At 39.6% G+C, this 70,090-nt stretch overlaps 3 protein-coding genes across 3 annotated transcripts; 1 reads left to right on the top strand and 2 right to left on the bottom strand.

Moving 5' to 3' along the window:
- The first annotated feature begins 11,460 nt into the window (after positions 1-11,460).
- On the top strand, positions 11,461-26,724 carry LOC109410055 (potassium/sodium hyperpolarization-activated cyclic nucleotide-gated channel 2). The gene is made up of 8 exons (XM_062849165.1): positions 11,461-11,776; positions 11,852-12,001; positions 24,656-24,789; positions 24,851-25,354; positions 25,415-25,608; positions 25,689-26,132; positions 26,292-26,340; positions 26,431-26,724. The coding sequence occupies exons 1-8, from the start codon at positions 11,568-11,570 to the stop codon at positions 26,595-26,597; spliced, it is 1,851 nt and encodes a 616-aa protein (XP_062705149.1). The 5' UTR covers positions 11,461-11,567; the 3' UTR covers positions 26,598-26,724.
- A 4,959-nt stretch (positions 26,725-31,683) lies between these two features.
- On the bottom strand, positions 31,684-33,149 carry LOC115265342 (thioredoxin-like protein 1). Its single transcript, XM_029869977.2, has 4 exons — positions 32,860-33,149; positions 32,630-32,786; positions 32,444-32,554; positions 31,684-32,317 (listed from the first exon to the last, which is right to left on the bottom strand). The coding sequence occupies exons 1-4, from the start codon at positions 32,952-32,954 to the stop codon at positions 31,820-31,822; spliced, it is 861 nt and encodes a 286-aa protein (XP_029725837.1). The 5' UTR covers positions 32,955-33,149; the 3' UTR covers positions 31,684-31,819.
- A 13,952-nt stretch (positions 33,150-47,101) lies between these two features.
- Positions 47,102-63,634, bottom strand: LOC109420201 (pupal cuticle protein Edg-78E-like). The gene is made up of 2 exons (XM_019694523.3): positions 63,479-63,634; positions 47,102-48,289 (listed from the first exon to the last, which is right to left on the bottom strand). Exons 1-2 carry the CDS (start codon positions 63,488-63,490, stop codon positions 47,891-47,893), a joined length of 411 nt encoding a protein of 136 aa, XP_019550068.1. The 5' UTR covers positions 63,491-63,634; the 3' UTR covers positions 47,102-47,890.
- Between the last annotated feature and the right edge of the window lie 6,456 nt (positions 63,635-70,090).

Genomic DNA, 70,090 nt, shown 5'->3' with positions numbered 1-70,090 from the left:
TGTGATTCGGAGTCACGAAGGCTAGTGCTGTAGCCGAGGTACTACCTATGGCGGATCGGATGTCCTTCCAGCCATTTTCAAGTGTAGCTGCGCGAAGCTGCTCTTCCGTTGGCAGGGCCACTGCTAGCTGCTGCTCGTAGTCTTGAGCCACTTCAACGTTAACGTTACGCAGCTGCTTGATGTTGAGCCGCGGCGTTCGACTTCGACGCGTGATGATAACTGTCGAAAGTTTTGAGCGCCTGCTTACAGCGACTAAGTAGTGATCCAGTTGCACCGCGCGAGTTACGGAAGGTTAAACTCCTGAGACCATTTCAGAAATCCTCGAAATCCATTGAAACAACTCAAATCCTGGGGATAAGTGCTTTTTCAGTTTTGCAAAACATGCGATTTTTCATTGAGCCTTAAACATACGATGGACGGTTGGCGACACTCATGCAAAAATTGCCAGGTTCATTCGAAGCTCTGTCAATGTTCTCTATGCTTTGATAAAGGACTGTTCATAAATTACATCACGCTTCGAAGGGGGGTTGGTTTCAGCAAAGTGTAACGTTGATAGAAGTTTATGATTTTTGTTTTATCTTACAAACTAGAATTTCAAAATAATTTTGTTGTCCAATTCCAGATATGTACTACATTGGATAAAAGCAAAACATGCTTCGTTACCTGGAAATTATAACAGCGTGTACTCAATCAAACTCTCCAAAAACAAAGTATACATTTCATGTAGCATTATTTTTTTTCATTGTACAGCAAACTGTGAAAATTGTATCCCTATCGAACATTGGCGTCGGTTGAGTTCACCTCTATTTGTCAATAAATCGAGCGTGTACAAACAAGCACCTGTCCCAACTTACGCGACCTAAAATACATCCACGGCTTCTCGCTTTGTGATGGGAAAATGGTTGAAAAAGGTCCTAGTCGAACCAGTACCCTAATAGAAACGCGAAACGCGCGGCACCATGCCAAGCGTGGAATTGACCGACGAGTACCTATGCGATACCTAGGATCAAACAACCTGTTTGCTGTTCCGCTCCTCTTTGTATCACAATATGGCGCGAATATGCAATCTGTTGGAAATAGCATCCCAAACTAAGGATGAATGCTGGGAAATAAAAATAAAATGGAAATTTATGGCGTCAATTTAGTCCATAAATCAAACCGACCGGCTCATGTGGAGCTTAAATGTTGCATAGAATGGAGATGTTTATTCTGTTTTGAAAAATTGATTTAGTAATTTAAGTATTGGAATCGAGCAATGGTTTGTTACAAGGTAACGTATTTGGTTGGCAATGGATTAGTGAAGTCAACTTTTCTAGCGTTAACCGCATGTAAACAGAGGCGCCACCGTATATGGAAATTAACATTGTGACAGCAGTGGAGTTATGTCAAACACACAAGGCTACGGTGGCGATATCTGTTCATTCCATAGCGGCCGTTTTAATTATTTAAGTGATCCATGCGTTGACAGTACAGCGCAGCGAAAAGGAAATATAGCGGCAGATAGTGTTTGAATATGGTTTTCCATCTGATTAAATTAGGCTGACACGGTGCATGGCTAAATATTAAGTTTATTAAAAGTAGGAGAGATGCCTAGATATGCCTAATTCCGGGAAACTCCCTCCTTGACTTATTTTAAGCGATTTTTTCAGTAATTATTGCAAAAGCGGCATTATTGCAGGAGTTCCTTTTATGAGTTGAGCTATAATTTTCGAAAGATTCCTCCGAGAATCCTTTAAAATCCCGAGCCTAAACAAATGGGTAAGGTAAAACAAACCTTTAAGAATGTATTCATTCTCATATACTTCTGTACATGTACACGATTACCTCCAGGGAAACCGTCCACTTCTTAGGAGATTCTTTCAATGTTTATCAATCTTTTCCGATTTTTTAATCGAAAGAAGATTTTTACAGGATTTTCCAGAATGAATTTCCCCAGGAACTTTTCTTGGGTCTACTTCAAAAGTTTTTCAAGAAATTCTACGAGTTTCTTCAGATTTTTTTTATCTGTATTAACGAGATTTTTAGCCCTAGGCTAGTTCATCTCGGGACCCACACTTTACTTTCCTTCCGAAGGAAGAGCTCACATTTTGTGAGTTTGTCGGGAGTGGGATTCGATCCCAGGTCTTTGGCGTGAAAGGCATGCGCTTTAACCATCACACCAGGTCCGCTCCCTTTCTTCAGAAATTATTCCTGGGATTCTTTCAGAGATTCTTTAGGAAATTTCTTCAGGGATTACTATAGAAGGTAGTGCATTTAATCCTTCATTTCTGAAAGAATTCCTCCAGGAGAATTATAAGAGTTATTTCCAGAAATTTTATTGGAATTTCTCCAGGAATACTGCTAGAAACTTTTTTTGTAGAATCATCTACGATTTTTTTTACAGGTCTGTTCTCTAGTAATCCCTCAAAAGGTTTCTTCATAAACAAAAAAACAATTCCGGAAGAAATATTTTCTTTCGGAAATGCTTCCAAGGTTTTCTCTAGAATTTTGTTTTTTTTTCAGGAGCTTTTTCAGAAACTATTGTTGGGATTTCTCCAGAGATTCCTTCAGTTATAACTCCATATATACATGGAGCAGAAAGCACGAGTGGCGGACTACGTGGAGCGTGATCTGGCAAGCATAGGGTGTAACGGAAGGTGGAGATATGCAGCCACAACATATTGTGGCGTATTATTGTTATGTAAATAAATTAATTCAGGCATTCTCTCATGTATTTTTTTCTTTTTTAGAAATTCCGCTACAGAATTGCCTGGAAGTTCCTCCAGGTGTATCAGAAATTTGTCTGATGATGCTCCAAACATGTCTACAAACATTCGCTCAGAAATTCCCGCAGTATTACGCCAAAATCTATTTCTTGGCATTTTTCGAAACAAAAATTCAAGAAATTCTTCTATGAGTACCTGTAGAGGGCTCTACAGTTCATTCAGATATTGCTTCAAAAAATCTTTCAAAAAAAATCATTTCTTTCTCAGAAACTTCTTCATTGGTTTTCTAAAGAATTCCTCCAAGATTTTTTTTTGTTTTTTTTTTTTTATTTCCTTTGGAAATTTTACCTAGTAAATGATTTTTATGTGCAATCCCCTTCAGAAAATGAACAACAAATTTTTCTTCGAATTTCTCCAGATACATACCCAAACTTATTAAGAGATTTCTTCAAGAATTCCACCGATACGTTTATATTTATTTCTCCTCCAATCTTCTGAGATTCCTCCAAAAATATCACAAGCAATTTTCCTTGAAATTACTTCCAAAGTTCCTCCACAAGCTTACCATGATTTTTTGTAGGTATTAGGGAGGCATCTTAAGAAATTCAGCTACTCTCCCAGGCATCCATCTAGGAATCCCTCAAGATGTACTTTCAGAAACTTCTTCAGAAATTTTTGTCTGGGAATCGCTCCAGTAAATTTTCGAAATTCTTTAAGGAATCTTAAGGCGAAACTGGATCCTTTTCTCATTTTATGGATTTTAATTTTTTTATGAAATAACGAAGCAATATTTTCAAAATTGATTTTCGTACACATGTACAGGGGATAGACAAAATGATCGGGACAGGCAAATTTTTCCCTTCTCAAAACAATTTCAAATAGCTGTAACTTTTCGACAAGTGCATCAAGTATTCTCAAATTTTCACTGTAAGTTGATCAACTATGTGTGTATCAGTGAACAACATTCGGAAAAGGTCAAACGATTCTGCACGAAGTTGTAAAGATTCTAAAAAAGGTAAAATTATCCGATAGCCAACTTTGAGCTGTTATATCTCCAAATTTAATGAACCGAATGCAATGAAATTTTGACCATTCATGACAGATATAATAAGCATAGGAAAACATTTGATATAACTAAAAAATCTTAACACGGAAGAAACTTATAATGATTAGATTATTTTTCTAATAAAACATCAAATTTTCTTAAATTTCAACATCGTTTAAAAATTCAAGATGCTAATTATAGTTCATTTAAATTCCCTCTGATTCTCTCGAATACAGATAAAACAACATAGGTGGCAATTTATTGAAAAAGTAATGTGATGCATATTAAAAATATACCAATTTACTGAAAAATCATAAAAATAATGAAATCGCTATAACTTTTTCTCTCGTTAATAACTTCAAGTCGTGTCAAACGTTTTTTAGAGCTAATTATATAAGTCATAAATGGCCAAAATTTCATTGCATTCGGTTCATTGATTCCGAAGATATAACAGCTCAAAGTTGGTTATCGGATAATTCTACCTTTTTCTAAAATGCTTATAACTTCGTGCCAAATAGCCCGATCTTTTCCAAATTTTGTCCACTAATACACAACTAGTTGATCAACTTACAGTGAAAATTTTAGAATTTTTGATGCACTTATCGAAAAGTTACAGCTAATTGGACGTTTTTTGTAAAGTGGAAATTTTGTCTGTCCCGATCATTTTGTCTATCCCCTGTAGAGTACGGGTCAAGGTATCTCCTGATTTTTTTTCGTGGTGGAAAATGATTTTGTTTTTGTAGAAACCATTTTTGAATAAAATTTACAAAAAAATGGTTTCTGCAAAAATGGAAAACTTTTTCCATTACAAAAAATAATCAGAAGATACCTTGATCGATACACAGCAAATAATTTTGTAATATGCAGGCGCGTAATTTTTGGCGATGTATCCCTTTTCGGACGAAATCTCACTAGGATGCATCATTTTCCAACAATTATACACCCCTGATTGGCACCAGAAAGTGTCGGTAAACCCATTCCAGCAGATACCTAGAAGCAGTATCATATTTATCACCTTCCTTCTAAACTCGGTGAAATAGCCGAGAGGTAAGGGATATGACTCACAATCAACGGAACAGTTTACGAATCCGTGCCAATATTTTACTTATATATGATCCATCTGTCGGTTCGGATCTAGCGATTGCTAGACCCGCTTTTTAACTGGGGCGGCTAGTTAGCTGCGTGGAAAGAATGTAATTGGTACATCACTTTTAAGACGCGATTGATGTGCAGCAAAAACGATGTGATATCACAAGAAATTTTTTGCTGTGTACTCTACATGTGCACGAAAACCGATTTTAAAAATATTGCTTCGTTATTTAATAAAAAATCAAAAACCAAAAAAAAGAGGAAATGCTTCCAGTTTCGCCTTAAAGGTATCATCAGGAATCATCAAGATTTCCAGAATCTCTTGAAAAACTCTTGATAATACCTTTGGAGATTCCTAGAAAAATTTCGAAAATTTTTTGGAGTGATTCCCGGACAAAATTTTCTCCAACGATTTATTAAAAAAAAAATCGCAGGGATCCTTTGTACAATTTCTGGGAAAACTATTGAAAATATCCTTGAAGGAATGTCTGAAACAAATCCTGTAGAAATCTCTGAAGAAATCCCAGGAGATATTTCTCACGGAACCACAGGAGCGATTTAGAAAAATATCCTTGTTATAATTCCTGCATCAACCCTGAAGTAATTTATCTAGGAATTCTTGGCAGAACTCTTGCAAAAATTTCGGAAAGAATATCTGTAGGATTTTTGATGTAATTTTGAAGAAATCCCTTACTGAAATCCCTGAAAAAGTCCCTAAACTTCTGAAGAAGTTTCTAGAGACAGTGTGAAAGAGATCCGAGCAGAAATTTCAAAAACAATTCCTGAAGGAATTTCTGTAGAAACCTGTAGTAGAATCCTGTTGGAGTCTCACGAAGTACTCTTATGATAAATCTTAGAATAAACCTCTAGAGCAATATCAGAAGAAACTACAGTCATACCTCGATATAACGTAACTGCAATTTTATTTTCGTTACGTTATATCGAAGTTACGTTATATCGAAGCAAAAATTTTTTTTCACGAATTTCGTTTTAAATACATATTTTGAAAAGAAAATTACCAAAAAGATTATGTTAATCACCCAACAGTGATTTCCAGCCTTTCTTATATGTATTTTTTTCATCATTGAATTTTATATGTATATTTTTAAAAGTTTGTAAGATCATACATAAATCGAATACTTAGCATGTCTCTTAATATTTAACTATTTAAGCCAATGTCACATAAATCAAGATTCTTCTCCTTTTTTGCATCTAGAACTGGTCAAACTATTGGTGTGATTATAACTAAGAAATCTATGTAACGCAGGCAAAATTATAATCCGATGATGCCTCCAGGAGTTCCTCTAGAAATAATTCGGGAATTCACCTAGCCTGGGTGACCCAGGAGTTCCTGGTTGAGTGCATCATGAAATACCTCATGTGACTCATCCTGAAGTTCTCTAAGGATATTTATCCAAGGATCCTTCAAACTTTTATGATGCCTCCATAAATTTTTACTGAGTTTTATATCTGCTATGATTTCTTTAGGAACGCCTGCCTTAATTGCTCCATATGTTCTTGATATGATCCCTCCACGAATTTTCCCGGTGGTTTCTCAAGGGATTTCTGAAGGATTCCCCAAAGATATTTGCTTTTCAAGATTTATTCTGTCCAAGATTTTTCCAAGGTTTAATTCTGTCGTTCCTCTTAAAATTTCTACTAGTATTTCTCCAGTCACTCCTGCAAGGATCCTCCATAAAGTTCCAATATTTCAACTATTCCTGTTCGAAGAGTAACAAGTAACACATTTGTCGCAGAGGACTCACGGCGGCGCAGGTTTTGTTGCGCAGGAGTCACTGTGACTTACTTCTAACAAATGAATTCTTACTTGCTAGAAGTAAATCGCAGTGACTTCTGTGTCATGAAAACCTGCGCCGCTGTGACTCTTCTATGACAAGTGTGTTACTTGGGGTATTTGCCAGGATTCACCCAGGTATTCTTGCTGCAACTCATCCAGCACAATTTGACGGAGTTTCCAAAGGATTTCTCTTCAGATTCCGCTAGAAAAACTTCTGTGATTTCTCCAGAAGTTTCTCCAGAGATTCCTTGGAAATTGCCTTCTGAGATACAGAAGTAATTCTTTGAAAAAATATTGTAAGGATTTCTACAAGAATAACAGATAGAATTCCACTAGAAATTTCTTCAAAGATTCTTCCAGATATTCCTTATTTGATTTTCACAGAAATTCTTCCTGGAATGCTTCCAGGATTTTTTTTAATTTCCTCAGGAATTCAAACTGAGTTTTATTCCATGGATTCTCACTATGGCCCTTCTTGAAAATCCAACTAGGAATCCACCAGTGCACGAATTTCTCCAGAAGTTCCTGTTGAGATTTATACAGAAGTTCCTTATGTAATTAAAGACTGCCCCTGAATGTAACCAGGAATAACTTTGTTTATTGCGGTAGAAATTTCTCCGAGGATGTAGCACGATTTTTTTCCAGGCATTCCTCTAGGATTTCCATAATTTATTCAGGAATGTCTTTAGGAATTCCTTCAAGATTTCTTCCGAGGATTTCTTCGCGAATTTCTCCAGTGATTTCTCAAGAAGTTCCTCCAGGGATTTATCAGAGAATTTCTCTAGTGATTTTCTGCAAAATTTACTCTAAGACAAAGTGGACCGTTACTGGCGTTACTACACCCAGTATCACACGAAATCGAGTTCACTTCCAATGCTGTCTACTTTCATCTCGTTTGGAGTTTAAAGGCTATGTTCCAGTGGGGATGTAATGTCAATAATGAGTAGAAGATGTAATGTTTGTTCTGTGAAGAGCTATATAATATTTCTTATCGACAGTGACACCGAAAACTCGTATAAAACTTTGAAATAGATCGTATAACCCATAACTGGAAAGCAGGCTTGGTTCCAGGACGGGTGTAATATCATATAGAAAATTTTGTAAATCACTCTTATTATTGAAATAGGAACCATCAAAAATGTTACGTTATATCGAGGTAAAAGTTACGTTATATCGAGGTATGACTGTACATGGATTTTTTTAATGAGGTCCAGGTGGAATTTCTGATGAATTTGCAAGAAAAAAAACCTGGAAAAACTCTTCGCAAATCCCCTGGTGGAATTCTCAGAAAAGTTTTTTAATCAAAAAAATCCTGGAGAATGAATTAAGCAACATTCTTGGAGGATCTTCTGAAAGTATTTTCGGAGCAACCTATTTATCTGGAGGAATTACTGTAAGTGTCCCTGGAGAAACTCCTAGACTGCTATGGTGAATATCCCTGTTTCTGAAAGAATTCCTGTGGAAATTCCTAAGAAATATTTCTCAATAAGCTCCTTAAAAAACCAATGGAAAAATCCTTAAAAGAAATACCGGGGAAATTTCTGGGGGAATACGTTAAGGAACATCTGGAGGAAATGCTGAAGAAATCTCTGGGAGAATTTCTGCTTGAATCATTGGAAAAAAAATATATACAAGAATCTGTAGGATTTTATGTAGCAGTTGCTGAACACATTCCTGTGAGAATTTTCAGTGCAATCCCCAGAGCAATAAATCTGAATAAATCTCTGATGGACTCCTTCAAGAAATACCCGTATGAATTTCTGAAGGAATCTCTGAAAGATGTTTTGAAGAAACCACTGGCAGAATTCATGAAGGCATCTTTCTAACAACTTCTGATAGAATCCTTGTATAACACTCTAAAACATTCCCTGGAGAAATTTCCGAACGATTTTCATAACGAATCCCTAAAAAGACTTTCTAAATTGTTATCCATCAGAGTTTAAAAAAAATATATTGGAGAAATTTCTGGAGAAATATTAAAGGAATATCTAAAGGAATATCTAAGGCGAAACTGGACGCATTTCCTCATTTTATGGTTGCGAAAAACATTTTCCACCACAAAAAAAGAGAAAATACCTCGATCTGAGGAGCCCAGAATATTTTTTTCTTCAGTTTTCAAGCTTTTAGGAACTTTTTTAAGATTGTTTCTATGATGATTGGAAAAATTACATTAAATCGGAGAAAATTGGGTTGATTTTTAAACTCCATACATTTTGTATGGGATGAAATATCGGTCAAAAACTTTAAGCTTCATTTATTCGAATGTGGATTTTTGTCACTTACACCCCTTTGCTTCTAGCCCTCTCATCTATACTCTATATGTGTAAGAAACCCGATTTTGAAAATATTGCTTCGTTGTTAAGTAAAAAATCAAAAACCAAAAAAAAAAAATACGAAAATGTTCCCAGTTTTGCCTTAAGACCAAATTCTTGGAGTAATTTCTGAATCCTATGGATCAATTTTAGGTGGAACCCATACACACTAAACGCTTTCAGCAATATTTTGCTGAATTTTGCCGAGCTGAAGCGTCCAGCAAAATTGTTTGCTGAACTTTCAGCAAAGTTTGCTGAATTTCAGCAAAACGTTACTGGTGATCAGCAGAGTTTACTGAACAAATCAGCAAAATTTTGCTGAATTTCAGCAAAATTTTTGCTGAAGCCTTCAGCTCGGCAAAATTCAGCAAAATTTTGCTGAAACCCTCATTCGATTTTTGGTGTGTAGACAAACTTATGGAGGAATCTCCAAGGAAATTTCCAAAGGAATCCCAGGAAGAATTTCTGAAGGAGTTCTAAAATTTTGATTATTTGGAGCATTTCTGAAGAAATCTGTTGAAAATTTCGTACAGATTTCTGAAAGAATCTATAAAGGAATTTCTGGAGAAACCCATGGAAGTTTTTCATTCTTGGGAAATTTTCTTAAGGGTCATCTAGAGGAGTTTCTGAAGGAGCTTCTCGAGAAATTTCTGAGGCAATCCATGAAAAATCAGGAGTCTTTCTATGAGAGATTTTTTGCCCGAGGCTGGTTCATTTGCAATGAAAGATGTACTAAAAAAAATTCAAAAATAATCTATGGAAGACTTACTGAAAAGAAATTGCTAGAGAATTTTCTGAAGCAGTTCATGGATCAATTTCGGAAGGAATCCAAGAAAAGTTTTATAAAGGAGTTCTTAAATTAATGTCTGAGGTAATCAGTATGAAACTTTGAACAAAATTCTAAAAGAAATTATGTATTTTCTGAAGATATGCCTGGAAGAATTTATGAAGTAATCGCTGGTGAAATTTCTAAAAAAAATGTCAGGAGTATTTTTTACAGTAAGCCCTGGAAGAATTTCTGAAGATATACATGAACGGTTTTGCAAATGAATACTTTGATGAATTTGTGGAGGAACCGCTCAATCAATCAAGTCACAGTCACGGAAGAGAGACTGAGTTTGGCCAATCATCAACTAAATGGCGGTAGTGAGCAAACGTCAAACTCGAACAACGATGCATTCTATGGATCAGAGCCCTGCTACAACAGTCATTTACAGTCAAAAGGTGAATACTTCTCAATGATTTGCTCAATGCTGTGAAATATTTCACATATGCATAGACCAATCCAAATTCCTGTGTGGTAGTGGTTTGTGTTCAGATTTCCCGTGTTAATCTATCTGTAAGAACTTTGTAAACATCTTTTGTTCTCCCGTATATGGATAGGCTTGCATTGGGTTTCGTGAGACATTTTTTGGACAACTCAATTGATGTAATAGCTTTCGTGGAAACTTTTTACAGACTGTAGGAAATTGATAATGTTATTCTAAAATAATGAGTAGATGATTTGCTTCGGTGTCCCGAGACTTGTGCTCGTTGTTAAGCCTGGAACACATAGCGTCCGTTCCGTCGAGGTTTGCGTTTTTTTGACAGTTTTCCCATGGGAAATGTGTCAAACTACTGTCACGCACACGCAAACGTATGCATTGTGTGGGACACTTTAGGGGCAACGAAAAGAAACGGTCATAGTAGTCGGGGACCTACATGGAAGGGAGAACTAACTGAGACGTGGTGACATAAACACGCTGTTTCAGAGGGCAAGTAATTGAAGAATTAGATTTTGAGTTCATCATCTGATCGTGGTTTATTGAATCCAGGATTGAATCTTACTTTGGATTCGAGGTAGACCCTACACAGACCAGATGATCCTGTGAATAAAAATCATAGATATGAGATCCCTGAGTTGTTTGTTCTTCCGCCACGCTTTGAAATGTTTCACACGGTATGGCAGTTGTACAAGTATTATCCTTGCATTTTTCCATCGTGCATTGGTGTATCGCTGCATTGTTGCATCAATACTGTAGAAAGATCTGAAAGTTTCTTTCATTTACATTTATCTTAAGAACTAGTTCACTTTTATTTAAATTACATTGGAATTATGCATCCTTCAATACGAAACTCTTTGTTAACGTAATGATCTAAAGTATTCCTTAAGTCTTGTCTTGGAAAATGTGAAATCAAGTAGGATGCATCCGCCAGCGATGAGGCCGTGTGTATTTAAAAGTTAAAAAAGAGCAGTTATTCATTGCTTTGATAAAAACTGCGACAGATTTCGTGATTTTCATACGTTTTCAACTGTTTTGAACTACACGTTCTGTCTGGCATTTATTCTACACCCAACCACTATGCAGTATGAAGCATGGCTCGGCACCTTCCACGTGTACCAAGTGCCAGGCATCCATCCCCAGCGATTTTATACGTGCCACTTGTCAGCTCGTTCCGAAGCGTATTTGTTTCGCATAAACAAATTTGAAAATTCCCTGAATCTCAGCAAGCACTTGTACACACTGCTGCAGTCGACAGTTTCATGTTTACCGTTGGATTGCATCCTGTTGCATCCCGTGAGTGCTGGTGCTGCTTGCTGCGTTCGTTGTTGGTTGCTCTGCGTGGCGGCGTCAACCATGAATCCTTCAGCTTCTCAACAACCCGTGCACAGTGGAAACGACAACGCCGACGATGATGACACAGCGTCGAGAGCGAAAATTGAGCTGCTGGACGAAATTGCATCGAAAAAAGTGCCATCGATCGGCTTTCCCAATCACGATTGCAAAACGGGGCACAACATAGACCTTCTGCGGGCGTTCGTTCCGGGGGAGTCGTTTGCGAAAAGGCATGTCGATTTGTTGTTCACAGCTTTGAATCGTTGAAGTGGAAGTAAATTAACAAACTACTCTGTCACTTACAGAATATCCCGATGGTTTCGTCGCATGTGCTACCTGGACCAATCCAGCGCTCTCAGCCGCGAAGTGTTCCGGAGCGATACTGCTAGGAAGCGGGAAATATCCCGTCACATTAGTTTCTACTCGGGCACGATTCATCCGTTCAGCTATCTGAGGTAATCAAGTGCAAATGAGCACCACGTGTTTCCATATTAGTGGAGGCGCATGGTTGTTAGCACTTTCATGGAGAGAACACATTCAAACCAAATGTAAATATTACCTACAGATTTATAATTAATCGCTTCTCTAAGAGGTTTGGTTGCTTTTCTGTAGGATTCAAGTAACTATGCATCCTCCTAAGGGCATAGCGTCCCAACTGGGACAAAGGCTGCATCTCAGCTCAGCTAAAGAGCGGCGCTAAAATGAGCATAACAGTCGAATAAGTACTACTGTCAGATGACTTTATAGCTTACACCAGACATGTATAGAATAGAAAACTATTTCGTCATACGCGCTAGATCCCATCATATCAGACGGAAAAGAGCCAATAATTACAAATATTCCGACGTACCTTTGTCAATAGCTCACCAGATTGAAGCAAAAAGATGTAGACTATTATTAACCAGCCCTTGTGCTTCACTGGAAATCGAATGATTACGCAAAATTTCACGTTTTAATTTCACGCTACTTTACGATTTGATGGTTTTTCTGGTTTTGCGTACGACGAAGGCAACCTCACTAAAATAGCAGCTAGTCGAATTGTTCTTCATCACCGTTAAATTTTCATTTCGCCAGATTCAATAAGTCTTATTCAATCAACCTTTAATTCACACCCCATAAAACGCTGGGGCACTTTAAAGTTGGATTTCATTGCTGCAGAATGCATGAAAAGCTGTTCAATTAAATAAATAAATTTCTTTATTGCACTATGATGGCGATTTATGATCTGGTGGACAACAATATTGACGGAAATATTTTGGTCGTTAATCTAAATCTACATCCACCTCAATTTCAAAACTTTCTGCTCAAAAGTACTATGAACACCTACGTTCAAATCATAAATTTCGTCCTGTGTACCATAGTATCACGTAAAAGGTGTGCCGGGAACAGGTTGTGTCCGAAATAGACGTGCACTAGACGGAAACATAGTTCGAGGCAAAATTATTCAATCTTATTATTTTGAGGAAATTGTAGTTCTTCCTCAATTGTTTTTACATGATATGGAAGCTAATTGGATAATTCTCGCTGAGGAGACCGGCCCACTACTTACACCTTGCCTTCAAAAAATGTTCAGGGCGGCGATTTTCTGAAAGTCCTCGTTAAAAAAGTAAGGAAAATGCATTTGGTTACTCAAATTGATGGACCCCCCGTTAGTTAGTGCCACAACAACCCCTCGATTCTGGTCAAATGTTGACTCATTTAAACCGTTATAACTCAAAAGTTTCTCCAAAAACCGCCTCAAAACGAATTGTTGTTGAAAAGAGGAAAGATAGAGCTACTATTTACAATTATAAAAAGCTGGGTCGGCCATATTGATTTTGGCCGCCATCTTGGATTTTTTTACCAAAACATTATTTTTCGACATGATTGCAACCACCGATTTTCAAAATTTTTGCATCAATTGAAAGCTGAGACATCTATATATATAAAAATGAGTTTGAAATCCCTTTGAGGCAACAAAACTCACGAGCGGCTGATCCGATCAGCATGACTCTTTCATGGTTAGATTCGTATTCATGGTGACTGTGTTTATATGTACAAAAAGTTATGAAAATCATTTAGAAAAGTAAGAAAATTGATATATTACTGATTTTTCATGAGCTGGGAAGGAAATCAACACGATCGAAATGAAACCAATCTAGAGTGCGGTGATATTTTGAGCTCAACAGTTGTCAAACCACCACAACCGGGCAAGACAAAGTTTGCCGGGCCAGCTAGTTTATACATAACATTTTCAAAAAATTAGAGATGTCTTTTTCTTCTTTCAAAAGTTATGTTTCGTTTTATAAATCATACCACTTTTGCGCACTGGGCCCGGTGCCAGGCGTTTTCATAAATGCAGCGTTATTTCGCAGTGTTTACGTACAGGAATTTGAAATCTGAACCCACTCATGGAAAGCTGGAGGTTTAAGCTTTTCAAAACACTGAAAAAGTAATAAAAGCAATGCCCGCTCCTATTTACCCGAATTTCACGGCAGGTGCCTTTGCATGCAGGCGTAAACCTGGATGCTGTTGAATGTCGTTGCCGGTGCGCATGGAAATGTATGGGGAAAACGTGGCTTAATTTACACAACTGCAGATAACTTTTGATAGGAAAAAAAGACATCTCTATTTTTGTTATATGTTATGTATAAATGTCTCAGCTTTCTATTGATGCAACAATTTTGAAAATCGGTAGTTGCCATCATGGTGAAAACAATGTTTTGGTATAAAAATCCAAGATGGCGGCCAAAATCAATATGGCCGACTCAACTTTTTATAATTGTAAATATTAGCTTTACCTTTACTCTTTTCAACAACAATTCGGTTTGAGGTGGTGTTGAGAAGCTTTCGAGTTAAAACGGTTTAAATAAACCACTATTTGACCAAAATCAACCCTCAAAAGCCCTAGACGAACCACTTTTTTTCAATCGGCTACTACTCAAAGACCATACAATCAATAAATTTGAAACCAATTTTAAATTGAATGCGGTTAGGGGCTGTCCATAAACCACGTGGTCATTTTTTTGGGACTTCTCATGATTAATGATGATTAATCCACCTAAAAGTGCGATAGGAATACACTTTTCCCAAAAATAAAGATAGAGTATTGGAGTCTTCTACAAAGTTGCAGAAAAGGGTATTATTGGAAAGTTTGCCGAACAAACTATTACCTTATTTGCTCAACTTTAAGAGTTATGTGTCATTGTTTGTGGACGACCCCCTGTAAAATGTTTTCGGATATAACTTTTTCTATGGATTTTTAGGATTTTTCGAGTGTTCTACAAAGTTGTTCTTTGTGATGGAATACACCTCATTCTGCTTTTTTCTTCGTACTGGATTAACGCTCCAAGTGGAACAGCGACTGCATCTCAACTGAAATCCTAAAAAGCCATTCTGAAGTATGCTTGGAGAAATTCCTATGATTTTTGCAGAAATTACTGCTGGAATACCTCACTCAATTACAGTCACTACTTACTTACTACTTTCGGTCCTGGGCACCCACTAGATCCGGCTTATTTTTCTTTTTTCTCATTTATTCTCTTCTTTAATCCTGAGAAACAGAGGAATAGAAGTGAGAGCATGTTCCATCTCTTCCATGATTCTCGTTCTCTTGTTTGTTCCAGAAGAACGAGTAAAAAAGGATCATCTGGCCACGCTAGTGGTTACAACTGTGATTCTTAAAAAAAAAACTCGTTTTGATTCCCTCGGGGATTTACATGACGATTATTTCGAAAATATTCTTACAAATTTTCCAGCTGGGAAGCAACTAGAAATTCCTTTAGGAATTATTGCTGAGATTTCTCCAGAAGTGATGCTGGAAATATTCCTGGAGAAATTCTAGTTAGAGTTTCTGCTGGTAGGCACTCTTAGAAAAAAAAATCTTAAGAAATCCATGAAGAAATCTATAAATGAATCGCAAGCATAATTTCTATAGAATACCTTGGAGAAATAGAAAAAGAAATCACTCACACGTGCTTTTCCCTCTTTCTAAATTTTGGTTAAAAATAAAAACTAACTAACTAACCTTGGAGAAATCTCTGGGGGAGTCCTTGAAGGTATGTATAAAAATATGTTTAAAACTCCTTAGGAAAATTGCAAGAGGAATGTCTTCAGAAAAACCTGATGCATTTCTCTAAGCGATTCCTGCGGCGATTGCTGGAGAAATAGCTTCAAGGGTTCCTTCAGGAATTTCTCCGGGATACATTCAGATTTTGCTCTCAAAAATTCTACAAGAATGTCCGCTGGGATTCCTGCAGAAATTCTCATTGCGACATTTGAAGAGATTTCTCCATGGACTCTCCCAGAAATTCCTCCTGTGCTTCTTTCAGAGGTGTTGACCAAGAATTCCTCCAGCAATTGCTCTTGAAAATCTTCCATAAATTTCTGCAAGAATTGAGCGGGGGAAAAAATATACTTTCGAGTAAATGAGATTTGAGTAAATAAAGTTTTCCATTATTTTTTCCTCCCATGCAAAATTAATAAGGTTTCAAAATGGACCCAATTTTCTCCGATTCATTGTAATTCATCGTAAAAATAATCTGGAAAAAGTTCCTAAAAGCTTAAAATTATAAGAATTTTTTGATATGCTCAGCTCGATCGACAAAATGGTCACTTACACCCCTTTGCACCTGGACTCTTCAATTCTTCTTGCATTACCAATAGGAATTTCTTGCTGGGACTCCTCCAGTCATTACTGCTGTAATTTATTCATAGATTTTTCCAGAAATAAGTAATTCCTTTTGGGAATCCTCTTGAGAATATATTATAAGCTACTGCTGGAATTGCTCCAGGACTTCTACTGGGGTTTTTCTAAACATTTCAGGTATGTACCCTCCTGATTTTTTTTCTGGGATTCCAATGCAATAACTGCAGAGAATCCTCCAGTAATTTCTGCAGGACTTTAAAGAGCAATATTTATATTTATTGGAGATATTCCATGGAAATCTCAGCAAGAATTCACTAAGAAATTCCAGAAAGTATTTTTGGAATCCCTGATGTTTACTGAATGTATTGCAAGAGGAATTCCTAGAGGTATCCTTGGAGAAGAATTTCGAGGAGAAATACCAGCAGTCATCCCTACACAAATTGCTGGAGAAATCTTTTGAGATATCTTCTTAGAATTGCTGAATAATTTCTGTCATTAATGGCTTGAGGAATCCCAGCAAGATTTCCAAGAGGTTTCCCACCTCGAATTCCTCGAGAAATCTGAATCAATTTCGACTTAATTTCTCAAAGGAATCTGAAGGAGACTTCCAACAAGAAAACGAAGAGAAATTCCTGAAACAATCCCTAGATACATTCTTAGAAGAAGCGCAAGAGAAACTCTGAAGGATGTTACAGAAGGGAAGTTACAGTAGTAGTTGGTGGATGAATCCAATCAATAATAATTCAATAAATCCCAACAAGAATGTCTAGAGGTAAAGCCTGTATCCGCAATAATCGGGACACAGAAATATGGATGTAATTCTGCAATAGATACATTAAAATTGCTCAAATTTTGCCTGATAATATCTTAAGATGTGTTCATTTCACCTGCAAAATTTCATGTGAATCGGTGAAGTACCTTTTGTTGCAGCAATGAAACAGTAGAATGCGAGCAATTGAATTTTGTACAGCCCCTTGTTTAGCTAGTCAGCGCTGTAACTTTTGAATTTGATAAAGAAAATGACTGAAATTTTGAACGCAAACCTCTCAATCTACTTTACTTACATAGGCAAAATATCCAAAAAATCGATGCACTATCAACAATTTTATAGTCGAAACATATATTGGGGCTGACCGTGATTTTAGCCCTTCAGACAACAATTAGTGAGCACCTTTTATTGTTTCGATTGTATTGTTGAAAGTACTGCACCAATAATCATAAAAATTTGCAGGCATATTATACACATAATCAACTACCTTCTGTGAAAATTTCATGAAAATTGACAGAGATATTCAAAAGTTATGAATGGGCAAACATCGCACATAAAAAACATGAATCATTTTCACTAACACTATCCCCTATCAACACCAGTAACTTTCAATCCAATTGATAAAAGTTGATGAAATTTTGCAAGAAAGTGTCTCTATAACTTTCATAACTGCTTACGAAGTTTCATAATTATCCTCACAGTTCTTTGAATTGTAGCGGAAAAGAACCATCTAGTATGCGAATGAAAACTGGTGATGATTGTACAAAATCTTAAAAACATCGTCTGTTTGTTTCTCATCCACAGTTAAAAGTAATGCATCGATTTTTATGAAATTTTGCACAAATAATAAACATACATCAAAGAGTTTTCAGTTAATTTTTGGCCAATTTTTATTGACTCAGTACAGAGTTACTGCCGTACTTTTGTGTCCCGATTATTGCGGATACAGGCTTTAATCCCAGAAGAAGTCTTTGATGAATTCCAAGAGGTATTACTAGAAGAACAACTTGAGGAATTCGTGGTTTTAACCAAGCAGGCATTTTGGGGAAAGTTGAAGTGAAATTTGTAGAGGAATGTTTTGAAAAAAAAACCCCTGTAAAACTCACAAAAGGAACTTTTGTAGAAATTCCTGTGGACTGGGCATTTTAGAGTTTTTTTTTCGTAAATGAGGTCCTGAAGGAATTCTTAGAGAAATGCTCAGAAAAACGCAAAGAGAAATTTTTGGAGGAATCCAAGAAAAAGTGTTTTGAGAAATTCTCTTGAAACTCCTCCATAAATTGATAATGGAATTTCTCTCGAAATTCTTGCTGAGATTGCCCCAGAGGTTTCTCCAAAGATACCTTTACATTTGCTGCATGTAATTCTTCCAAGGGTTCCTATAGGAATTCCATTTGTGGTTTCTCCAGAGATTCTTCAAGGATACCTTTAGGAATTTCCCTAGCAACATCACCTGAAATTCTGGCTAGGATTCCTTCAGACATTTCCACTATTTTTTTCAGGAATTCTTGCTGGAATTTCTCAAACAATATCAGCTGAGATTTCTTCAGTAATTGCTCTTAGGAGTGCACCAAGAATTCTTGGTACATTACCAGCAGGAATTGGTTGAGGAATTCCAACAAGACTTCCTGGTGCATTCTTTAGGAAATTATTGAATTAATGCCAAAAAAAGTTTCTGAAGAAATTTCAAGTGGATTTTCGGCATGAACTACTGGATAAATACTAAGAAAATTTACTTTAGGGATCCTCGTATGAACTACTGAAAGAATCACAGCAGGAAAATAAACAAAAATGTCAAGAAAAATCAAAGCATTTTTTTTGTACGTGGGAATCTAAGCTGTAATTGCATGAGAGTTTACAGTAATAATTTTTAGAGGAGTATTATAATCATTAAAAATAAAAAAATAAAGAGAATTTCACCAAAAACTCCATAGAGTCTTTTTAAATTTTTTGGGTTGAGATGCAGGCGCTGTACCACTTGGAGCGTTAATCCAGTACGAAGAAAAAAGCAGAATGAGGTGTATTCCACTGAGGTGTGCGGACTCAACTATTTTGGTCATTCAATTTGAGCACGTACGTTTTCTTCCAGTGCTTCCCGTTGTTGAGTTGCTTATCTCTATGGAGATTTATTTCAAAGTGCACGCATAAACTACTCCACACAAAGATTAAACAGATGAATAACAGCGAAAGTTACAATCAATCGTATATATTCAGCTGTTTTGGTCCGTTACAGGCTTGGAAGAATAATTTGCAAATATTGGGCAAGTTTTACACATAATTTTCAAATAACTAAACGTTAGAAAACATTTTCGTATCTGATGGCAAAGTTTGTGTGTCATTCAACGTTTCATTTGTTTTAGAGTGACTAAGTAAACCGAACTTGTATCCAGGCACACTGTGATCATTTTGGAGGTTTGGCAGCAGCCTGGCTGCTGTCAAATTTTAGTCCGCAATCCTCAGTTTCAGTTGAGATGCAGTCGCTGTACCACTTGGAGCGTTAATCCAGTACGAAGAAAAAAGCAGAATGAGGTGTATTCCATCACAAAGAACAACTTTGTAGAACACTCGAAAAATCCTAAAAATCCATAGAAAAAGTTATATCCGAAAACATATTACAAGGGGTCGTCCACAAACAATGATACATAACTCTTAAAGTTGAGCAAATAAGGTAATAGTTTGTTCGGCAAACTTTCCAATAATACCCTTTTCTGCAACTTTGTAGAAGACTCCAATACTCTATCTTTATTTTTGGGAAAAGTGTATTCCTATCGCACTTTTAGGTGGATTAATCATCTAGGTGAAAATTTTAAAATAAAGAATTAAGTATATAGGGGAAATTACCTATTCTCGGCCGTTTTGTTCACTTCGTCTTGGGGGGTTTTTTGAACCCTATTGAACTCAGAGCTGGCCTCAAATCCTTCCCAATTAAGCTGAATGATATGGCCAAGTTTCAGGCAATTTGGTTGACAAAAACCCCCCATGACGAAGAGAACAAACCTGCCGATAATACCTAATGTCACCCTAGAACAAACTCTTCTAAGACATCATACCTCTAAATTCAATATTTGAAGCCGCAAAAAAGGATTATGAATGCGAACCTTAGTAAACAGTATGTAGCCGGTTCCTCCGGAGATTATGTCCGGAAACCTGAACGTCCGGAACTGGTTCCGTAGCGGTGGCATGCCCATAGCACAGAGCGATCATTTTATGGCCAAATAAATTTTACAATACAAATTTCAGAATGATAATATGTGTGATATTCAATAAAATTGCCGAAAAACACCCCCGTGGCAAGGCATTTCTCAATACCCAGAAAGGGGGGAGGGGTCAGGGGGGATGCCACACCCAGATATTGGAAGACCAACTAACCGGATTCAATTTAAAATTGGTTTCAAATTTTTTGATTGTATGGTCTTTGAGTAAAAAAAAAAAAAAAAAAAGGGCTTTTGAGGGTCAAGGGGTCTGTTGTGGCTCTAACTAACGGGGGGCCCATTAATTTGAGCATACAAATGCATTTTCCTTACTTTTTTAACGAGGACTTTCAGAAAATCGTATGTGGTACAAGATTTAAGTTCGCTTCCTGGAGGAATGCTAAAAAGAATCTTGGGAGGAATCCAAAGATCATTCCCGAAGAGAACCCTTAGAAGAATTCTGAAAGAAATTTAAATAATAAATCCAGAAGAAATCCCGGAAGAAAATTAAAAAAAAATACAAAAGAAATCCTTGAAACAATCTTGGTAGAAATATCGTAAGGATTCCTTACTGAATCCCTGAAAAAAAAAATCGGAAGAAATCCATCAAATATTCCCGAAAGAACCTTATAGAATACAAGACGAATCTCATGATATGAATCATGAATGAATCCATGATGGAAGCCCATGAGAAATTCCAAAAAAGAATCCCAGGATAAACTACTCCTCGAGTTGTCCGGACTACTACTGCACATCGTTCTAGATTTTTCAGAAAAGATTTCCAGAATCCGTCCTCTTTCCCAACTGCTCCGTGATTGCGCTCATCATTATCACGACTAAGCCAGTCCAGCATTTTAACGCTATCGAGCCACTTCGTCCTCCTTGGTCAGAAACTCGGCAAATACTCCAGCACCCATCTGCACCAGAACTCGTCCATGGTGTTCCTAGCAACTGACCAGCTGTCTCTGAGACTGATCACTGATCAACTGTTGGCTGCTTGATACCAGTGGAAGACTGTTAACGATACCTTCTGCTTCCACCATTATGGCTTCAAATAGCTCGTTTCTCAGATAATCCGGACTGTCGGATTTGCTGTTATTGCCACTGCGATGGTTGATAAACGTAGTCGCACAATTCTCGTTGATAATTCTCTGCATCTGCTCTGATAACTACCGACACTGGCTCCAACAAAATTGGTGAATACTTCCTGCGAAACTCCTCGCTGATTAACGAAACGCCTGAGCCCGATGTAGATTTACCCATAGGTGCGGCGATAGGAAACTAGTAGGCTCTTCCATTCCTACTGAGTTCTTATAGGAGTGACGTCATGTTTACAAATATGGAATATGACGTCACTTCCATAAGAACGCCGTAGGAATGAAAAAAAGCCGACTAGTTTCCTTTCGTCGTACCTTAGGTGATCCACATCGGCTTGAGCCATGACCTGAACGCCATTATGCAAGATTTCATTAACAGATTGTGCGCTAATTCCAGATGAAAAGTCTGAACTGTGAGGCACGTGAACAAACATATCCATTGCTTCACAATAGTGCAATCGACTTTCACTTGACAGAAACCCATGTAGACCACCTCAACGTACGTAAACGAACTAATGAAGGGAGTAAGACGTACCGTTTTCAGCTGTCTTATCATCGGTGGAACTGGAGCTACTTTCCTAATCGTTCAGTACTAACGGCTACGACACACGTTTAGTACTACATACTGTTGGCCTTCTCGGAATGTAAAACCGTTGTCTCTACTTGTTGCACCCTATCTTACTGTTGGAGTGAAGGATTCGCTGGTGGAAGCTGAATGCTTCGTTTCGTATGAAATCCATAGAGCTTGTTCGATTCTGCCGCCAACTCGTAGAGCTCCTTTTTCGCCAAGGATTTGTGAAAGCGCACGAATTGAACAGCTTTTCACCACGCTTCGTCCTGTAAAATTCAGGTTTTCCCACAGAACATTCGGATTCACTATAATTAAGGTTTGAACTAATTGATAGCTGAAGCGAAACTGAACGCTCTTTCCAATCTATATTCCAACGAAACCTTTTACATTAGATAGGATAGCGTTATGTGATTGTCTCTTTCTATTCAGATCTGTCAATTGACGGGACATATAATGTCCAACAGCTGAACTTCTTCCAGATACACCTGTGCTTGAGCTTTCCGCCAAAGTGTTTCTTCTGCTTTCGCGCACCTACTCTGGCTGAGTATTTTGTGCGATCTAGTCTCACTTGGCAAGTGCTTCCATACTGCCACCGCTCGGTGAACATATATTGTTGCCCGTAGCCAGTCTGTTTCAGTTTGACAATCGTTGTACATCTTCCTCTTCCTCTACCGATGGGTATACGGTAACAAGGCCAATTTCCTCAGCTGTCCTATTTGCATCCGCAGAATCTCCTGATCGTTTGGTAGGCCACTGACTTTCCGGAACTTGTAGGAACAGGAAAGGATTTCTACAATACGGAACGACACAAACTGATGATACCGACAACTATCGGAGCACAGCCAAGCAAGAACTGTTGCTGAATCTGACACAGGGAATGCTTCTGAATATTAATGGCAGGGATCGCGCAGATGTTCTGTATTATGGGTAGTATGCAGATTGCAAGAAATTTCTTGGCCTATCTCGATGCGTGGAAATTCAGGGAGATTTCATTCAGCAATGCGAATTTACTGAATATCAGCAATTATTTTTCAAATTGCTGAACCATCCAGCAATTTTGACAGTTGATCAGCAACGTTGTGCTGAATTGCAGCAAAAATTTTGCTGAAATTCAGCAATTTATTTTGCTGATTTTTTTTGTGCTGGAAGCGTTTCAAAAAAATTGGTGTGTAGTACGGAGCTGAAACGAAACGTCAAATCAAATAGGGCTTGCTATGTTAAATTTCTTGACCATTCTGGTCCCGGAAAAATAATTCACTGAACGAAAATTCCTTGAGCGATCCCGTTTGAAGTGCATACCTCGCATTAGATGGAAAGGCAGCCTGTAATTCCAATCATGGAATAGAAGCGATTCTACTGTGGACTGACTAAGGGAGTCAGTACATAGTCATTCAAAGGTGCCCACACACGCACAGGCTGATTTTTTGCATCCTTTAACGCATGGACCTCGATATCGCTGAAATGCTACGGACAGAAATCCTTGAAGTAACAGCGCGGAATGTACACTTCTTTGATCTGTTGATATTGTTCGATTCACCTTCGTCCAAGACTAACGAAGGTGATCAGCAATAGGCTCGTCCCAGTTTGAACTTGTCCGCCAAATCCCCTGCATCAGAATCTTTCCTTGAACGACGAAGTGTGCGGTGAAACCTAAGGGATCGTAGAGCCATAGAGAAACAGACTCCACGCTCTCAACAATCTCCATCAATGGGGCACGTTCGGTGTAGTACTAGATTTGTAGTAATGAGCTGAATTTTAGTATGGTGAGAAGGTCAATTCTTCGTTTCTGCAATAAAATGATGCTAAAAGCGTGGATATTATGATTCCTTGCCTAATTTGATGATGTTTGAGCAAAACTTTGGATAACTATGTTGTTTATGTTGCAAGAAATGGAGAAAACAACAACACTGTTGCCCAAAGTTTTGCTCAAACAGCATCAAATTAGGCATAATACCCACGCTTTTAGCATCATTTTATTGCAGAAGCGGAGAATTGACTTTCTCACCATACTAAAATTCAGCTCATTACTACAAATCTAGTACTTCACCGATCTGTCCATTCCTGTTGATAAAATGTGAAGGCGTCTTCCGACGGAATCCATGTTACGCCCACAACCCGTTCGTATGTATGTATGTATTTGTCTACTGGCATTGGATTACTATTGATGTGCTGGTTTCTTCTAGTCGATTTAGTACTTCCTTCTCGTTAGACAGTATCTTTTCAAACTGGGAACTTGCTACTGCGTGGATATCTTGACGGTACCGCACCGAGGAAGTCATCAACGTAGTGGTTCTCGGTCACTGTTTCCATAGGACAGATTTGTGAAGTACTAGATTTGTAGTAATGAGCTGAATTTTAGTATGGTGAGAAGGCATATTCTCCGTTTCTGCAATGAAATGGTTCAAAAAGCGTGGGTATTATGATTTCTTGCCTAATTAAATGCTGTTTGAGCAAAAGTTTGAGTAACCGTGTTGTTGTTTTCTCCATTTCTTGCAACATAAACAACAAAGTTATCCAAAGTTTTGCTCAAACAGCATTAAATTAGACAAAGAATCACAATACCCACGCTTTTTGAACCATTTCTTTGCAGAAACAGAGAATTGACCTTCTCACCATACAAAAATTCAGCTCATTACTTCAATTCTAGTACTACACCGAACGTGCCCCATTGACTGCCCTGCAGGGATACTGTTCACTGTAGTGAGAAATATGTCAGTTTTCAACAAACTGTGTTGGTGACACCGATCATCGCCACGTTAACCACTTAGACTTGCATCTTTTCCTCCGGACTTCTTCTCAAAAGAAAGCACTGAAACCATCGATCTTCATTGTTTTTTTTTTCAATGATTGTTTGCAGGTTCTGGTGGGAATGCGTAATGATAGTTACCTTTGCAACCGCCTTCATATTCATCCCCTATGACGTAATATTCCTGTTTCGCCCGGAAGATTATCATCCCCTAACGTGGTTCCACCAGGTTGTTCTCACTTTTGGTAACCAAACATTTTTACTTTTTTTAACAGCTTCCTGATCAGATTTAAACTCCCATTTCAGACGCCATTTGCCTCATCGACATCTGCTTCAGCATTCGAACCGGATTCTACGATCGGGATCGTCAACACGTGGAACTGGATCCCTGCAAGATTGCCAACCAATATGCATTGCTGTGGTTCTGGATCGATTTGATAAGTTCGGCACCGGATCCGCTGTTCACGCGTTTCATCGTATCGAAGAAAGCGCTGCAGTATTCGTTTTTCGATTGCCTTCGGGAGCACAATTTCCGTTTTGGGTGTTTCTGGGACTTTTGGAACGTTTTGTCGATGTTGAAGATTTTTCGGCTGAAGACTTTTCTCCGATATATTGGAAATGTTTATCGGAGATTTGGACTTCGTCGGAACATCATGAAGTTTACTACTATTGCTGCGGTTCTGGTACTTTGCATGCATTGGGCAACGTGTGTGATGTTCCTGGTTGCGAGATTCCGACAGGGAACCGATCCTGATTTGGTGGACAAGAACTCGTGGATCAGTCAAGCGGATATTTGGAGCAAGCAACCTTGTAAGACGGTTTAGGGGGGAAAGGAGGTTGATCATCGTTCAATTGTTTTGTCGATTTTAGTCCACCAGTACATTGAGTGCTTTTTTCGAACATTGTACACGATGGGATTAGTAACGCATTCCATGGATCAGTTCATGACCGATGACGACATCTTGGTGTCCTTGATGTTCAGTATTTTCGGTTATTTGATGAAAATTTACGTATTGGCAGAGTTGTTGATCTTTATTAGGATCATGTTTTCCAGCACTAGCATGGTAGGTGTGGAAGTAGATTTTTCTTTTGGAGTCTAAGAAACAATTTAGGAATTAAATCATTTACTTTTCCTGTTATACAGTATTACGAACACCGTCACGAGCTTCAAGACTACATCCGCTCGGAACAATTACCTTCGGAGTTGGAAGATCGAATTCTCTGTTTCCATGATCATCGCATTTCCAACCGCTACAGTCGCAAAAGCCAGATCGACGTTTGCTCCGGTAAACAGTTCCATCTGGGAATACGAGAAGAAATCTGCGGCAATATAGTGAATGGAGTTTCCCTATTTCGTGACACGATGACACCGGAAATGGTACGGTGGTTATTGAATAACTTACAATACCAGCTGTATCTGAAAGACGACATTCTGGTGAAGGCTTCCGACGGTAGCGACGGGGCCAAAATGATAATGGTTATCCAGGGAACTGTGGCCGTTTACACACCCAACTGGAGAGAGGTACTGCATCTGGAGGACGGTGAACACTTTGGAGAGTACCAGTTGGTACTGGGAAGTTCACTGATGGTAAGGCTGCCTGATGAGCGGTACATGCATATCACTGTTTCCATGCTCAGCTTTTCAAATTGAAAAGTGACATATTTGGAAATAGCTATCTGTTTAATGTGGTTTCAACAAAACTTACTTAAAATACATCCACTTACTAATGCAATGTAAATTCCACAGAAATACTCCAACATTGTGGCTGTTGAAACTAGCGAAGTGTACCTGCTGAGTAAGTAGCCTCTCCATCCTATTTATAGTCGATACAATCGAGCCAAATTGCCACCCATCAATCATTTTGAACTTTCTCCTCTCGCCGCAGCCAAAGCAGCTTACGTGGAAATGCTGTTGCAATATCCGGCTTTGGAAGCAACCATCACACCGCTGGCCCAGGAGCGGTACGAAACTTTGGCGGCCCTCGAGCGCGAAGTGGTACTCGAAACTATCCAAGAAGCGGAAACCATTAGGCGGACAAAGTTTTTCGGTTAGAGTTGAATTGGGTTTTGATTGGCGATGCAGCTAGGAATGGGACGATTGGGAAGAATTTGATGCACAATATAATATCTACATTTTGATCATTTTATATTTTACAGAGAGCGTTTCTCGATACGATATGTCAATAACAATTATATAATACTTGGAATTCGTTACCCAATAGGAGGCAATCAGTGAAGTACTAGATTGAAAGTAGTGAGCTGGATTTTTGTATGGCGAGATGATCAATTCTCCATTTCTGCAATGAAATGGTGCAAACAGCGTGGGTTATATGATTTATTGACTAATTTGATGCTGTTTGAGCAAAAGTTTGGATAACTGTGTTGTTAAAGTTGCAGGAAAAAATAATACAACAACACAGTTATTCAAACTTTTGCTCAAATAGCATCAAATTAGCCAATAAATCATATAACCTACGCTGTTTGCACCATTTCATTGCAGAAATGGAGAATTGATCATCTCACCATACAAAAATCCAGCTCACTACTTTCAATCTAGTACTTCACTGATTGCCTCCTATTAGAACAAAATATGGTATCAGCAGGGGTATTAGAATGAAGAAGTTGAATTTAATTCTTTTTGTTCTTGTCGTCATCATGCCTGACATGCTTAGGGTTACATACTTGGATGCATCCATGGGTCAACGTTGCATAGGAAAATGTAAATTTAGTCACAGATGCTCTTTGAGTTCCAAACAATAGGACAGATCGGTGTAGTACTAGATTTGTAGTAATGAGCTGAATTTTAGTATGGTGAGAAGGCCAATTCTCCGTTTCCTCAATGAAATTGTTCAAAAAGCGTGGGTATTATGATTCCTTGCCTAATTTGATGCTGTTTGAGCAAAACTTTAGCAACAGTGTTGTTGTTTTCTCCATTTCTTGCAACATAAACAACATAGTTATCCAAAGTTTTGCTCAAATAGCATCAAATTAGGCAAGGAATCATAATACCCACGCTTTTTGCACCATTTCATTGCAGAAACAGAGAATTGACCTTCTCACCATACTGAAATTCAGCACATTACTACAAATCTAGTACTACACCGAACGTGCCCCATTGGAATGAAACTAAGACGGTTGAGAAATTCGTGTACTTAGGCTAACTGGCGAGTGGCGACCGCCGACAACGACACCAGTGGAGAAGTTCGGAAACACATTATGGAAGGAAATCGAGCCAACTTTGGACTCCGTAGAAATCTACGATCGGACAAAGTTCGCCGTCACACGAAGTTAACCATCTACAAAACACTGATTAGATCGGTAGTTCTATATGGGCAAGAAGCATGAACTCCACGTGCAGAGGATCAACGCGCCCTTGGAGTTTTCGAACGGAAGGTGTTGCGTACCATCTACGGCGGAGTGCAGATGGAAGACGGGACTTGGAGAAGGCGAATGAACCACGAGCTGCATCAGCTGCTGAGAGAACAAACAAACGTCCACCACACCGCGGGTCACGTCGTCAAGATGTCGGATAACAACCCGACTAGAATGGTTCTCGAGAGTTATTCGACAGGTACAAGAAGACGTGGTGCGCAGCGAGCTAGATGGGTGGATCAAGTGGAGGACGATTTACGGATTCTTCGCAGAGTGCGGAACTGGAGACGCACAGCCTTGGACCGTATCGAATGTAGACGCCTTCTAAGTACAGCAGAGGACACCCAGACCTTAGTCTGACCGGTAAGGTAAGTATGTTTGACAGAGTAAGGTTTAAGGCGGAGGACTTTTCTCTTCCATGTGGGTGGCAGGTCGGTGCATCAAGGTGGGGGATGTAGAAGTTAAATGACTCATACTCCTGGACTAGATTTTCTTCCGCCTTGTTCGAAGTTGCACAATTCTACATGGTGTGACGAGATTTGAAATCCCCCACACTGTGAAGAATGGTACTTTCTCCGTTCGCCTTTTGGTCTCCACACAAGACATCCATCCATAGGCAATTATTGATCGAACAACAGTTGTGTAATTGCATTTGATATACTTGGGTTTTAGACTAAAAGTTGTAGGTACGAAAGTTCTCCGGCTATAGCAGCTTTCTTGATTCGGATTTCAATGTGAGGTGTCCAGGGAAGCTTGGAATCCAGAATAACTCCAACGTACTTTACCTGTTCAGTAAGAGCGATTTCAGAAACAAAGAGACGAAACGATCGAACGCCATTACCGTGCCATGCCCTAATGCTCTTTTCTTCAAACAGCTCAAACAGCTCCGTAAAATCGAATTTACAATGTTTCTTCATTTTTCAAACGCTATATTATTGCTTATTGTATGTATTATATACTAGCTGTCCCGCAACTTCATCTGTATGGGAGCCCCCCTTTCCAGAGATGGGAGCAGTCTCACAACGAGCTAAGAACCTTCCCCGGACTCAAAAGTACCCACATACCAAACTTCACGCCGATCGGTTCAGTAGTTTCCGAATCCATAAGGATCAGATAGACAGACATGTTGATTCACACGAAGAGGCACGTTGGCCAGATGAACATCACGGATGTGATGATCCACAATGCGTTCTAAGCATTTCAGAAGAAAAGAGGTCAAACTGATAGGTCTGAAGCTCTTTGCTTCTTCATACGACGCACGACCCACTTTCGGAATAAACTTAACAGTAATATCCTGCCAAGGTTTGGGAATATACCCTGTTGCAAAACTGCAAACAAGTATTTTTTTCAATACTTTTTTGAAATAATCAAACCCCTTCTGAAGCAAAATGGGATAAATTTCATCTGCGCCTGGAGATTAGTAAGGATCAAAACTACCGCTTAATCGATTCTATAGTTATGTACAATACTCCGCGCCGAAGCTAGAGAATCATAACTACAAGAAAAGACATCAGGTTCATCCGAAGATGTAATATCCACAAATCCGGGGAAGTGTGTGCTGAATAAGCATTCCAGAACTTCCTCATCAGAGGAAATGAAATCGCCATTTGGTAAACGCAATTCGTTCACTCGGAAATCCTTGGATGTCGTAAGGGTTTTGTTTAACCGACTGATTTCTCACACAAACTGGAAATATTTGTACAAAGGTTTTTCCAGCCGGATCATTCAGCAGACCGAAGAGCTTTCTGGTAGGTCTTACGAGCTGTCCTGAAAACCTTCGATCCAGTCGAACGTCGTCTGTTGCAACTCTTTCTATATGGTTTCCCGAGCTTGGGTAGATCAGAGTTCTACTACAGACAAACAAACGAATCACTTGGAACACGTTGCGATTAAAACCATCGCACAGTGGGAAAAAATAGGTATAAAACGCGAATAAATTCAATATCTCTGCTCGGAGTGGATGGATTCGAATGAATTTTTGACACAAACTGCAAAAATCTCTACAGTTTCAGATAAGGAGGGTGTCACTCACCGCACGATGCTGGAAATCAGTGAATTTAGCTCGTTTTACCCCACTATCTCTATCATACACCTTTTTGAGAAAATCCTCATCGATTCCCGACTGGCGCGCAAAATAAATGACTTATTTAACTCGTATTTGTGTAAAAACTTCCATAGTATCGGCAATTTAACATAGGGTTGGTCCTGCTCTAATTGACTGCGTTCCATTCCGAGCGAAGATACATGTAAAATTTCAAAGAAATAGGGGATATCGGGGTTATTTGAAGATATTTCAATTTTTAAAGCCGTGCGGTGAGCCAAATCAGTTTCATTCGATACTACGGAAGTTTTTACACACTCACGACTTAAAAAAAAAAACATTTATTTTGCACTTCAGAAATTTTCGAAAAAGGTGAAAAAGGGAGAGAGTGGGGTAAAACGGGCTAAATACATTGACTTCTAGCATCGTGCGGCGAATGACACGTTCCTTATCTGAAACTATAGAGAATTTTGCAGATTGTGTCAAAAATTCATTAAAATCCATTCACTCCGAGCAGAGATATTGGATTTATTCGCGTTTTATACCTATTTTTTCCCATTGTGCATCGTCACAAAAGCGGGTGGACTTGACAATCAAAGAACATTTTTGGAAAAGTGGGCAGGACTATTATGCATGAATACGGATTCCCGGATAAACTGAGGCGAGGATGGATCGAGTGATGTAATTCGAGTTTCAGGGACACTCTCGAGTCCCTTTGAATTTCGCAGAGGGTTACGGCAAGGTGATGGTCTTTCGTTCAAGAGCGGGGATTAATACGAGTGGTACGATTTTCGATTTTCACGAAGTCCGTTCAGCTGCTTGATTACACTGATGATATTGATATTATTGCTCGTAAATTTGAGACGATGGCGGAAACGTACATCCGACTAAAGAGTGAAGTCAGGCGAATCGGATTAGTCATTAATGTGTCGAAGACAAAGTACATGATGGCAAAGGGCTCCAGGGAGGAATCACCGCGCCCGCCACCCCGAATTTATATCGACGGTGATGAAATCGAGGCGGTTGAAGAATTCGTGTACTTGGGCTCACTGGTGACCGCCGACAACGACACCAGCAGAGAAATTCAGAGGCGCATTGTGGCAGGGCATCGTGCTTACTTTAGACTCCGCAGAACCCTTAACACGAAGTTAACTATTTACAAAACGCTGATTAGACCGGTCGTCCTCTATGGGCACGAAACATGGACCGTACGTGCAGAGGACCAACGCGCCCTTGGAGTTTTCGAACGGAAGGTGTTGCGTACCATCTTCGGCGGAGAAGGCGAATGAACCACGAGCTGCATCAGCTGCTAAGAGAACCAACCATCGTCCATACCGCGAAAATCGGGAGGCTACGGTGGGCGGGTCATCGTCACGTCATCAGGACTAAAATCCGATCTGTTTAAAAGCACAGGTCGCACGGCAGAAGTTTCACGCATTCGATGTATTCGTTCAATACATGGCCTACTTGCCTAATTTCACCTTCTATAAAATTTTCACACTTGTTTGCTACCTAGCGAATTCTATCATATCTATCATTTCATTATCCACTTTGATCTCTACTCCCTTATACTATGAGTAGAAAGAGACCGATATAGCCACAAAATCATCAAGTTATTAATAGAATACGGTCGATAAATCAGCATAATATACTAGGTACTTAACTGTGGCGCTCATAATGGCGTAATATAACTTTCTTTCAATTCTATGAAAGAAAATCTATAAAATTATATTCATGATGTGATTTAATAATTTATAAAAAAGCAAAACAAAACTTTATCCAAGAATCGACTCACCACTCACCAAACTCGCAATCAGCTTCTACGTCATTCTTCACAATCTGGAGTTCCTTTCCGAAATGTCTCAATGGCTTTCGCCCTTCTTTCCCGCCACCCGCTGGAAGTCGTCCATCTTCGTCGTGGCAATCGGCGACCCAATGAAGGCCAAATGATCGATGATGGTCGTCTCCTCGCCCGACTGATTGTCCTTCACGAACAGCTGAATGTTCTGCACGTTCTGGAACTTGACAAAGCGCAACTGGATCGGAGCGCCGGATTCCAGATCCTTCTGCTCCACCACCAGATCCTGCACCGAGACGTGCGATTCGGCCATATCGAAATCCATCGTCCGCGGCTGGTTGATGAACAGCCGGACATTCTTCGGTCCGTGCGTTGGCGGCGCCTTGATTTTGATCGAGTGGATTTTCACCACCTGGTTGAACGTGATCGAAATGATCAGCTGTTCGTCGCAGTCCGATGCCAAGTGGCCACCGCTTGCGCTCAGCGCGTTCGTCATCGGGTGTTCATCCGATTCGTTCAGACATTCGCACTGGTTCTTCTGGATGAATGTTGCAAGGTCCAACTGCGGGTAAATGATAAGATGCGAAATTAAAAAAGAGTTCAATGTATTTTAACTGAGGTCAGTTGCAGTTGTAAAAATGGCGCATTCTATTCCATCATAAAAGAAGTAACTGTTCTATCATCTTACCAAACCATGACCATAGTCCTCTCCGGATTCGTCAACACTGGACACGTAATGTTTCTGAATCTTCGCCTCCAGTCCATTGATGTCAGCTCCCTGCATTCGGTCGATTTTCGTCTGCAATGAATACCCGTATAAGAAATGCGAAGAATATGAAAGGATGCGTAAAAACCCCAATAATAACGAACTCACCCTCGCTCGGTAGAAGATAAAAGTTGGCATGGCCGAAACTCCCTGCGATGAGGCCGTCTCCGAGCATTTGTCCACGTCCACTTTTAGGAAAACTGCCTTCGGATATTTGGCCGGAAGCTGCTCGAACAGAGGAGCAATGTTACGGCATGGTCCGCACCTGAAAATATAAAGTTGACTCATTCCACTCTCTAATCAACGGACAAAGAAAGCACCCAGGTACAAACACTCACCAAGTTGCGGTAAAATCCACCACGACCAACTTTCCTCCGGCAGCTGCCAGTTCGGCTTGGAAGTGAGCCTCGTCGTTGATTGCTTTCACGGCCATCGTTTCACGTTTGGGGGCCAGATGCAGAACCTTCCGCTGAGTGTTGACAGTCGAACTTTACCTTCCTGCTAGTTGGATTTCGCTGCAAAATCGGACGACAATCGGCGGAACACACAAAATTTCCTCCCGTACGACGAGGATGACGAGAATTTTTTGAGCCGTTCAGCGAAGAACTGTCAAAACGCGCTGTCAAAATAAAACGATATCACGGTGCATCTATCGATGGTGGTGGTTGTCGTTGGTCTAAAGCAACAGACACTGTACTAAACACGCTAAGCATTTTTCGCTAAAAAAACGCGAAATGCAAAATACACTGCAAAAATTCCACACATTTTTATTGGCAAAAATCCATGGATTTGATTTATAAATTTAATTTGTGCACACATACTCGTTTTCCATGCTGAATCACACATAAAATCGATGGACCTTATATAAACTACTAGCTGTACCCGGCAAACTTTGTCTTGCCTACTGCGATTTTTGACGTTTCAAGTTTGTAGCCAAAACCAAGTCCCCGGTCAGAATGTGTGGAAGATCGATTTTCAAAAAACCCTCAATTTTTCCATGTTTTTTGCCTCATAAACCTTTTTTGGGTGAAAACTAACAGAACAAAACAAAGACGACACAAAACGGACGCTCCGTTCGCAAGTTATGCGCGGTCCCACGTATGCCACTGCATTTTTATATATTGTCGGGCCACCACCAAACCGGACTTCGCACAATCAAGTCGCGACCCGACCCAACTCGCGACGTTTTTTAATCATGTCAAAAGTAGTGCGCATCCTTCCCGTTGTTGTCAGCAACACAGCGCACTAGATGCGAAACAGTTGCGACACTTGTGGACCAAGAAAATTGCAATTTTTGATTGAATGTCGGTCTTGATTCCAATCGGATAGACAATATATAGATGTGTGTCTACACATGAAAAAGGGTTATCTATGTGTCGATACACATATTAATTATATTTTTGACACATTGCAAAAATCTATGTGTGCGACACATGCATATTGTCTATCCGGTTGGAATCAAGACCGACATTCAATCAAAAATTGCCATTTTCTTGGTCCACAAGTGTCGCAACTGTTTCGCATTTAGTGCGCTGTGTTGCTGACAGCAACGGGAAGGATGCGCACTACCTTTGACATGATTGAAAAACGTCGCGAGTTGGGTCGCGTCGCGACTTGATTGTGCGAAGTCCGGTTTGGTGGCGGCCCGACAATACAGGGTGCGGCAGGAAAAAATGCGAAAAGTTCAAGGCACTATTACACGCTAAATGTGGGATATGTATGACTATTTTTTCATGACAGTGTATCAGTCAATGTCTATATTCTAGCACTGAAAAATAAAAATGAACATATTTGATGTTTAACATGTGATAATGTAGGCCTAATAAGCGGATATCAATAAACTGCGCGCCCAATGGTCATTCAACAAAATGACTATAACAGTAACAAAATTAGCTCAAATTCGATGAACAACCAGACCACACTGATCCAGAGCCATGTAGTTTCACATACCAGATGAAATAAGTACATATATTTGATGATATTGTAGAGAAAATCAAAAATTTTGTTTTATCAGATGCGAAATTTAGCGACCTGTGCGATTTTCTGCGTTTTGAAAATTCTGGTTGTCTTCATCTTCAGGCGCCGCCCTGTAAAGGTTAGTGACCAAAATTGGAAATTTTTTAATTAACTTTTCAGAAAACTAGCCTATTATAGATCATGGAACGTTGAAACATAGATTGGTTAATGTCAAATGGACGAAAATGAGGTTTGAAGTTGAAAAACACTTTCGCATTTTTTCCTGCCGCATACTGTACAATGTTTGCAGTTTTTTCAGTGTAGAAAATGCGAAATGCACTAAGTTCGACTTAGAGCAACATTAACGGCGGCTACTATTCGAGCAACCCGCGCAGCGCTACCATTTTGACTTAACCACCCTTTTCCACACCGGTAGCAATCAAATTAGTCACCTTGATTCGTATCGGGAGGGCTGTCATATTCCCATATAATTTTTAGCAGCGCAACTGTCCCGCTACTATATTTGGTCACCCACCCATAGCGCTACTATTTTGCGAGCGCATCCAGCAGCGACCGGTAAAGTTTGCTGCAATGATGGAGGGCTGCCAAACGGGGTATAGAAGCGCACCGTTAAAGGTGCTCTTAAGGGATGGGCCAAATGCACTGCCGTAATTGGGTTGTTTAGTGAATTAAATATTCCCTTTTTCTTTAGCCTAATCGAAAGAGCTCATTTTTCTGAGTATAACGTGATTTTATTGCGTTCCGATTCCTTTGTTTTGATGGTTAAATAAACAAAACAGTTTTAATTTCCGTGGATAGAATGACAGTTCAATCGATAAAGTGACAGTTCGCCCCGAACAAAAAAAAAATCCCCATACAAACTTAAAATGAATTTAAAAAATAGTTCCCGGGCACCTAAAATGATGAAATTTTGGATTTCGACTAATTTTTGGACGGAGATTCCGATTATGCAATAATCTAGATACCCCTAAAGAACCCAATTCTGCCAAATGACGTAAGCGCCATCGACATGGGACAACTACTAGTGTCGACAAGCACGGAATGTACTAGTTTTACGGTTTGACTGTTGCCGTTGTGTCTTTCCCATTTTCCGTTTCAGCTCACAATGGGAAAGGAAAACGCTTGTTGAGAAAGAATTTTTAAATTGTTTTTTTTTTTCTTATTGGAAAAAAAATAAATGTCTTCATATATTTTTGGAAATTTTGCTAAAATTTAAGGAGATCGTCCCCAAAACTCGCCAATATCTTGAATTTCATCAATGTGACGCAAAACCTGCATTCATATGATCGAATGGTATTGTCGCGCTTATCTTAGATTCTCAGCAAGCTGCGTTCGAAACGCGCAGCCTCAGATCGCGCCAGACCGCGCACGTATGATTTGTACACGGTGTGCACCTTGGCTAAAACTGTTTTGCAGCCGCCGGGTGGAGCTGTCAGCCGCCGTGTACAAATTAAACGGGCGCAATCTTATGACGGCTGACTCAGATCAGCAGGCTCTGAGTGATTAAGCTAGGATGCACAATATTATGGTATTATATTTAGCTTTTAATTTATGGAAAAAAAATTAAAATTGGTTGAACAAAACGCAAGATATTTGAATTTTATTAAATTCCATATTTTAAAAAGTTGTTAAACTCGATGTTGAGCTAAAACTCAAAAACTGTACTACTTTAAATTTTTTGAAGCACGGTTTCGAAATCAGCGCTAAATTATGCTTCAAAAATTTTGGTCGTTGACAGAAGTTCACGACTTTCGTTTTATTTTGTAAACTAGTGTAACATGCAGTGTTGTTTGAAGCTTGCTTCTTGAGATTTGTGCGTCTGAAGTTCTGATGCATTGTTGAAGCGGTATTTCAAGACGTTTGTCCTTAATAAAAATCGACTGTAAAGCTTGTATTTCCAACATCATTGTTATGCGAAATTTACATTAGGTTGCATTGTTATTTGGAGGAACCTTCAAAGAACGAAACCTGTTTTGTTTACTGTGTCTGTAATAGCGCACAGTAACCTAACCAGCGGCTCACAACAGCGTCTGATCCCCATGTTAGGGGCGGCTGATCTACGTCCGAGTGCCAGGGAAGGACTCTAAGCTCAACTGTGCACTATGGTCCTCCGGAAAGTAGGGGGTTGGTGTCAGGCCCTGCGAGCCAGCCGTAAAGAACCATTGTAGCGGAAAATCAGCAACAGAATAATACGAACCGAGACCAACGGCAACGACCCCAGCGAACAAAAAGGACTTGCGATTGGAAACTCGGTACGTGGAACTGCCGATCTCTCAACTTCATTGGGAGCACCCGCATACTCGCCGATCTACTGAAGGACCGCGGGTTCGGCATCGTAGCGCTGCAGGAGGTGTGTTGGACAGGATCCATGGTGCGAACGTTTAGAGGTAATCATACCATCTACCAGAGCTGCGGCAACACACGCGAGCTGGGAACAGCTTTCATCGTGATGGGTGATATGCAGAGGCGCGTGATCGGTTGATGGCCGATCGACGTAAGAATGTGCAGGTTGCGGATCAAGGGCCGATTCTTCAACTTCAGCATAATAAACGTGCACAGCCCACACTCCGGAAGTACTGATGATGACAAGGACGCATTTTACGCGCAGCTTGAACGCGAGAACGACCGCTGCCCAAGCCACGACGTCAAGATCATCATAGGAGATTTGAACGCTCAGGTAGGCCAGGAGGAGGAATTCAGACCGACGATTGGTAAGTTTAGCGCCCACCAGCAAACGAACGAAAACGGCCTACGACTCATTGATTTCGCCGCCTCCAAAAATATGGCCATACGTAGCACCTTTTTTCAACACAGCCTCCCTTATCGTTACACCTGGAGATCACCACAGCAGACGGAATCTCAAATCGACCACGTTCTGATTGACGGACGGCACTTCTCCGACATTATCGACGTCAGGACCTATCGTGGCGCCAACATCGACTCCGACCACTATCTGGTGATGGTCAAACTGCGCCCAAAACTCTCCGCCATCAACAATGTACGGTACCGGCGACCGCCACGGTACAACCTAGAGCGACTGAAGCAACCGGATGTCGCCACCGCATACGCGCAGAATCTCGAAGCCGCGTTGCCAGACGAGGGCGAGCTCGATGAGGCCCCTCTAGAGGACTGCTGGAGTACAGTGAAAGCAGCCATCAACGACGCAGCCGAAAGCACCATCGGGTACGTGGAACGGAATCGACGGAACGAATGGTTCGACGAAGAGTGCAGAACGGTTTTGGAGGAGAAGAGCGCAGCGAGGGCGGTAATGCTGCAGCAAGGGACTCGACAGAACGTGGAACGTTACAAACAGAAGCGGAAACAGCAGACCCGCCTCTTTCGGGAGAAAAAGCGCCGCCTGGAAGAACAGGAGTGTGAAGAAATGGAACTGCTGTGCCGTTCCCAAGAAACACGGAAGTTCTATCAGAAGCTCAACGCATCCCGCAACGGCTTCGTGCCGCGAGCCGAAATATGCAGGGATAAAGACGGAGGCCTCTTGACGGACGGACGTGAGGTGATCGAAAGGTGGAAGCAGCACTTCGATCAGCACCTGAACGGCGTGGAGAACGTAGGCACGGGAGCCAACGGCAACGAAGGAAACTACAACACCAGTGCAGCGGAGGACGGAAATGAACCAACTTCCACGCTGAGGGAAGTTAAGGATGCCATTCACCAGCTCAAAACCAACAAAGCAGCTGGTAAGGATGGTATCGCAGCTGAACTCATCAAGATGGGCCCAGAAAAGTTGGCCACCTGTCTGCATCGACTGATAGTCAGGATCTGGGAAACCGAACAGCTACCGGAGGAGTGGATGGAAGGGATAATCCACCCCATTCACAAGAAAGGCGACCATTTGGAATGTGAGAACTTCAAGGCGATCACTATTTTGAATGCCGCCTACAAAGTGCTATCCCAGATCATCTTCCGTCGTCTGTCACCTAAAACAAATGAGTTCGTGGGAAGTCGGCTTCATCGACGGCCGGTCGACAACGGACCAGATCTTTACCGTACGGCAAATCCTCCAGAAATGCCGTGAATACCAGGTCCCAACGCACCACCTGTTCATCGACTTCAAAGCGGCATACGATAGTATCGACCGCGCAGAGCTATGGAGAATCATGGACGAAAACGGCTTTCCTGGGAAGCTGACTAGACTGATTAAAGCAACGATGGACGGTGTGCAAAACTGCGTAAGGGTTTCGGGTGAACTATCCAGTTCATTCGTATCTCGCCGGGGACTGCGACAAGGTGACGGACTCTCATGTCTACTCTTCAACATCGCGCTGGAAGGTGTGATGCGACGAGCCGGGCTCAACAGCCGGGGAACGATTTTCACAAAATCCGGTCAACTTGTGTGCTTTGCGGACGACATGGACATTATCGCTAGGACATTTGGAACGGTGGCAGAACTGTACACCCGCCTGAAACGCGAAGCAGCAAAGGTCGGACTGGTGATGAATGCCTCAAAAACAAAGTACATGCTGGTAGGCGGAACTGAACACGACCGGATCCGTCTGGGTAGTAATGTTACGATAGACGGGGATACTTTCGAGGTAGTGGAGGAATTCGTCTACCTCGGATCCTTACTGACGGCTGACAACAACGTGAGCCGTGAAATTCGGAGGCGCATCATCAGCGGAAGTCGGGCCTACTACGGGCTCCAGAAGAAACTGCGGTCGAAAAAGATTCACCCACGCACCAAATGCACCATGTACAAAACGCTAATAAGACCGGTAATCCTCTACGGGCACGAGACGTGGACCATGCTCGAGGAGGACCTGCAAGCACTCGGAGTTTTCGAGCGACGCGTGCTAAGGACGATCTTCGGCGGTGTGCAGGAGAACGGTGTGTGGCGGAGAAGAATGAACCACGAGCTCGCTGCACTTTACGGCGAACCCAGCATCCAGAAGGTGGCCAAAGCCGGAAGGATACGATGGGCAGGGCATGTTGCAAGAATGCCGGACAACAACCCTGCAAAGCTGGTGTTTGCAACTGATCCGGTTGGCACAAGAAGGCGTGGAGCGCAGAGAGCACGATGGGCGGACCAGGTGGAGCGTGACTTGGCGAGCATTGGGCGCGACCGAGGATGGAGAGCGGCAGCCACGAACCGTGTATTATGGTGTTACCGTCAGGTAACATTTTGTTTGCTTTGAGTGCGAGACTAGTAGGGAACACCTTTGTAAAATTAGATTTGCCAACGGTGGTTTCAAATCATGCGGGAGGGCGTGGAAAAAACCATAACGCTCTACTGACAGGTGAGCAGCCACAGCGAGTGTGGAGGCGAATTGGAGCTCCCATCTCAGAAGGAAATGGGGAAACGCAAGCTTTTCCTGGGTGACCGTTTGGGAGTGGGTGTCGAGAAGCCCGAGTGACTCGAGAGGCAGTATGTTCTGGGGCTCCGAAGATATACGTTGACACGAAGGAGTTCTGCTACGATTTTTGCGTGCTAAGGCGCGCCCAAGTTTGAGATCGTGTTTTTCTGGTAGTGCTAAAGGTCCAGACTCCTGGGCCAATATTTCTGGGAATAGCCAACACCCCCAGCCGAATCGCCCATAGCGGACACCGGTAACCACAACGGAAGCCCGTTTGCCGACCACCTACCGACCGGCCACCACTGTTGCAAAGTGGAGCCTGATAACCACCGACACGCTACCTGTTCTTCCCGAGGGATCGTTTCCGATCGCCACTGAGCCACCTGGCAGGATCACCTCCGACCCGCTGCTGGGGTCCATTGAAAGTAGCGACCAAGTCGGTCACCGTCAGCAAGGCGGTTATTCGTCACGTCACCTGAAGCCAGTAACGCCGCCGTGTTCGCCCCCCCCTACGTGCCAAGCGACCACATTGCCTATTTGCCATCGGAATCAAGTGCCGTGGTCTTCTCCAGCTCGCCACGTGCCCGGCGGCAATCCACCTGTAGAATCAAGCTCCGTAACATTCTCCGGCCCGCCACGTGCCTGGCGGTCTCCACGACAACCAGTCGGCAGAATCAAGTTTCGGGACCTTCTCCGGCCAACTACGAGCCCGGCGGCCACAACTACGAGCCGCCCGAATCAAGCCCCATCGTCGTATTCCCCGGCCCGCCACGTGCCCGAAGGTCACCCCGACAGTGCGGCGCCCTAATCAATCCCCGCCGTCGTCTCCAGCCCGCCTCGTGCCCGGCGGCCACCAAGATTATCCGTCGTTCGCCACCAGTGCCGCAACCTTCTTTGGCCCGCCACCTGTTCGGCGGCCACTCCGACAATCCATTGAGCAACCCGCATGTAAGTTCCCCGCAATAAACCCCGTTGTACACCGTATTTTCCTTAACAATCAGGACTCCCGCACTCCGAAGATTCTCCACGCCTAACGCCCTGAGACCCGGGACCAAAAGAGGTCTTGACTGCCCACTCCAATCGCCTGCCGCGGCTAAGACCAGCAGGTGGGAGCTTGTTTCTGTTCCCTTCAGGAACGGAGTGGTCCCGGGGCCAAAATAAATGAGTCTTATAATGGAGAAATATTGTTGATTCAGTTTTATCTTGAATTTGATGTAATACTAAATAAATGAAATGAATCCGATCGTCGTTCGGGCTAGTGTTGCCAAACATTTTATGTTGCTTCAAGATTCAAGTTTTTTACGGATAAAACATGAATGAGGCGTGCCCATAAATTTTGTCATGAGTTTAGGGGGACGGGCAAATGAAGGAAAGTTCCATAATTGATTATTCATAGCGTGTTCGTAAATCAAAACTAATGAAGGATTAGTTCTAAATGATATTTGTAAACATAATTATTTGGAAAAATACCTTAACGCTAAAGCTAGATTTTCTTCAAAATTGATCACGTATCACGATTTTCATACAAAATAGTCACCGTTGAGATGCTGTAACTCTGCTTCCTGGTGAAAGATAAGGCTTACTTTTTGACGAGAAGAAATGTCTTCGGTTTTGATTTAAGCTATTTTTTTTTTTTTTGTAGCATCAGCTACAAAAGCAGGTCAAATTGTTCAAAATAAGACTACTCCCAAATTCATCATCGAAAAGAAGCGAGAAGGCACCGATTCATTGCCTTCTTTTGGTGTTATTATAAGTGCTCATTTCTAACAAAAATACAAAAAAAAATAGTGAACAAAACAAACCGCGCTTCAATCTTTCATTTTGAGTACACACCAAAGTTTTTGAAATGCTTCCAGCACAAAAAAAATCAGCAAAATAAATTGCTGAATTTCAGCAATTTTTTTGCTGAATTTCAGCACAACGTTGCTGATCAACTGTCAAAATTGCTGGATGATTCAGCAAGTTGAAAAATAATTGCTGATATTCAGTAAATTCGCATTGCTGAATGAAATCAGCACAAAAAAAATCAGCAAAGTTTGCTGAATACCAGTAAACAAAATTTGGTGTGTAGGATTAAATTGATAAAGCAACCCCCCGAGCAGTTGAAACAATCTCCGTAATAACAGTTTTTGAATGTTGAATTTTTTGTTAAATTTTCAATGCATTTAATTAATTATTACGAATGAAAATAATAATTCTCTTTCATTATTATAATGCACTTATACCATAATGAAAATGTATGCGGACCGTATTTTCAATCGCTTTTGACAACACTGTCTACACGCGGTCAGATGGTTTTTGCTTTTATCTAATAGCATGAAATCAACCAATCAGCAGCTGGTCCGTTTTGGCCCCATATCGAGCTACCTATTGACTGGTCTCGTTTCAGGTGGAAACGGAACAATCAAACGTCTCCCGAGCCGCGGCCAAACAGTTTGGCACATGTAAACATGAGGTGGATTTTCGGATTTTTTTCCATCGAAGAGCTGGAAAGCAGATGGAAATGGAAATGTTTTTGACGCATTTCCAACTGCTTCAGCTGCTCGATCGAAAAACCCCTGAAAATCATGAAAATGACATGAATTTTTAAATTGCCCCAAAATAAAAACAAACATGGAATCGGATTCCATATTCCAGCCGTTCCAAAAATGTGTGTTTTCCGCACATGGGAAGGCTTCATGCACCCGAACACATGAATGTGTACGACCCATGCAACACACAAAATGTGCGGCATGTAAAGAGGGTCGATTTGAGAGCGACCAACACAGCCGCTGTGTCTAGGGTTACCAGACGTACTCTTTTTAGAGTACATGTACTCTTTTTCAGCTATAAATTGAGCGTACTATTCTTTTTGGTAAAATGGGCCCAATTGTACTCTTTTTTGCAAAATTACATTTTTCTGATGAAATATACATATCAATCAAAATAACCTTACAAGTAGTAAAAAAACAGTATGCTACAAATTAGAATCACTCAACGATAGGTCTTATCTGCAGAAGAAAGGCCATCTTTATTTTCCTTTTCTTCCATCGAAATCACATTAATTCATTCAGATTATGATTAAAACTGTCGTTAATTAATTTGTTTTGCAAAAATGGCTTCACTTTGACGTGCAATAATCGGAAGGGTAAATAATAACGAAAGTATTTCGTTTCTGTAATATGTTAGCTTTTGAAAGCAGTATCAGTTTTTTAAACTGTCTTGAACGAAGCAGTCAGTTACATTTTCCATTGAGCTCTTAAAAGAAATTTATAATCAGTATTAACGAGATTTTAACCCTTCCGAAGAAAGAACTCACATTTTGCGAGTTTGTCGGGATTGGGATTCGATCCTAGGTCCTCGGCGTAAGCGTCACGTATTTTAGCCATCACACTAGGTCCGTTTCACAAAAAAAAAATAAAAAAGTCTCGCGAAACCCATCTACGGAAGAACGAAATAATTGACAGTTCTCTCTAATTCTTAACGAAAGGAATTTGAAAACAAATTACTAACACACACGTATTTGTATTGGTCAATAGTTGGCATGAATACTGAAAAAATGTGAGACTAGAAACTGCTGTGATAACTATCCAGTGATGTATTAAGTAGACGACACAACTTAATACAACAAGATTTTCACTTCGTTAGAAAATTTACCTATCTTTATGTGTCAAGTATGGTTTACAGAATTTAAATATTGAAAACTTCAAGAGTGTCAAACAGTATTTAATCGAAAAAAATAGAAAGAAATCAATATTTACTCGATTGCTGTACTCTTTTGTACTCTTTTATCAGAATTCTTAAATGTACTCTTTTCATGTGTGAACAATATGGTAACCCTAGCTGTGTCGGTGTGAGTTAGCGTGGATGAACGGGAATATGGGCGAAAGTCTGGCGGAGTGCGGGTAAATGTTCCCTTCGCGAGCGATCTACCATTTCATGGCGGATCTGCTGCAAGATGCTTTCCTGAAACGATTCATATAAAATAAAATTTATGATTAAATAACTTTTGTAATATTTGCTAAACCTACCTCATAAAGCAAAATTCTCGGGTGTCCTTTCGTCCCGGCGAAAAGCGTAAAAAAACAATGGCGGACCTTTTAGCTAGTCTCACTGCCGGCAGCTTGACTGCGATGACGGTGACTGCGAGTCATCTCAATAGCGGATGACCAATCATGCGAACATCAGATGACAACAATAATAGGGCGCGATTGAAGCCATTATCATCCAGTTAGGGGTTGACAGTCAGCTGCAGCTGTGCAGTTCTGAAAATCGTATGAAAACTGTGAATACCGGGCAACTCACTGGAACAATCCGTTCCCAGCCATCTTAGCAAACTGCAGTAGAATCACTTGGCATAATACGGAACCTCACGGTGATGGCGACTAGCTCCGCCAACAGTCCACTCGTCAATGAGGCAGCATCACACTGACGACGACCCCGTCATGGTGCTGGCTGTCACTGATGCTTGCTAGGGGAAATACACGCATGAGAAATGCTACTCAGCTTTGTTCATACCCCACATTCTCCCTCTTCTCCGAAAAAAAAAAGTTTTCTTACTAGCAGGCTTGTTATTTTTACGCTCAAACCCTCAATTTCGTTCTCTTCATCCTTATGGCACCAATGCAACAAGATACACTTCAAGATACAAGAATTAAGACGAATGGCCACATTTACTTTTTGTTTAGTAAACGCACTTTTGTTAATATCGAACCTATATCATTTGATTGATAACTTGCAATGCTAACCGATCATCTATGGGGTTTTGCCGAGCTCCAATAAAAATAACTACAACACACGCAGTTGGGTGATGCGTCTTCTCTCCTTCAAGCGCACGTCTCGTTATGTAGCCGGCCCTGTTTTTCACTCACTCAAATCAATCGTTATTCACGATTGCGAAAATTCGACGCATTCAACGAAAACGAACATATTTTGTAAGAATTATTTGTCAAAAAAGAAAAAAAAACAAGAGATTAACGAATTTGAGATTTATCAGACTAAAGATTATGTATATCATACAACTCCATTTTAAATGCTTCAATATGATGGTACAGATGGACCATATATAACACACAAATGTCCTTCATTATACGAAAATAGATTCTACAAAACGAGTTCGAAAGAGGTTCTACAACATATTTTCAGTAGATATGTTTTCATTGCGTACTTCGAATTTTAAACTGTTTTACGATATGCAATTTTTATGGGCGGTTTTCATTACACGTCCCTGCATTTTCCTCACGCACAGCTTTCGGCAGTTATCATGCAACACCATTTCCTTAGACGAGTTTCTTTACACATCGCTGCATTTTCCTGATGCAAACAATTTTCGGCAGTTTTTCAATAACGCCATTTCCTTGGACGGTTTTCATTACACGTCCCTGCATTTTCCTTATGCAGAAAAATTGTCGGCGGTTATCCAACAACGCCTTTACCTTGGACGGTTTTCACTACACGTCCCTGCATTTTCTTTATGCAGAATAATTTTCGGCGGTTGTCTAAAAATGCCGTTTCCTTGGACGGTTTTCATTACACGTCCCTGCATTTTCCTTATGCAGAAAAATTGTCGGCGGTTATCCAACAACGCCTTTACCTTGGACGGTTTTCACTACACGTCCCTGCATTTTCTTTATGCAGAATAATTTTCGGCGGTTATCTAAAAATGCCGTTTCCTTGGACGGTTTTCATTACACGTCCCTGCATTTTCCTTATGCAGAAAAATCTTCGGCGGTTATCCAACAACGCCTTTATCTTGGACGGTTTTCACTACACGTCCCTGCATTTTCTTTATGCAGAATAATTTTCGGCGATTATCTAAAAATGCCGTTTCCTTGGACGGTTTTCATTACACGTCCCTGCATTTTCCTTATGCAGAAAAATCTTCGGCGGTTATCCAACAACGCCTTTATCTTGGACGGTTTTCACTACACGTCCCTGCATTTTCTTTATGCAGAATAATTTTCGGCGGTTATCTAAAAATGCCGTTTCCTTGGACGGTTTTTATTACACGTCCCTGCATTTTCCTTATGCAGAAAAATTTTCGGCGGTTCGACACGCCATTAATTTGCCTAACCAAAAACCCGAGCAAAAACCAACCCAACCAACCAACGCCGCGAGTATTTTACGGCAACATTCACAATAGTCAAACACCTCTATCATCATGCACATCAACCTGTTTGCATTTACCGTTCAACCGAGCGACAACACGAGCATGTACGATCCGAGGAATCAACGAAAGCGCGACCATCCATGCCGAGCAAGAACATGAAGAAACATGCATGCAATCATCGACCGACCACCTATCCACAGCGTGCTACCAGTCGACAACAAAAATCAACCACGTCACCGCGCCTTTGTTCATGTGTTTGTGCTAGAACCAAGGCTAAAACAGAACGCGGTTGGAAAAACAAAAACTTTCCGCGCTCTAGCTTTCGTCAGGAACCGCAGAATTGCAACACCCACTTCACTGTGTTTGCAGCACCACCACACACTTCACACACCAAAACGATTTGTTTTCTCTCACTGTTTTTATGCCAAGTGATTCTACCTATTTTATGATTAACTTGTTATTGATTATGATGCACTCCTGGCAGGATCGCCAATGTGAATACCGGGCAACTCACTGGAACAATCCGTTCCCAGCCATCTTAGCAAACTGCAGTAGAATCACTTGGCATAATACGGAACCTCACGGTGATGGCGACTAGCTCCGCCAACAGTCCACTCGTCAATGAGGCAGCATCACACTGACGACGACCCCGTCATGGTGCTGGCTGTCACTGATGCTTGCTAGGGGAAATACACGCATGAGAAATGCTACTCAGCTTTGTTCATACCCCACAAAAACAAACATAGAAAGCAAGGCATAATCATCTGCAATATGAATAATTTTCTGTCGATATTTCTATGATAGACCATATGCTGGTTGCCATCATATGAAAATGGAAGGATGTATTTTAAATATAACGCAGATGATAAAAAATACGACAGCAGGAGGATGTTCTGGTTCAGTGTATGGTTCATTTGTCAAAATCACCAAAGAGTTGTCAGTCATGTTGAGGTTAGGTTCGTTGGTGCAGTGTAAAGAATTACGAAATACGACGAGGGGCGACTCAATAACCTCCCTCGCTTCCATAGATACTTCTCGTGATACCTTTGAGAGGAGTGTAGAGATGTCCGAGACTCTCAAGTAGGTATCCAACTTCCGCATCCTTCACTGTTGCAACGACGTATCCACCACAGCTCTCAATCCAAGTCTAAACCGTTGAAGGTTCGTGATTTTTATCAGGATCGTAGTGAATCAACATTTGGCTTGGTTTTTAAAATAATATCCTTTATTGACGGTATGAACAAGTTATGTCATCGCAAGAGATAGTAACTTCTCTTCTCCTCTCTTATCCTTAGCTGAGTTTCTGTTCTTTTTTTGTATAGAATAAAAAAAGAATTAAAAAGTATTAAAAAAACATAAGTTGCTCTAATATCATCTTCGCCTCTCCCCTCTTCATCTCCTTCTCTTCTGATGAGTTTGATAGTTTTCTTCATCATTGCACGATTTCGATGTTAGTATTTCGTTTTTGGAATGCTATTCTTTTATCATCTCTCTCTCTCTCTTCTGTCTCTTGATTAGATCAGTTTTGTGTGTGTTTTTGTGTACTGTACTGACGTTTAACGTCTAATGTAATCTCCTTCGCGCATCGTTGCGAAACACAAAGTTTTAAACGTGTTTCGTTTAAAACATGGTTGGAAATTGTGTTTTGTATGGTAATCAAGTTGCAATTATGGGCACATTGAGGTGTGTCGTTTGTCACGTGTTACAGTGCACGCATTAAATGCTGACTGGGAACAGAACAAAGATTTTACATGTAAAAAAAAATGATAAGGTTGACGTGTCGCTCAAAGGAAGTGTTTGTGTTCGTGTGTGTGTGTAAATTATAAACTAGCGAATATTTACAACAAATTTACATCAATTTTCAAATAATAGATTCCTCCTCGACTGTTTCATGGGTTGTGATTTTGATTTCCGTTAGTCCTAGCGATTGGTTTCTTTTGAGTATGAGCACAGGTCACGTTTTGCGAGCGGCGTGAGTCTCGCGTGAGGGGCTTACTGCAGGGCTTGCAGTCTGGCGATTTCGGCTTCCAGGGCTTGGATGTTGAAGTTGGGGTCATCCTTGGGTGGGTTAGCCCGGATGAACTCCAGGGTCTTCAGGACATGGGCGGGCGCTGGGCCTTCACGGGGCAGATGGGCACCCTGGGGCTGGAATCCGTTGACATCGGCAACGTAGGTCAGCTGGATGGGCGTTCCGTCGCGATCGGTCCACGAAGCGCTACCCTGAGCGGACTGGCCTCCGACACCTTCCTCCTGGGCACGGATTCCGTTGCTGGTTTCGTAGTTCCAGGCGTACGATCCATCGGGGTTCACGACACTGTCGGACGAGAGGATCTGCGCTTCGGCATCTGGGTTTTGGGCGAGGGCAACGGCGGCCAGGGCGGAGACGATGATCTGGAAGTATAGGGAAGAGGATCGTTTGTTGAAATTGAGGAGCAAGTCAGCGTGGTTCATGTGTGGACATGTGGATCTTGAGAAACGATCGATTGTTCGGGTTTCGCAGCAAATTAACTCACGATTTTCTCGTTAAGGTGCAATTAGAAGTTCGAGACTACTGATCGGAGATATCAAGCTCCTTGACATTTAACGACTACATGTGAGTGCCATGTTTTCCTGTTTGATGACTGATGATCAGTTGGAAGGCGGGACCGAGGGAAGCTTCTTGAATCACGACTAGACGATCCCAAATGAATGGGCACGCCGTCTCATCGTTGTTCGGCATTGCAAAGTTGTATAGTTATCGATCGTTAAAGTGGCTTAAAGTTAACCTGACCTGATGAAGATGCTTAATCAATCATTCGACAGTTGTGCCCATAGAAGGCGGCAACATTGACCGGCTCATCACTTCGGGTCGCATCAGGTTTGTAGTTGCGGCCAAGGACAGCACCCAATCAAAATATTCATCATTTTGATTCCCTTGAGTGAGCTGAGCTGAGGTGGTGACTTCCTTCAATTCTGATCTGCGGGCGCTTCTGCCTTAATGATTGTTTACATTGGCACCCCGGTAATAAATGGCGATGCCGGTGGCGGCAGCCAGTGTGGCGGAAGAAGATGATCATGACCAGTCGCAATTTCTCACCTCTTCCGAATAAGAAGACGACGCGACGAGACGAGATCTTTCCTCCGCATGCAGCCCGGGCCTGCCCGGCACGTGCATTCAAGTGTGAAGAAGCAGAAGCAGATAATTGACGCTGTCAGTGTGAAGCGCCATTTAAGTTGTTGTTGTCATTGGCGGTTTAATCCGCATGAGGAAGAGGCAAGATCGAGGAAGGGGCGGATTGAGATCCCGGGTGTCACGACTTCTGGTGGATCAAGTGGAATTCGTCTAATTAACAGTTTATCTCAATTATCTCATTCCCACATGATGAGATTGAAGAGTATTCTACAATGTTACGCAATCGATTTGCTTCAGTGTAGGACAACTGTTACAGTAGTGAATTCTGGTTTTGATTGCGAACATGAATGCACGGATCAAGTAGGTGAAGGCAGTTTTTGCGGCTTTTGACATAACCTGGAAGAATACTCGTGTTTTCCACGTATGCTAGTGAAACGTGGTGCGTATCAGTGGAGCATTTCAGCACATGTGTTATTTAAAGAACGCCTCCAAGTATGTCACTGAGCTCTCACAGCATGACGTCACAAACACTAACGCAATGTCTTTGTTTGTGAATACGCCCATTTGATATTGCCAGTAACTAGTAACTGAAGTCCTGGAACGTGTTCCTCGGAGGTCCCTAATGAAGCTCTTTCAGGTTTCATTAATGTTTTCTAGCAGTTTCATCAGGTGCCCTTTCATGAAGTTCTTCAATGATTCCTTCTGAAATACTGGTATTTCTGCGGCAATTTTTCAAGTGCTTTGATTTTATAATTTTCAACAACTCTTTCAGAGATACATAAGGAGATCCCTTGAAGGATTCTTCAAAAAAGACCTCAAGAAGGTCATTCTAGAATCTGAACCAGTCCTTCAGGAATGCATTCATGAAGTTTTTTTTTTTACACGAGTTTCTCCAAGAGTTTCTCCAGCAAGTTGAAAAAAATAATCCAGAAGCTGTTCAAAAAAGTCTGGCAGGAGTTTCTGCAAATGCTTCTTGAAGTGTTCTTTCAGGAGACTCTCATAAAGTTTTTTTTTTTTCGGAATTTCTGATGAGGTCCCCTCAGAGACGAATCAACGGCTGAAAGTCTCTGAAATAAAGACAAATCAATCAATGATGAGGTCCTACAGAAATTCTTTCAAATGTTAATTAAGAATTATCCGTAGAAATTTTTTCAGTAATTATTTAACAAAATACACCAACAATTCTTTCGAAAACTCCTTGCAGGTTTCCTTTGAGTAACCCTTCATCTGGAATTATCTATTATTTCCACTATTGCTCCGGCAGCTCCTTTTGAAGAGAAACCCTACAGATGTTCTGTTTTTAATTTTCTTCGATACCAGGAGTTATTTTAAAATTATGCAGGAATCATCGAGAGTTGTTCAAAAATTCATCCATGCATTCTTCCAGAGACTCTTTAAAAAGAATGGAAGTTAACTTGAGAAGAACATTTTGGAATTTATCAAAATAACCACCTCCTGGCTTGCCTTCTGAATAAATTCTCAAGATTCTCTGAAGGAGCCTCTAGACTAGAGGAACTTCCACAGAAACTGCTAGAGGTGTTTTCGCCTAAAGTAATTTTCGATGAGTCTCTTAATAAAAATCGTGAAAAAACTACCAAAGAAATTTCTAAGGAGATTCAAAAGAAGTGTCCATTGAAGTCCTCCTGGTGCATTTTTTAATAAACCTCCAGAGACATTTTCGATGATGTTTCCAGAGAGTTTATTTCTAAATCTTTTTGGTGAAATTCTAAGAGAAACTCCTTGAGGAATTTCTGAATGAAAATCAAAATTCCTACAGATGTATTTTCAGATTAAAAAAAAAACTCTAAAATTTTGGCAGGGCTTTTTCGAGAGTTTTTAAAAAATAGTTCCCCAGAGTACTCTCCCTTAGGAATATCTAAATGAAAAAAATAATTTGTGAAAGGAAGCCTGAACCCAGAAAAGAAATCTGAATAAACATCGTAAACAATTCGAAAAGAACTTTAAGAGGAACTTCTAGAACACTTACCGAAGAAAGTTCTAGAGAAACGTTTGATGGAATTTCCAAAGAGTTTGTTTCAAAAACTTCTGGAGAATTTCTTAGCGGAACTCCTCAACAAATTTTAGAATTTAGAGCTTAATAATCGATCCAGCAGAAGATTTATTTAAGAGAAGAAATTCTGAAATAAATCTGAAAAAATCTGAATAAACTTCGAGAGAAATTTCTGTAAGAACTTTTAGAGGAACTTCTGGCAGACTTCTGGAACAATTCCTGAAGAAACTTCTTGAGATATGTTTTATGAAATTTCCAAAATTTGTTTTGCAATTTTTTTTTCGAGAAACTCGTGCCGTTACTCCTCAAGGAATTTTGATTGAGAATGAGAACTCAACATTTGCTTCAGAAGAAGAAATTCCTACCGATGTGTCTATAGATTTTTTTCAGGATTTTTTCCAAAAAATTTCAGAAATTTTTCCGACAGTTTTTCTAAAAAATAAAACAATAGTTTCCTGGGTTCCCTGGAGGAACTCCGGATCTGGAGCTAGAGGAATCTCTAAATAAATTTTCAAAAGAAATTCTCGAAGGAAAGCCAAAACCAATTTTTGAAAAATCTCCTAGAGTAAAAAATTTAAATAGATTTTAAGAAAAAATATGAAAGAACTTTAAGGGGAACCATTCTTAGAAAAAAATTCTAGAAAATTTCCAGCGTGTTTGTTTAAATTTTTTGAAATGAAGACTACAGGATTCTCGGAATAAGTTCCTAGAAAATAAAAATCATGAACATTCGACAAGGTAGTTCTTTTAGGAAATACTCCAAGAGCTCCTTCAAAATCTTCTTGAGGTTCTCATTTGGGAATTCCTCGAGAACTCGCTGAAGGATTTCAATCTTGCACGAATTTATCTAGAAGCCTTTCCAACAATTGCCTCTGCAGTTCTTTGAGATATTCTTGCAGATGTTTCTCCAAACTTTTTACCACTAATTTCTCAACATTTTTGTAGGAATTTTTCCGGGAAATTTTCAAAAAAAAAACTCGTCCATGCAAACCCACAGAAATTTCTTTGGGAAGAGAGTGCAATTGAGAAACATATGATGGAATTTACGAAAACATACACCTCCTGACCTTCCTTCTGGATAATTTCCTTGGATTACCTGAAGAAAATCCTTGAAAAATTTCAAAATAAATTCCTCCAGAAGTTTCCGAAAAAAATCAAAAATAAATTCCTGAAGAAATTTCCAAAAAAATGAAGTTTTTCTAGAAAAACATTTCAAGAAATAACTGGGAAAATTTCTTGTTCAACTTAATAGGAGTATCTAAAGGAACTTCTAGAGAAATTTTTGAAAGAATTTCCTGAGAGTATAATTCTGGAGAAATTTCTGGATAAAGTCATTTGGAAATTCTCCAATAGATTCCTAACAAAATTTTGCAAAGAACTTCTAGAAAAATTGTAGAAGGATTTCCTGAAGCAATTATAGAAGGAGTTCTTGAAGAAATGCCTGCAACAATGCCCGAATGAACTCTTGGAAATGATCACGTATGCAATGCCGAAGGAATTTCTAATTTATTAAAAAAAAATGTCATGGGGAATCCATGCAGGAATTCGTAGAGCAACTCGTTCTGAACAAAACAAAATTTATAGATGAATTTCGGATTAATTTCCGAAGCAACTCAAAAAGAAAACGCTGAAGGAACTTCTGCGTGAACTTCCTGAATAAAATTTTAAAATTATTTCTGAAAGGTATCTAGCAGCAATTCCTAGAGGAACTATTGGAAGAATTTCTAAGGAAACTCCCAAAGGGATTCTTGCAGCAACTTCTAGAAAGATTGCCTAATTTCTGGAGGAATTCCTGAAACAAAACCTCAAGAGGCTCCTTAAGAAATCCTGAGAGTTATTTGTAAGGGAACTAGTTAAAGAACTTAAAAAAAAACTCCAAAAGAATTTGCTGAAAAAAAAAACAAAGTTTTTAGAGATCTCTTATGAAAATGTCTGCTGAAACTTCAAAAGGAGTATATAAAGTATCTATCACAATGACTTAAAGAGCAATTTCTACAGGAAGTCATTGAGAAAGTTTTTAGGAATTTATTGGAGAGTTCAAGTTTTTTAACCTTTTGGAGAAATTCCTGGAGGAATTCCCAAATAAACTCTTGAAGAAATTTCGGAAAAGCTTTCTAGTGAAATTCCAGCAGGAATCACTAACTCTTGCCGAAATTTTTGAAGAAATTCCTGCAACAATTACCACATTGCTTTGCACCAAAGGAATTTCTGAAGTTATTTTTATGATTTTTTTTTATTTTTTTAACAATTTTATGGAGTTTTGAAAAAAAGTAAACAATGTCTGAGTCCATGACTAGAGATATACAGTGTTAATGATAAGTTTTTCATCATAAAAAGCCATACATTTCTAGTGGAATCTCAACAGGAGTATCAAAGTATCTATGAGAAATGCTACTGGAGCAATTCCTAGAGATTTTTGGAGCGATTCTCAAAGAGTTTATTTTTGGAAAAAAAAATTGGATAAAGTCATCGGGAAATTCCGAATTCCCGACTTCTAGAGAAATAATAGAAGTAATTCTTGAGGGAATCACTGCAGCAATTCCTGGAGGCAATCACACATTAACTGCCGAATTTCTAAAATTAGTTATAGGATATTTTTTTCTGACAACCTTTTGGGAGAATCACAGCAGGAACTTGTAGAGTATCTCGTAAAACTGATCTAAATGTACTCTGGAGGAATGCTCAAATCAACTCCAGGAGCAAATGCTGAAAGAACTCTTTCAGGAATCCCCTGAAAATTTTTCGAAATAATTTCTGAAATGTATCCAGCAACAATTACTAGATGGACTTTAGGAAAAATTTCTAAAAAAAACCCTAGAAAGACTCCTGCAGTAACTTCTAGAAAGATTGCTGATGCATCCTGATGGAATTCCTGAAGCAAAACCTCAAGGGCTTGCTAAAGAAATTTTGAGGTTAATTTGTAAGAGTTTCCAGAAAAAAAGCTCCAAAACAAATTGCTGAAGAAAAACGAAAAGATCGTTTTGAAGGTTCTCCTAGAAAAATGTTTGAAGAAACTTCAAAAGGAGTATCCAAAATATCTATTACTGGAATTTGTAGAGCATATTCTGCAGGAAGTCTTTTTGAAATATTTAAGGAATTTTCAGAGAATTTATTTCAAAACCTTCTGGAAAAATTTCTTGAGGCATTCCCTAATGACCTCTAGGAGGAATTTCTGAAAATATTTCAGGAACTCCTGCCGAAATTCTTGATGAAATTTCTGCTTTGCAGCATTAATTACCGAAGTAATTTCTAAAGTTTATTCTAGGATTTTTATTTACAAAAAAAAAATCCTGAAGGGTTCCAGCAGGAGCTTTTTGAGCAATTCATTTAAGAATTTCTAGAGGACTTTGACTGAACTTTCATTCAAATAGCCTCGCAATGGAGAACTTCAAATATACTTCGAATAAACTTTCAAAATAAGTTCCGAAATACATCCAGCAGCTATTCCTAGAGAAATATGTGGAAGAATTTCTAAAGAAACTCCTGGAAGGATTCCTGCAGCAATTTCTGGAAAGATTGCTGAAGCATCTTTTGGAGGAATACCTGAAGTAAAACTTCAAGAGCATCTTTAAGAAATTTTAAGAGTTATTTGTAAGGGAACTCCTTGAAGAGTTTCCGAAAAAAAAACTCCAAAACGAATTACTGAAGGAAAACAACAAAAAGTTTTCAAGAAATTACTGCATTGCACTGTAGCAATAATTACCGAAGAAAATTCCTAAGAGTTTTTTTAATTCCTGAAGGAATCCAAGTTGGAACTTTTGGAACAATTCGGAGAAGAAGTTCTAAAGGATTACATGGTTTTATTTCCTGGAAGCTAAAGAGGTATTTTAACATACTTATTGGAATTCTAAAAAACGTGTAAATAGTTCTTGAGTCGATGACTAGAGGCAGGTATACATATACAGTGGTGATGAATAGTTTTAACAGTAACTGTTCTGGAAACCTGTCCTTCACATCAGCAGCCATTGCATCCTTCAACTGTTGAAAAAGTCAGAATTACTAAATGAAGCAGAAATTGCTAGGGTGACAAATGTAGAACCAATGTTCTGGACGTCAGAGCTTTTTGGGTGATCTGGAATATCTCAAATGAATTTTGAAATTATTTGTGAGATTACTGAATTGCTACAGAATATATATGTTTATGTAATGCTATACTTTATAGTTACTGCAATGACGGCTGTTAAGATGCCAAAGCAGTTTAGACTGCCTTAAATGTGCCAAACATATAACAATGTCTGTTGGTCTTCAAGGCAGTTCAGTAGCCACAGTTGGCAATGTAAGTTGCCGCAAGTGTAGATCTGAAGATTTGAACTCCATGGAATGAAATACCACAGAAGTATCTTGTTATGGTTCTTCATGTTCCAAGAGATCCATTGTTTACAATTGGTTATGTAATGTTACAGCTTGTAACAAAAAAACGGCATTGAATTTCAGGATGTTGTATGGATGTTCATGAATCAGGGATGCCAGATGATTTCTTGAAAAATCTGTATCATTTTTTTTTTCAAAAATTATCCCATACAAAATTTGGGAGTAAATTTTTATCCCATACAAAAATAAAATAGCACCTGTAGCTCAAAAATCTGTATTTCAATAAACCGAAATCAGTATCTGTATACATATATGGCATCCCTGCCATGAATAACCCAAAACTGTATATCCTTGGTTATTGATCTTCAGCGACATTCAGCGATTGTAATGTTGCTCAGAGTAGCGTTTGCTACTGTTTGCCATTGTTGACTTGCATTTTTTAACTGCAAGGTAATTTGGATGATCTGGAATATCTTGAAATGTCCTGGAGACTCCAAGAGTTCTGTGAACCTCGAAATGGTATAAAGTGTTGATGTTCATTGCTCAATCAATTTTTACTGAGGGTTGGGCTACAAACCAGCTTGGATGGCGTAGAACATCTCAATTTTGGGGCAGCAGGGACGGTAGTCCAGGGGTCTGACGACCCCACCCTTGTCTTCTGCGAGTCAGCCGTATAATTGCCAGCTAATAATGGGACTAGGATGTGACACGGCGAACCTCTTTTCCCGTCCTACTAAGAGGCCACAGAATTACGGCTGTAGACGGCAAGAGCTGAACTCCAAAACCCTTTGGACGACCCGGAATGTGTCAAACATATCTAACAGAGTCTGTTGGTCCCAAGGCGGTTCAATAGCGACAGTTGGTAATGCAACGTTACTCAATGCACTTGAAATGGCTACTGCCGCAAGTGTACACCTGAAGATTTGAATTCCATGGAATGTTTGGATGTCCAACAATAACCCAAAACTGTATATCAATGTGTATTGGATCTTTAGGGAGATTCAGCGATTGTAATGTTGCTCAATGTAGTGGAAATGGCTACCGTTTGCTGTTTTAAACCAGCAATTTTTAACTCCTGAGTAATTTGGATGATCTGGAATATCTTGAAAATGTATCCGAGTGCCTTGATGATTCCGAGAGGTCTATGGAACTCAGATTACGCAATTTTATTGTTCATTGCGAGAATATTGTTTACTATTATATAATTGAAGAGCTGAGCTCCTTGAATGTTTGGACGATGTAGAACATTCTGCGTTATACACTGAAGTTTTTTTTACGCGGTTTTTTTTACGCGGTCCGTCCTAAAAAAACCGCGTTATTTCAAGACCCGTCGTAAAAAAAACCGCGTTATTTCAAAAACCGTCGTAAAAAAATCCGCGTTTTTTCAAAAACACGCGTAAAATAGTCAGCACCACATCTAACGTGACTTGACTTTTTTACGACGTTTTTTGAAATAACGCGGTTTTTTTACAACGGGTCTTGAAATAACGCGGTTTTTTTTACGCGGTTTTTTTTACGCGGGACCATTACCGTCGTAAAAAAAACTTCAGTGTATCGTAATCCGACCAACTATCACCGAATCAGCTAAACCGCGAACCACCAATCCGCCTCGTAAGCTTTGATCATCCGAGTCGGAGACCCATCAACCACCCACCAAGTTCCCAGCAGCATCGATTTGATGATAGACCATAAATAAAATGCAAAAATAATTGTTGCCTTTACAAAGCCTAACCCCAAACGCCTACGTCGTCACTTTGAAGTGATTACCGACCGACCGACCTCCTCTTGAGACCGCTGCTCGCTCTTCAAAGGTGATGATCTTCCTCTTTGTCTCTCTCTCAATCTCACTCCGCAGTTGCTCATTAACTCGCAACGTGCAGCGCTGGAGTCGCGCAGTGCTGCCAGCCAGAGCTGCTAAGCAGCACAGTAGCAGCTCTTCTGGGACTGACGATGGGGAAGATCGCTAGATTGTTGTTGATCGTGGTATGATGCATCTGGTCGCGTGCAGCGGCACAGTAGGTAAGGTACTTTGTGGGTCACTGGCAGCAAGGTTATGGGAGAAGATCGTACCGCACCGTGTGATCCCGCTTTGGTTGTCGGAGCGCGTTGCGGTGCTCTCGGGGGCGCTGTTGAACATGATCGTGTGCAGTGCAGCGCAACGCACATAGTGGTTCGTTGTAAGCCCATGGGCTTTTTTAATAGGGGATCCAGTGAGAATTGGTTGCACTTGCTTGCTTCAAAGCCGACCGCGCGTTGGCGCGGCGTGGCGGGGTGTGAATGAATGATGAGTGGGTATAGTTTTGATGCGAGTGTGGTGACGGCGGCGGCCGGCGACTAAATTGGGTGAGGTTTGCGTTTAAGCTTTTTTTGGCACATTATTGAAAGGGCATAAGAAAGAAGAAAAACGTTTAACGGAAAGGTCAGTCGATGCTGTTGAGAAAATTGCCGAATTGGTTGTGTGAGGATCAATAGACTTATACAAATGAGTGAATTCGCCAAGGTATGGTTTAGATCTTTGAAATGTATTCTTTGCAATTATTCTTTTTACTTAGTTTGTGTTTGCAGTTATTGTGTGATAGAAATTGACACTTTTGGACTATTTTTTGGCCCACTCTTCAAGATTTCTGAGGAATTCCTTTCAGGAATTCTATAGAATTCTCTTCAGGAGCTCTGTGAAATCTCTTTTAAGTATTTTGTTGGAATATCCTTGAGGAATTCTGTGGATTTCTCTTAAGGAATTCTGTGGAATTCCCTTCAGGAATTCTGTGGAATTCCTTTCAGGAATTCTGTTGAATTCCTTTCAGGAATTTTGTGGAATTCCTTCCAGGAATTTTGTGGAATTCTTTTCAGGAATTTTGTGGAATTCCTTTCAGAAATTCTGTGGAATTCCTTTCAGGAATTCTGTGGAATTCCTTTCAGGAATTCTGTGGAATTCCTTTCAGGAATTCTGTGGAATTCCTTTCAGGAATTCTGTTGAATTCCCTTCAGGAATTCTGTTGAATTCCCTTCAGGAATTCTGTTGAATTCCCTTCAGGAATGCTATTGAATTCCCTTCAGGAATTCTATTGAATTCCCTTCAGGAATTCTATTGAATTCCCTTCAGGAATTCTGTTGAATTTCCTTCAGGAATTCTGTTGAATTCCCTTCAGGAATTCTGTTGAATTCCCTTCAGGAATTCTGTTGAATTCCCTTCAGGAATTCTGTTGAATTCCCTTCAGGAATTTTGTTGAATTCCCTTCGGGAATTCTGTTGAATTCCCATCAAGAATTCCCTTCAAGAATTCTGTTGAATTCCCTTCAAGAATTCTGTGGAATTCCCTTCAGGAATTCTGTGCAATTTTCTTCAGGAATTCTGCGGAATTCCCTTCAGGAGTTCTGTCTGTGGAATTCCCTTCAGGAATTCTGCGGAATTCCCTTCAGGAGTTCTGTCTGTGAAATTCCCTTCAGGAATCCTGTTGAATTCCATTAAGGCATTCTGTGGTGTTTCTTTCGGAAAGTCCGTGGAGTTTCCTTCAAGAATTCAGTGACATCCATTTCAGGGATTCTTTGAAATCCCTTCCAGGAATCCTGTGGATTTTCCTTGACGTATTCTCAAACTTCCAAATTTTCTGTTTTTTTTTTTAAATTTTGCTGAAGTTATTATATCCGGCACTTCGGCAAAGTAAAATTCATAAAAATTCTAAAATTTCTAACTCAAGATGCATTCTACATAATATGTATATGTATATTATTAGAATTTTATTTTCGGAGCTCATCAGGATATTGGAAAGTGGTTCAGAGTGGATCAGGGCATTAAAAGCTATCCAATGATAGACTGGTTTCTGTATTTCGAGAACCAGACTACATAGAAGAAAGTTTATCGAGGCATGGAGGGCCGATGATGACCTAGTTGATTTAAGGTGATCCTGCTAGGTAGCGCTAGAGAGTTTTAGAAACTCAAATTTTTTTTTCAAAGTTTTGGTTTTTTTGAGAAGATAGCTTTAGTGCGTCTTAAAAAATGTGCAACTACTGTATTCCACGATTTGGAGATTTTTTTTTAATTTTTTTTTTCGTAAATTTTAACGTATTTTTTTACACTGGCAATTGGAGAAAATAGGAAAACTAAGACTTGGGCAAACTTGACCAGGCCTTTGATTCCGATAATGAACTTCTTGATGCTGGATTTATTAAATTTTCAGTGTAATCAACCCAGATTTGGTGAAAAACATCCACTACTTTTCAAAAAACTTTGAGATATAGTATCTGAAAAAAGTATTTGGTAGTCCTCACAAGTTATTTTTTTAAATATTGTAACAATAATGTAAATTGAAGCCTATTTATATTTTTCTACCTAGTGTTTCAAATCAAATAAGTTATACTTAACAACTAAAAAATTCAAAAACTTTCTCAGAAAAGCTCTTTCATCTTAAAGAACATTTATAGAACAAAGATAATAATTAGGTAGACACTAGACTGTAATTTTCGGAAATTTTTCGAATGTTTCGGTATTTTTATTTTTTTTTTCTGAAAAATAGAATTCATGAAAGAATCACTGATTAATCTAATCAAGATTAGGAAAAAGAGCACAGAGGTGAAAAAAGCTTTGAGGGTTGAAGATTTGATAATTGAAGGTGAGTAGAATAGACTTACTTATTGTATGTATATTAAAAAAAGAATTGATGGATTTTTATAAAGAAATACTTCTCAGATCGATAAAAGAGTGTAAAATTCTTTGACATATGATGCACATAATTGCACAGAAAGAAATTCTGAAAACTACACGTGACGTAAATATTAGAACGCTTAAATTTCCATTTCATTTCATACGATTTTACATAGAAGAATATGTTGCACGCAAAGTTGTAAGTAAGCTCCATACTGTAAGCAACCTGTAACTGTAACAACCTGTAATTTTACAATCCGATGGAGAATTGCGTTAAAAGCTATGGATGTCATTTTGATACAGCGAAATCAATTTAACAATTTTGAACTGCGTGGAGCGTGGAATATCACGGAATTTTACATGACATATCATGTAAAAATCATAAAATATCATATAAACTCCCGTTATATGTCATGTAATTCAGCATGAATCTCTGTGTAATGTGTTTACATGACATATTACACATATTTACATGTTATATCATATAAACCACTGTAACATGAAGTTTACATTACTAAAATGAAGTTGACATGACATGTAAATCTCATTATAAGTATCTGTGCTGGAGATGTCTCTGTTAAAAGTTTTAAAAATACGTTCGTTTTTTTTGTAAAACTCTTTGTGTGATTTTTGATGGTAATCCAAGAAAACGTTTCAGCAGAATGACTGGAAAGATTGCTGACTAAGCTCTCAGTACTTTTACTCAATTTTCATAAAAATATGAAAAATAAAACAAAAAATAAAACATAAGTGTGAGAATGAGTTTTCCGAAAATCATGCGTTATTTGTGGTGGATTATATCAGTTGTTACATGTTTTTGTTAATACTGGCAAACATAATTTAAAACTAATTCAAGCGTTTATGTGAGAAAGAAGTATATTTTTCACGTTGAATGCGTTAAGAAAATATCAGAAGCGGTTTCTAGAAGATTTTCTTTTGTGAATTTTAAAGTTTCTACGAGAAATTACAATGTTCGTCTAATGATCCGAATACAATTTACTGAGCGTTCTCGCCGATAAAAGTCTACTACCAAATATTACTGATATTTATTTAAAAAGCCATCGAGAGGAAGGTTTCTGTTTCAGTTACTGCAGTTCTACAGGAACTTTTTTCCAAGCAAAACACACTTTTGATTTTTTTAATGTTTTCCGAATAGTTCCCGAGCATCGAAAATAATGGATATTTGAATTTAGATCTAGCATTTCCAGCGCCAACTAAGATTATGCAGCTGTTTCGATGCCCTTGGAATTCCCAGTTCATGGAGGAATTTCTGGAAAAGTAACACAGATACCTTTTAGGAAACTCTCAAAAAAAAAAAAAAAAATTGGGGTAAAAAAAATAGGGAATGATATATGCAGATTTTTTAATAAAGCTTTCGAACAGGCTACGTTTTTGAGAACGTAGTTTTAATCAAATCCCTAAATGATTGTTTCGGAGTTTTTTTTTCACAGGTTTTTTAGAATAATATCTGAAAATACCATATGACTTACTAAACTTGTTTAGAACTTCGAGGAATAGTGAAGTCTTTTTTGTGGTTCTTCACAATTACTCAAGCAACTACCAAACTGTATACAAATTGGCCTTCAAGGGGCGCCCAGAAATTACGTAACGTGAAGGAACTCTTATGAAATGAAAGGACGCATTCTTGTTCGATCACAGTTGGTACATCTGATGAAACTCATGACCATTTTCACGTGGATGAAGTTAAAAGTGGAAAAAATCTCAAGAAGCAAGCTGCACGCATTCAGTGCATTTTTTATTCTGATCTCGCTCACTTGTAATAAGCTTGAGACAAGAAGATCAGGCGCTGGTTTTGTTTACGAAGATATTTGTGCTCCCAAAACCGTGCGTAGGTGTCAAAGTCGGCCATTATGGGTTTCTAACAAGTCTGTCCTTAACTAAACACGGAGAAATGTTATAAACAAAGATAAATTGACTGCCCTGAAAGAGTTTCATACACTTATTTCAACCACTAGAAATTAAAATGTTAAACAAAAATTAAAAAAAAAAAAAAACAAAAAGTAAAAAAAAATAAAACTGTGTCATGTACCAAAAAAATTGAGCTCACTTTTCTAACATGCAACCTTTCCTTTAGACGGGGTATAGTTTGAGCGTTTTTGTCTTTTTTCCTTCCTGGACAATCAAAACTTTTATAGTTTTGGCTGAAATTTAGCATGTTCTGAATGAAAAATTTATGTTCTGGTCCCCTTTTAGATGTCATTGTTTCTGTTGTGTTGAATCACAACAATGAACATGTTTTAAATTTCTCCTCAATCATTCTATCATAGTGTAAGAGTCTGGAGGAGTTGAATACACCCTAAAATGATTTTCCTTAAAATTACACGGAAAATAAAATTATCTGTGGGAAAAATTTAAAACAAAAATATTTCAAAAAAAAATAACAATAACTCGAAATGGTTTCGTCTTAAAAATCGGTATCCCAAATAGGTTTCCATAAAAAAAAATATAAAAGTGAAGGAAAAAAGTTAAAATTAGAAAAATTAAAACCCAAAATTCGCAAAATCGCGATTTTAAAAATGTAAACATTTTGAAATGGAGCACCGACCAACTATAGTTACAACCGTGAGTTTGAAAATTCTATAGGAGAACTTTACCAAGGATCATCACACTTCATTTGTATATAATATATTTTATAAGTTTTTATGATCAACATTCAGGATGATTGCACTGGACTACAGCAGATACGTTTGCAAGAAGAAAGAAGAGCCCAATTAGGATTAAAATTTCTAGAATGAACCTAGGTATGCCACGCTGCCGCAAAGACTGTGAACAAAAAGGCGAACTGTCAAACACAGTGGTATACAGTAACACCCAAGTAACATGTTGATGACCAATTAGTCTTGTAAAGGTTTTGAGAACCGTCTTGAAAACTTATTCCGTTTATTTTGGTTTTGTGGTAGTTCTAATGACCTTTTCAAGTCTATTTGTCTAACAAATGTTACTTGGGCAGTGAGGTTACGCTGCTGATGGTTCTACTCATCGTTCTGATTAAACAATATTTATTAACTACACCAATACGTTAACTCAAATGGGGTCCAATTTCCGAAATCCTATTCTTAGAACACTAAACTTTTGAACAGTTTACAAGCAACTTGATTGGACCCGTGTTATCGAAAATCGAGGTGAGTTTTAGTATTCGTCAGAATTAATTGTGTAAACGATATGTAGTCGGATCACTATCACCAAACAGCCAATTTTGATTTTAATCTTATTGTTTTTTCCCAACGGTCCATGCAACAGTTTTTTAAATTCTGCATCCACTGATTTTCCAAATTTCCAACTTGCACTGGATATTTATTCATTTGAATCACTTTGAGTCCTTATTTTCATGCAAATTATTCCACAATCCCTGTTCATCCGCTTCACTGATTTTGTTCTTCCTTCCAAAAAAATCCTTCCACATCAGATCCTCAAGATCCATCAGGAGTCACTCCACAAACATATCGATCGATCTTCACAGATTTCTCCCCGATCCAAAACTCACCAATCGGAACATTGTTTGGCTAGAATTGTTTGCTGAATGAAGCTGAGAGACTGTTCTTGCGGCAACCGTGTGCACACTGTGTGTAACTAAAGGCAGATCAAATTAATGATGTGACCACTAAACTAAGACTGACAATCGTTCAGCAAAATTCATCGCTTTTTATACTGGTTGAAGAAAGTCACGAACTAAAACTTACCCGGCGCAAGCCGGCCAGGCAGCCGCAGCCGCAGATCTCCTCGTCTCAATCCTTCTCCTCCTCCGGGTTTCCCCACTAATTCAATGTGTACGACGGGCGTCGCAGAGCGCGGCGTTGTTGTTTCCATTGCCCCTTTGCCCCCCGACTCCTCTTCACGACGCGACGTCGTGTGCTCCCTCACGTGTATTGTATGCGCGGTACACAGGGGTAGTTCAAAATCCCGCCAGAGCCATCATCGGCGGTGGTGATCATCATCGTCGGACGCCACCGTCGTCGCGTCGTCGCGCGCACGGACGGAGCCCCACACCGAGAAGTCGGAGAGACCACCGAAAAATTCTCTTCTCTTTGGACCCAGGCGTACTACCACCGACCGGGTAGCATGAATCGGGTTGAAAGGTGGCTTTCAGGTAAAACGCCAAACCTCAGGCAGGATTTTAAAGTCGGATCGGTTCAAAGAAGATCTTAGAACCACCAAAAGACTAAAATAAACACAGAACAAGTTGATTAGGTTTTAAGATAGTTCTCAGAACTTTCATAAAACTAATTGGACATAAAATTATTTATTGGGTATACCCTGTATGTACAGGACCTGTTCATAATGAAAGTTTCCTTGAATCCCTTGGGATTGGAAGATCTTCGAGCTTGCTACACGATGTTAAATATGTTACACGGATAATTGGGCCAAGCAAGCTTTCAGTAGTTGTGAGAGTGCTCGTAGAACGTTAAGCTAGAAATTGATTTTGCTGGTTGATTTTGGAATGTCACATCAGGAAGATCAAGTCGAAGAAACGACACATTAAAATTCCGTTTACAATCCACTAGACGAGTTCTACTTCACATGTTGGAATACAACTATCACATGAAAGAGCCCATTTCACCCCAATCTCTCCTCCCTATTGAACGTTGGTCTCCCAAGCTTTTTGCGCCGATATGGGACCCTCACATCACATCAGAGGAAGGCTACCCAAAAGAGCGCACACGCGGAGATCGTTGCAAAAAAAAAACCAACCCACCACCCCTTATTTCGGTAGGTACCTACACGGAGAAACTGAAAAACTCAAAATTAGGTACTTTTAAACTCAAATTTGAGTTCTTTTTCATCTCCCTTTTCATGCGCTCTTTCTGTTGTTGTCAGAGAGTGAAGAGAGAAACAGCCCAACTTTTGCAGTTCCGTGCGTCAAGCCAAAACTGAGTTTCCAGCACAGTACTCAAATTTGAGTGAATACAACCTAGTCAAAATTTCGGTTGAGTGGAAAAAACTTAAAATTAGGTATTTTTTTCACATGGAAGCAAGCGGGAACAACCCAACAAAAACATCGATTCCATCAACTCAAAATTGGCTTGACGCACGCAACCCCGAAGTTGGGTGGAAAGAACTTACTTTTGGGTAGTTTCGTCTCTCCGTGTAGGTGCTAGCAGTAGTGAGCGCGCAATGTTTGTGTTCCGGATGGTGGTGCCGCCGCCGCTGCGGCCTTACCACCGGCTCTCTTCCGAGAGAGAATAAGATCTGAAGCTGTCCGCCCGTTTCCCATCTCAAGCGTCAACTCTCAGTCAGTACGAAGAATCTACACCAGGTACCTAGTGTGCTGTTGGTAGGTAGGTGAGGTACTTACGCCCATGGTGTTTGCCTAGGTCCAGTGCATCGCAGCTATGCGCCCTGCAAAACTCATATCTCGGAGAGTCTTGGGACTGTGATCGAACAATGCAGTGCAAGATCGCGAAACCTCTCAATACAGTAGTGATGCAGAGGAGCGCTAACTGTTAGCGGTAAGATTCTCCAAACGGTAAAAATCAGACGAAGCCACAGTGGCCTAAACGGGACCAGATCTTTACCGTTCGGAAACTAGTTCACGCGACACGAGAACAGAGCTTGCTCCTGGGCATTTGAAATAAACCAAGGAGGTTTCCATGGAAGTCCCCAGAGAGCCCAAGGATAGGGTGTTGCAAGGGGCTTCCGGGGTGTTTCAGGGAGTTCTGTCAGGTTTCGCGGGGGTTTCAGGGACGTTTCAAAAGTATTGAGGGGATTAAAAAAGCGCTTCGAAGGGTTTAAGGGCTATTCAGAGGGGTCTCAGGAGCCTTTACCTCTCAAGAAGTCGCATTTTCGACCACCTTCAGCGAAACCGCACTCACGCTGTGTACCTCAAGCGTGCATTTTTCATGGTGCGCGTACTCAGTACACGACGCAACCGCTCCCGGGTTAAAGAGCGTTGCAAGGGGTTTCAGAGGTGTTTTAAGACATTCCAGAGGCATTTCAAAGGATTTTCAGGTGCGTATCAGGGGGTGAAAGCATTCAAAGAGGTTTCAGGGGCATCTCAAATTGATTATGGTGATTTCAAAGGCGGTTCAATGGGATTACGAATGTTTAGTTCGTTGGGCAATATCAGGCTGAATTCATGGGTGAGCGCGCTACAACGGAGCAGATGTTCACCTTTCGCCAGGTGTTGCAGAAATACCGCGAATACAACGTGCCTACACATCACTCGTTCATCGATTTCAAATCGGCGTATGATACAATCGATCGAGAACAGCTATGGCAGATTATGCACGAATACGGATTCCCGGATAAACTGATACGATTGATCTAGGCGACGATGGATCCAGTGATGTGTGTAGTTCGAGTATCAGGGACACTCTTCAGCCCCTTCGAATCTCGCAGAGTGTTTATGACAAGGTGAGGGTCTTTCGTGCTTGCTGTTCAACATTGCTTTAGGGGGTATAATTAGGAGAGCGGGGATAAACACGGAGTGGAACGATTTTCACGAAGTCCATTCAGCTGCTTGGTTACGCTGATGATATTGATATTATTGCTCGTAAATTTGAGACGATGGCGGAAACGTACATCCGACTAAATAGTGAAGCCAGTGTAGTATAGTGAAGTTGGATATATAGGAGTAGGCTGTGAGCAGCGCATGACAGGAGGATGAGAATAATAAATTATTATTGTTTAGTAAGCTAAACTGCAAAGTCTACTTTATTGAACTTCTACATTGGCGACGAGGATGGGATACCGAAATCTCATGATGTTGTTTGAAGATTTTCATATTGAAGGGGAGTATTATCTACAATTAGTGTGAACAATAATAAAACGGTTTTTTGCAGCAGTGATACATTTTGTTCTAGGCGTGACCCATGGAGAGACCAAGTTTTGAGTAAACCATCGGGTGCGAGTGAGTTCACGCCCTATGAAGATTCCTGGCCATGTGACCTGGTAGTGGTTACTCTAGCGTTCAATTGAAAATATGGAAGGATGTTGATCATAGTAAGAACCAGGTGGGTAAATTTGTAATTTACTGTATGTATAGCCTACACATACTGACTCGGAAAGAATCTGCCGGAAAATTTAGTTATTCAAAAATATTTCAATATTTTTGGATGGCATATAGAGAGGCAAGGCTTTTGCATAAAAAGGAAATTTGCGGAAAAAAATGAAATTAAATAACGTTTAACAGAACGTACATCGATATTTAATTTGGTTTGCCATTATTCTGAAGGATTTGGGTGGGTACCTACAAGTAACTTTTTCAAAGCTGTCAGAGGGCACATGGTTGCTAAGATGAAAAAAAGCAGTGAGTTTGCTTTGATTCATACTGAGCAAAAGTGGATAGGTGGATATTTCAGTGACAATAAGGAGTAACATCAGAGAATACAAATATGGCTGCCACAATGGCCAACTTGGTCTCCTACTCACGTTTTCAAGAGAACCAATCTTGAAAATTCGCAAACAAATGCTTTCGATTTGGAAAAGCTGCCTCTTTTTGCAAGTGTGCAAAGCTAGGATAACAAATGCGGTTTGGTTCGATGTTTCATTCGTCAGATTCGTGCCTCTAAGGTTTGAACAAAAAATTGCAATGGGATTTCTTGATGTTTCACCTTAAGTGCATTTAGTTGAGGCTCACCACAACAGTCATACTTTTGTTTGTTTGTTTGAAAACGGTGCTTGTTAAAACAGCATTACCTTTATTAGCATTGAGAAATTCAAATTTTCATGAATTCATATTTTCTACATGTTACTTTACAAATTTGTATCTCAATTAAATAAGATACTATTGGAATTTAAAACAAAGTCAGTCATTTGAATTGTGTTTATATACAATCTGTTACAAAAGCAGGTAACTATTATTCCATAAATACAAACCGTATTTTGAGGTTAGTTTGTGATGTTTTATTTTAATTTTATTTATTGGTTTATTTTAATTCTGACGCGAGTTTGCTTATGATAATGTTCAAATTTTATTTATTAAGGGATGTATTGATTTATATTTCAAGCGTTTCTGTAACTAGTAATGCATACCAATCTGCCACTATTAGATATACATTATCTATCTATTTGTAGCAAGTGTTTGATGAAATAATTGTAAGAACTTCTTGTAACTTGATAAATTGAATGTGAATTTAAAAATCATAATAAAAATAAAGGAAATCAGAATGCCTAAAATTTGATAAGCCAGCACTTATGTGTTTGAAAAAAAAAAAATATTGACAGATTAATAATAGACAAGACTGAACCAGATGTAATCTGAATATTATTTTTTTGTGATTTTTTTTGTGATAATTAACACACATTGAGTAAAACCATGGTACTTTAGCTGATTTCTTTAAGAAGTTTTTTTTTTTTAATCTAAATCCATTTTGAAATTTTAATCTATGACCAAGTAAGAAGTTTTTTTAATCTGAGGATATAATTTGTTTCATCGAACGAAATAGAGTATTTGACCCACTAATGGTTTTCACCAAACTTATACTGTGAAATATGCAAAATCTATACCTGTTAATGAAACTAAAGGAAATCAAACCATAATGCTTGAGCGATGAGAGTTGAAATGAAAAATAAAAAAAATACCTATGGAGAAAATAGTTAGATCCTGCAAACTGAAATCGATAAAAAGTTATTTACATATTTCTGGTCCATTTCTGAAAAAAGGAACATAGAGAGATCGTTGAAATTCGGTCCGGCTCAATAGAGAACCGAAGGAATGAAACGCATCATCCGGTCTATCATGAGATGGAGGAAATGAAACTTCAGTCCATCCATGATAAAGGGAAACGCAAAGGAAACTAAAAGTTTTAGTCCGCATAACAAAGACCAGATGTAGGGGATTCATCCCAGTCCATTTGGCATTCCGGTCTATCATGAGATGAAGGAAGTGGTACTTCAGTCCATCTATGGTAAAGGGATGTGCAAAGGAAACTATACGTTTCAGTCTGCAATAGATAAGACCAAATGAAGGGGGTTCGCCCCAGCCCATTTGGCAATCCGGTCTACTATAAGATGAAGGAAATGAAATTCAGTTCATCTATGGTAAAGGGATGCGCAAGGGAAACTATGTTCTAGCCTGCAATAGAGAATACCAGATGAAGGCAATCCGGTCTATCATGAGATGAAGGAAGTGGTACTTCAGTCCATCTATGGTATAGGGATGTGAAAAAAAAATCATACGTTTTAGTCTGAAAGAACTCCAGTCTACCACGATTTGAAGGAAGATTGTTGATTTTTAACCCATCTTTTACAGTGGTACAAGGATATTTATTCATACATATATAAAATAACATTTTTTTAAGTCTCGTTTAGGTACAACAATCATTTTCAAAATATATCTAAACATTGGAGCGGTATGGATTCAAGATTGTACGACAATGGTAAACATAGGACTCTGATAAAAAAAAAGAGAATAATTCAAAATTCAGAGGTAAGAAAGCCGATTTACTGATAAAACCAGGAGAAAAGCTAAGTATAACATTTTTTTAGTAACTGAAGGTTGTCATTCTAATACTGTTTTATCATATTTAGATTCACTTGCTCGTTCTACAAGCACAGCGGGTACTGATGCTGCTGAAGTACCAGAGAATCAAATGTTAGATGCATTATTGGATCGAGTGTTGAAGCGAAGCCATCCACATAAAAAAAAGGAAATCATTTAATTGTACTAATTGAAAGTCGAAACTAATGAGGGCATATGCTGATTTTTTTTTCTCAAGTTAAGGAGAGAGAGTGGTTCATACAAGAAATAATGTTTAAATAAATATACAGAAATTGCCATTTGTATAAGTAAAGAAAGGGAGAAATAGGGAAAGCTTCAAGGGTATGTTTGCATTAAAGAATATGAAAAAAAAATATTTATAATACACAATCTGTCATGACCTAGTGAGATTCAGTTGTTATAGCAATAATCAATTGTTTCAATTTTATTGGAGAAAAGGAGAGATGTAGTATAGTGAAGTTGGATATATAGGAGTAGGCTGTGAGAAGCGCATGACAGGAGGATGAGAATAATGAATTATTATTGTTTAGTAAGCTAAACTGCAAAGTCTACTTTATTGAACTTCTACAGCCAGGTGAATCGGATTAGTCGTTAATGTGTCGAAGACAAAGTACATGATAGCAAAGGGCTCCAGGGAGGAATCACCGCGCCCGCCAC

The sequence above is a fragment of the Aedes albopictus genome, chromosome 2 (assembly GCF_035046485.1).
Source record: "Aedes albopictus strain Foshan chromosome 2, AalbF5, whole genome shotgun sequence".
In the NCBI taxonomy this organism is placed as follows: domain Eukaryota; kingdom Metazoa; phylum Arthropoda; class Insecta; order Diptera; family Culicidae; genus Aedes; species Aedes albopictus.
The sequence above is the reverse complement of the archived record's forward strand: the minus strand, read 5'-3'. Positions and strand labels throughout refer to the sequence as shown.

Coding starts and splice junctions, on each gene's coding strand:
- LOC115265342 (XM_029869977.2), bottom strand. CDS start 32,954: ATGGCCGTGAAAGCAATCAACGACGAGGCTCACTTCCAAGCCGAACTG. Junction 32,555..32,629: donor TTATCTTCTACCGAGCGAGG/GTGAGTTCGTTA, acceptor TATTCATTGCAG/ACGAAAATCGACCGAATGCA. Junction 32,318..32,443: donor AGGACTATGGTCATGGTTTG/GTAAGATGATAG, acceptor ATTTACCCGCAG/TTGGACCTTGCAACATTCAT.
- LOC109410055 (XM_062849165.1), top strand. CDS start 11,568: ATGAATCCTTCAGCTTCTCAACAACCCGTGCACAGTGGAAACGACAAC. Junction 12,002..24,655: donor CATCCGTTCAGCTATCTGAG/GTAATCAAGTGC, acceptor GATTGTTTGCAG/GTTCTGGTGGGAATGCGTAA. Junction 25,355..25,414: donor TATTTGGAGCAAGCAACCTT/GTAAGACGGTTT, acceptor TGTCGATTTTAG/TCCACCAGTACATTGAGTGC.